This window comes from Mesocricetus auratus, unplaced genomic scaffold (assembly GCF_017639785.1).
Source record: "Mesocricetus auratus isolate SY011 unplaced genomic scaffold, BCM_Maur_2.0 Super-Scaffold_100004, whole genome shotgun sequence".
Classification (NCBI taxonomy): domain Eukaryota; kingdom Metazoa; phylum Chordata; class Mammalia; order Rodentia; family Cricetidae; genus Mesocricetus; species Mesocricetus auratus.
Window position 1 is genome coordinate 117,174,445 of NW_024429189.1, and position 71,939 is coordinate 117,246,383.

General features: G+C 41.9%; 1 protein-coding gene across 1 annotated transcript; it reads left to right on the forward strand.

Moving 5' to 3' along the window:
- Positions 1 to 11,433: 11,433 nt before the first annotated feature.
- On the forward strand, positions 11,434 to 60,331 carry Csnk2a1 (casein kinase 2 alpha 1). Its single transcript, XM_040746490.1, is given in 14 exon segments — positions 11,434 to 11,556; positions 31,878 to 32,086; positions 36,146 to 36,257; positions 38,407 to 38,508; positions 39,008 to 39,058; positions 40,700 to 40,759; positions 42,869 to 42,952; positions 47,236 to 47,346; positions 49,722 to 49,823; positions 52,177 to 52,277; positions 54,574 to 54,722; positions 55,922 to 56,008; positions 57,467 to 57,537; positions 57,539 to 60,331. Coding segments are annotated over 13 exon segments (1,203 nt in total). The 5' UTR covers positions 11,434 to 11,556; positions 31,878 to 31,985; the 3' UTR covers positions 57,611 to 60,331.
- The last annotated feature ends 11,608 nt before the right edge of the window (positions 60,332 to 71,939 follow it).

Sequence of the window (71,939 nt, forward strand, 5' to 3'; positions counted from 1 at the left end):
GATGATAATGGACTAAGCCTCTGAAAGCAAGCAAGTCCCCCTCCCCCAGTGAAATGTTTTCTTTCCTAAGAATTGCCTTGGTCAGCCAGACAGTGGTGGCGCACGTCTTTTACTGGGTATCCAGACTCCGAGTCTCAGGCTTGCACAGCAAGTACTTTACCCGCTGAGCCATCCCCCACCCTACTTTCTAATTTTGAGGTACGGTCTCCCTAAACTGCCCAAGCTGCTTGAGCTTGTGATCTTCTGCCTCAGCCTCCAACACAGATTACAGGCTTGCACAACTGACGCAGATAATTCCTTTTATTTTAAATTACAATCAAAATATTGTTTGCTCATGGACCAGGACTGGTAGTACAAACCTGTAATCCCAGCACTGCAGAGGCAAAGGCAGGAGGGTCTGAAGTTGAAGGTTGTTGCCATAGTCTGCTTTCTATTGTGGTGATAAACACTGGGACCAAACACAACTTGGGGAGAAAAGGCTGTATTTGTCTTGCACATCCAAATCCCAGTCTATTTCTGAGGGAAGTCAGAGCGGACCTGAAGCAGAAGTCACTGAAGGGGCGCCATTTACTGTTTGCTTCCTGTGGCTTGCACAGCCCATTTTCTTAAACACCCCAGAACTACTTGTCCACCACGTCACTAGCCACAAACAGGCTGAGTCCACCCACATCAATCATTAATCAAGAAAATGGCCCATATGTTTGCCTACAGATCAATCTGATGGAGGCCTTTTCTCAACTGAGGTTCCCCCTTTGCAGATGACAAAAACTAACCAGCAGAATCATTCTTAATTATGTATCCAGTGTGATGACAGCCTGGAGGTAGGTGTGTGTGTGTGTGTGTGTGTGTGTGTGTGTGTGTGTGTGTGTTGATGAGATGGCTCATTAGGTCAAGACAATTACCCCAAGCCTAACAACCCAAGTTCTATCTCTGGCCCACAGGGTAGAATAGAGAGAACTGACTCTCAAAAAATGTCCTCTGACAACTCTCTCTCTCTCTTACACACACACACACACACACACACACACACACGCACGCACGCACGCACACAGCAGGGGTGGGGTGGACACAGCTACTGTGAAGCCTGTAGGGCTTCAGCTTAAAGTCTTACCACATAATATTCCTACCATCCACCAAGTTTTAATGGAGTCTGCCCTGTTCAGAGATAGAGTGAAGAGGTAAAAGACACTGGGAAAGCGGGGTGGGGATAGGTGGTGGGGGGGGGGGTGCACAGAGGGAATCCCAGGCACAATTCCACTCACTGGCTGGCATGAGGCTATAGAAGCAGACAACAGTCCACATGCTGGGTGTCTGTGTATGCAGGCTCATGTAGGAACATGTGCTCAGCCACACTACTCTGGCCCAGAGCTTCACTCAGAAGTCACTACTGTGCAAGTTAACTCACGCAACCTCTGCAAACCTTGGCATCTCACCACCCTCCCTTCTGTTTTGTGTATTAAAGTTCACAGTGTATGGTTATCTCCACTTTTCTGTTTGTTCCTTGTCTTAGTTAGGGTTTCTACTGCTGCAACGAAATACCATGGCCAAAAACCAAGTTGGAGAGGAAAGGGTTTATTTGGCTTACACTTCCAGATCGTAGTCTATCATTGGAGGAAGTTAGAACAGGAACTCAAATAGGGCAGGATCCTGGAGGCAGGAGTTGATTCATAGGCCATGGAGGGATGCTGCTTACTGGCTTGTTTCCTTTGGCTTGCTCAGCCTGCTTTCTTATAGAACCCATGACTACCAGCCCCGGGATGGTCCATCCACCATTTTGGCTGGACCCTACCTCATTGATCACTAAATGAGAAAATGCCTTACAACTGGATTTCATGGAGGCATTTCCTCAACTGTGACTCCTTCCTCTCTGATGACTCTAGCTTATGTCAAATTGACTCTCAAAACCAGCCAGTAGGGGTTGGAGAGATGGCTTAGTGGTTAAGAGCACTGGTTGCTCTTCCAGAAGACCTGAGTTCAATTCCCGGAAACCATACGGTGGCTCACAACCATCTGTAATGAGATCTGGTGCCCTCTTCTGGCCTGCAGGCATACATGTAGGCAAAACACTGTACACACAACAACAACAAAAAATAAATCTTTAAAAGCAACAACAACAAAAGCCAGCCAGTATATACAATGGGAATCGGTGGTGGAAGATACCTGATATCCTTGTCCAGCCTTCACATGCCCTTGATACACAATAGAACACAATAGGAAGTTTTAGAAATTGCTGGGCTGGGCATAGCTCAGTTAGTATAATGCTTCTTAGCATCTATAAAGGCCTGAATTCAGTTGTTGTTGGGAAGGAAGGAAGGGAGGAAGGGAGAGAAGGAAAGGAAGGAAGGAAGGAAGGAAGGAAGAAAGAAAGAAAGAAAGAAAGAAAGAAAGAAAGAAAGAAAGAAAGAAAGAGAGAGAGAGAAAGAAAAAGAGGTGTGTGTTGATGTAGACCTGTAACTCCAGGAGTTAGAAGCAACAGAATCATAAGTTCATGGTCACTGTCTTCAGCATGAACCAAACTTTGTTTTTTTTTGAGACAGGGTTTCCCTGTGTAGCTTTGGAGCTTGTCCTGGAACTAGCTCTTGTAGACCAGGCTGGTCTCAAACTCATAGAGATCTGCCTGCTTTCTGCCTCCCAAATGCTAGGATTAAAGGTGTGTGCCACCAACGCTCAGCCAACATAAACCAATTTGAAGCCAGCTTTTGCTACGTGAGGCATGGTCTCAAAATCAATTACCAAGCCAGGAGTAGTACATGCTTGTAACTCAGGAGACAGAGGCAGGAATATCAGAAATTTAAGACCAGCCTCAGCTATAGAAAGTTTGAGGTCAAATTACCAAAATTAATCAAAGGAAACATTAAAGTACAAAAAGTTCTCTTTTCTGTCTGTCTGTCTGCCTGTTTTGTCTTCTTTTGTTTTGTTTTGTTTTGTTTTCTGAGATTGTGTTTCTCTGTGTAACAGTACTGGCTGTCCTGGAACTCACTTTGTTAACCAGTGTGCCCTTGAACTCAGAGATCCACCTGCTGGGCTGGAGAATTGACTCAGCCATTAAAGGGTAGAGCTGGGGTTAATGGTGTGTGCACCCCCGCTCATCACTCACTGAACAGTTCTTATCTTGTTTACTGAAACTGTTTTAAAGCATAGCAAATAAAACTCCCTCCCATTGTTTGTTTTAAAAAATGGTCTGGCTCTGTAGTGCAGGCTGTCCTGAAACTGGTGATAATCCTGTCTCAGCCTTCTGAGGGCTTGGAGTCTAAGAGTGCTCTACTTTGAATAAGAGAACTCCTAAGTCCTATGCTGTAATGTTCGCCTGGTCATTTTGTGTATAATCAAGTCACTTGGGCCAGCCTGTGGACAGGAAATGCCAGCTGCCCCAGTTGAGAGAGCATGAATAGCCACTAAGCAACTTAACTGGCCATAAGATATGTCTTTTCATTCTGCTATGCTTTTTTTAACAGAGAGGTAACAGTGCTGGAATCCAGTCAAATTGAAGTCATGTTTACAAGCTGTGTACCCGGCCAAAGGGTGTGGGTTTTCTATTTGCAGCAACACTTGAATTCCTAATCCTCCTGTCTCCCACCTTCCAAATGCTAGGATGGCAGGCTTGTGATGCGATGCTCAGCCATTGCTGAGAACTCTTAGGAAAGAACAGAGCATGGGGCTCACTACCCTCCAGCCCTGTGCAAGGGTGACCTACAGAAGGAGGAAGCTTCAGGCCAGAATTGATAAGGGGCTGGGGGTATGGTGCCGAAAAGAGGAAAACTGGCCAAAGTAAAAACCTAACAGAAAAGACAGAGATGAAGGGAAAGCTGAAAAAAAAATACTTTTATTTTTTGTCTTTTTTTTTTTTTTTTTTTTTTTTGTGGAGACAGGGTTTCTCTGTGTAGCCCTGGTGGTCCTGGAACTCTCTCTATAGACCAGGCTGGCCTTAAACTCAGCGATTCACCTGCCTCCAAAATTCTGTGTTTAAAGACCTGCGATGCTATACCTGGCAAAAGACATGTCTGAGTACTTTGTAGGGTCATGAATATAGCTCAGTGGTAGAGTCTAGAATGCACAAAACCATGGGTTCAATGCCCAGTACTGTGAAAGTAAACAAGCAAACATCAATAATATTAAATATTGAAATCTTCATGTTTTATGGGGTGGTAGAAGTAAAATTCATGTTTGATTAAAAAACAAAAACAGGGGCGGCCGGGCGGTGGTGGCGCACGCCTTTAATCCTAGCACTCGGGAGGCAGAGGCAGGCGGATCTCTGTGAGTTCGAGGCCGGGCTGGACAGACAGCCTCCAAAACAATACAGAGAAACCCTGTCTCGTAAAAACCAAAAAAACAAAAAACAAAAACAAAACAACAAAAACAAAAACAAAAAAACCTCAAACAGGGCCAGTCAAACAGTTTGGTGCCTAATGATCTGAGTTCAATCTCTGGGAACCAAATGATGGAAAGAGAGAACCAGCTCCCAGAAGTTGTCCTCTGAGCTCTATGCTTGGGCTATAACACCCTGAAGCACTAGTGCACACACAAAGTAAATGAATATAATAAAGATGAGTTTAAAAATAAAAGTCAAGCATATACACCTTTAATCCAGCACTTGGGAGGCAGAGGCAAATAGATTTCTGTGATTTTTGAGGCCGGCCTGTTCAATCTAGCAAGTTTGAGGCCAGCCAGGGATATACAGTGAGACACTGTCTCAAAATAAATACATTTTAAAAGTCAAACAATACATACAGGGATGTTGAAAGTGAAAGTTTCCTTATCTTCCCATTTCAGATCAGCTCCATTAATAGCTGGTGGCAGACCCTCCTGGACCTTTCATATATAGAATTTTTCTCCTTTTTTTTTTGTGGTGGGAGGCAGAGTGGACAGCTCTATGTAGCTTTGGCTAGTCTAGTACTCAGTTTGTAGTCCAGGATTGCCTTGAATGTCAGCAATCTTTCTGCCTCACTCTCCCAGGAGCTGGGATTATAGCATGTGGTACACCATCATCCCCAGACAAAACATCCTCATCCTCTCTCCTCCTCCTTCTTCCCCTAGCACTGGGAGTTGAACCCAGGCCTTTCGAGTGGCAGGCAAGTGTTCTGCATCTGAGATGTATCTCCAGGACCATTTTCCAGTTGTTTTGTTTCTGGCTTTTTATCATCCATCAGCACATCAGAGTCAGCTCTCCATGCCAAGATATATTAGTATCCTCATTTTACTTAATCCTGTGGTGTGTTGATGTGACCCAGGACAAATTGATAAACTCTCTGTCCTTGGTGTGCATAATGTCTAAGGACTCCTGTTATGACTACATGAGTTAAAATATGAAAAGCATCTTGTATTTTGTCAAAATATGAGTCCTCAGGCTCAGTCAGTGAAGAACGAGCCTCCTAAGCACGAGAAACTAAGGTCCATCCTCAGAGCCAATGCATTAAAAAGAAAAAAAGCCAGGTATGAGGGACTGGAGAGATGGTTTAGTGGTTAAGAGCACTTGCTGTTGCTCTTGCAGAGGACCCAGGCTGGGTTCCCAACACCAGCATGGTGGCCCAGAACTGTCTGTAACTTCAGTTCCAGGAATCAGATACCATCTTCTAGCCTCCTCAGGCACCAGGCACACCCAGGGTGCACATAGACACAGGCACACAAAATAAATACACACACAATAAAAATAAATAAAGCTTAAAAAACCAAGTGTGATGTTTTTATGCTTTTTATTCCAGCAATGAGTAAGCAGAGACAGGTGGGTCTCTGGAGCCTGCTGGTCAGTCAGCAGATGAATTTCGGGCGATTTAGAGACCCTGTCTCAAAAAAAAAAAATCACATGTGAGGAATAACACCAGTATAGTCTTCTGGTCTCCACAAATACTTTACTTGGTACAAATACACACATACATACACCCCTCAAAGAAAAACAATATTTGACTGTGGCATAATTTCTTTAAGCAGTTCCATGTTTATTACTTAATATGATGTAATGTTTCAGCTAGGCGTTGGTGGCACACGATTTTAATCCCAGCGCTCGGGAGGCAGAGGCAGGCAGATCTTTGTGAGTTGGAGGCCACCCTGGTCTACAGAGTGAGTTCCAGGACAGCTCCAAAAACAATACAGAGAAACCCTGTCTTGAAAAAAAATATGATGTAATGTTTCAACTGTGCCACAGTTCCATCCCTCCCTGCACCAGACTGTACAATATGATTTCAGTGTCTTTCATCCAGAGATGAAGTCTAAGACTGGTCCACACTTGAGAGGCTGAAGCAGGGGGATAGAAAGTTCAAGGATTCCTGGACTACACAGCAAGTTCAAGGTCAACCTGAGAAACTTAGTGAGTTGTCTCGAAGTTAATTTAAAAAAAAAAAGGAAGAAGAATAGGAGCTGAAGAGATGGTTCAGACGTTAAGAGCATTTACTGTTATTCCATAGGATCCTGGTTCAATTCCCAGTATTCACATGGTGGTTAACAACCATGTATGTTGCACATATATATACATGCAGGCAAACACTCTTTGCTTTGTTTTGGTTTTGGTTTTTAGAGACAGGGTTTCTCTGTGTAACTGCTCTAGCTGTCCTGGAACTCTTTCTGTAGACCAGGCTGGCCCTGAACTCACAGAGATCTGCCTGCTAAAGGCATGCGTCACCACGAATGGCTTTTTTAAAAAACTTGTTTTATTACTTTATGTGTATGAGTGTGTAATCTACATGCATGTCTATGTTTAGAAGCTACACCAGCCAGAGAGGATATCAGATTCCCTGGAACCTACCACATGGGTGCTGGGAGTTGAACTCAGGTCTTCTGAAAAGGCAGCCAGTGCTCTTAACCACTCACTGAGACACCTTCCCAGGCCTGTCAGAAGACTTTTACACATGAAATAAAGTGAAAAAAATTTAGAAGTGTGTGTGTGTGTGTGTGTGTGTGTGTGTGTGTGTGTGTGTGTGTGTGTGAGAAGATGTGTATGTCCAGTCTTCTTGAATCTGAGATGACTGGCTTTTATCAATAGAACAAAGTAGAGATAACTCTATAGCATTCCCCTGCCTTAACCTTAAAAAGTCTTATTGCTTTCATTCTCTTCCTTTGGAAGGTCATCACTTAAGGAAGCCAGAGTTTATTTACTGGAGAAGCCAGATGGAGGAAAACCGGGGATTCAAATCACAGGAGCAGCCATTTTTCAGATGTGTAAAGAAGGCTACAGTGGAACAATTCGTTTACGGATTACAGACACAGAGTGAGCCCACACAGAACCATGCAGCACAGAAAAGAGCTGTCCCAAGGTAAGTCTGCAAACCCCAGAGGCAAAAGCAAATGAATAGCTGTCCTTTTAAGTCACTGTGCTTTCGGTTAGCTTGCTAAGCAGCAGAAAACTGATATTAGGTTCACAGTACGGTAATGAATGCTAATGGGGGAGGCTAGAAGGTAAGTTCCATCTGTGATCTTCCTGGCCCTCAGTTTCCACATCAGCACAATGGGATAGTTTTGGTTTCTTATTATATGAGGATTAAATGTGAAAATGAGCATTCTACATACAGCATGAAGCAATCAATTTTAATTTCTTTAAAAAAAAACATGTATGAGTGTTTTACTTGCATGTATGTTTATGTACCACAGAGGGCACAGGGTCTCCTGGAACTGGAATAACAGATGGTTGTGAGACACCATGTGGGTTCTGGGAATTGAACTTAGGTCCTCTGAAAGAGCAAGTGCACTTAACCACTAATTCATCTCTCCAGCCCCTCATTTTTTTCTTTTTATTTGGGGGAGAGAATCTGGTTTCATATAGCTCAGGCTGGACTGGACATTCCCTGTACAACTGAGAATGACCTTAAACTTCTAATCTACCTCCCAAGTGCTGAGAGTATAGGACTGTACTGCCGCACTTGGAATTGTTCCCCAGACTTGGTTTTTGTGTGAGGAGGCCTGTACATGTGTGCTTATGCTTGTTTATAGAGGTCATAGGTCAGCCTCAAGTGTTGTTTGTCAGGTACCACCTTGGTTTTTGAGACAGTATTTTACTTGGCCTGGTTCTCATCAAATAGACTAGGCTGGCTGGTCTTTAAGATCCAGACTTCCACCTGCCTTTGCCTGCTTAGTGCCGGCATCACAGTTCTGTGCTGTGACATCTGGTTTTTTTTTTCCCCTCTAGGTTCTTCAATCAAACTCAGGTCCTCATATTTGGAAGGCATGTAGTTTCCCTACTATGCTAGGTCTCCAGCCCTCTTTCCCCCTTTTTTGTGGTTCTTTGCAGTCGTTGCTATGACAATTGCCAACTGTCAAGACATTAGAGAGAGTGCCATTTAGCATGCAGATGAGATCCTAGTGAAGCTGGAGGTAGTCTGGCAGTAACCCTGGCAGTCCTCTCAGATGCAATAATTTCAACCAACCTACTTGAGGATCTTTTGGTTTCTGGCATCCTTGTCCTCAAAAGTAAACAGGACCCATCTAGTAGAAATCCTGGTAGGAGGTCTGGAACTCATGCTGCCAAGACTGACAACCTGAGTTCCATCCCCACACCCCATACAGTGGAGGGAAAAGCAGATTCCCCCAAATTGTTCTCTGACCCCCCCCCCACACTGTTTGTTGATTTTTCGAGACAGGATTTCTTTGTGTAACCTTGGGTCCTGGAATTAGCTCTGTAGACCAGGCTGGCCTCTAACTCATATTACTCTGCCTGCCACTGCCTCTCAAGTGCTAGGATTAAAGGCGTGTGACTCTATCACCTGCTAAACTTAACAATAATTTTTTTAAAAAGCAAGAAAAAAAAAGCAATCCTGGTAATTGAGCTTGTTGAGAGGGTCACATATAAGAATCGTCAAAGGTTTACAGTTCTGTATTTACACATCTGGATTATTTCCTCCCCTGGGGTAAAGGTATGGTAAGATCTTTGAAAAAAGGGGGGGTTGTGCTGGAGAGATGACTCAGCATTTTATAGCACTTGCTACTTTTGCAGAGGACTCAAGTCTGGTGGCTTCAATTCTGGGGGATCTGGTGACTGCCCTCTGTGGCCTTTGTAGTCCTCTGTACCACACACACACACACACACACACACACACACACACACACACACACACACACACACACACTACAATAGATACATAAAAACTCAGACCACCCAGGCACTGCTCAGGTCAACACTATTAGAGAGACAAGTGTGCTAAACCCAGGAAGACCTCCACTTCACTCAGACGAGGGCTCAGCTTCCTCGAAATGGCCCAGTGTTCTGTCCACTCTCCTCCCATACTCTCAACTCCTTTCTCCCTTAGTCACGGTGTTTCAGCCGCTATGCCACCTTCAAATGCAGCAAACTCTCTCCTGCTGTGGGACCTCTGTACCTACTTTTCCCTTCCCAGAGGGAGCTTCTGTGCTACTCCATACTTCAGAACCACTTAACATTTCCATTCATAGCACTTAGGGCTATCTAAAGCTTTAAATCTAGTTCACATCTACTTTTTTTCTTCTTAACATCCATCCATCCATCCATGTATCTATCTATCTACTATCTGTCTATTTTGAAAAATAATCTGATGTATATCAGGCTGGCTCACACTCATTAATCCCAAATGCTAGGATTACAGTCAATGGTCACCAAGTTCAGTTTATGCAGATTGTGGGAATTGAACGGAGATCTTAGTGCGTGCTAGGCAAACACTGTGCTAGCTAAACTACATCCCTAGACACAGCCCTCTGGTTTGTTTGTGACTGGTCTTGTGAACTCCAGACTGGCCTTAAACTCCTGATTTTCCTGCCTCTATCTCCCAAGTGCTGCTGCTACTACAGACATGTGTCACCATGCCCAGATGGGTAACCTTGAGATCATTGTGTTTAACCACTTCAGTTCGCAGATGGGAAGACTGAGGCCCAGGGAAGAGCATGGCTACAGACTGCAGACACCCAGATAGTTGTGGATACTGAAATACTGGGGATCAAATATCGTAGACCTGCCTGGGAGAGGTCCAGAAAAGGTGCCTGCACCCTCTCTAAAGCCATCACTATGTATCTGCAAGCCATCATCATCCCATTTCGTGGTGGGGGCAGGAGTGTCTCTTTGGGAGCAGTGCCAGTCAGCTGACAAAGTGTGAAAGGAGGGCTGGAGAGGGTAGAAAGCCTATCCCTGGAACAGACAGTTATTCTGAGGCAGCTGGGGATAATGGCTGGTACAGAAATAACCCAGCCTCCTCACCCTTGTTTCAGCCCTCACACCTCTGCCCTACCAGAGGTGAGGCTAACATCCAATAGCGTTCAGCAGCACTCGCATACACACCAGCCTCTGTCTGATGGGGGAGGTCAGCTAGGGACCTCGGGCTGCCAAGTGAGGGTCCCTGGGTTGGTTTGGGAGCTCAAGAGTGTAGATCCTCAGAAGAAAAGAAACCCCCTCGCATACAGGTTATCCAGTCCACAAGGTAATTGTAACACAGTTCAATTGAAGAGAGGGAAGCAAACTGACAAGTTCCAGGAGTGTTGGCAGTCTCCTTGCGAGGAAACATAAGGAATTATAGAGAGGGCAAGAGACTAAAGGGGGGGGGGGGAGGGTGGACGGGTATTGAATATACAGCCAAGTGTTTGGAGCACAAGAGAAAATTTTTTGGGCGGGCTTTTCGAGACAGGGTTTCTCTGTGGCTTTGGAGGCTGTCCTGGAACTAGTAAACCAGGCTGGTCTCGAACTCACAGAGATCCGCCTGCCTCTGCCTCCCGAGTGCTGGAATTACGGTGTGAGCCACCACCGCCCGGCACAAGAGAGAATTTTGAACAAAAGGAAAACGGTATGCATAGCAGAAAAGAGCCCCGTGTCTGTTAGGAGTGAGGATGAGGGCAGACTGAAAGGCAGAAAACCCTATTCTGAATAGGCAGCGCTAGGTAGGTTTCCATAGAAGGAAGAGGGCCTTGCTTTCTAGAGGATTATTACCATCATTTCCTAGATTCTGGACTGTAGAATCTAGAGTCACGCCCCTATCGGTACCCAACTTTCATTAGTCTAAATTCCAAGTTTGAGGTGGAAAAAAAGTGCTGCTGGAAACCTAAACCCGGACCAGGGGTCCGGGCAGGAGAGACTTCAGTTCCCAGGATGCTTCGCACTACAGCACGGAAGGTTGCGCATGCTTCTTTGAAGTAAGAGACTGGCCGGCTAATGACTCTTTCGCTAGGATTAGTTCGGGAAACCTAACGTAATCCCATCTAAGGCTGGGTCAAACCAACTGTTCGTATGCTTGAAGGGACGCTCATGTTTTGCCTAGTCACCTATTACAGGTTCTGACTGAGATGCGCTTCTCTGTTAGAATTCTCACTGTTAAGCCCTACGATGAGAATTCCGGTTCATCTCCCCAGTCCATCACCGAACGCGCCCAGATGACACAGAACAACCGACATGGCGGCTCTCAGCCAGAGCCTCCGAGGGCTTGGGCGGTTCCGCCCTTTCCGGCTCCGCCTCGTCTCTGGTTGGGAGGGGGCTTCCGCTTCCGGCATTGGAGGCTATAGCCTCGCTCTGGTCCCTGCGGCTGGCGGCCGAGCCGTGTGTCTCCTCCTCCGCCGCCGCCATATTGTCTGTGTGAGGAGAGGAGAGCGCGGCTACTGCCGCTGCCGCTTCCACCGCAGGTACCGTGGGAGCCGCGGGCCGAGGTCATCGGGGCGCGCGGGTGAGCCCAGGCCAGGGCGGCAGGGCGATGCCGCCTTGCACGCTCTCCACCTCCTCCCAGGCGGCCTGTCGCTTTCCCCTGCCCCCCTCGCCGCACACAGCAGCCGAGGCCCCTGCAGTCCATCCCGGACGCTCGCGGCCGCCCCAGAGGGCGCAGAGCGACGCGGAGGGATCGGCCGGTGTGAGGGTGGGGAGCTGGCTGTCAGACTCCTGGATCTTGCAGGAGGGAGGCTGGACTGGGCGGAGACTAAGGGACAACTTGGAGGTGGGGTGGCGGAAGGGGGAAGGGAGCTGGGGGGCGCGCGCGGGTGCTGTGGAAGCGCACGGAGGGATTGGGGCCTGCTGGGCAGAGTGGCGTGGATCCTTCACCGCGCGGGACAGCAGGGAGAGGGGCCTTCCTCGGTTCCTCTGGGCGGGGCTGAGCTTACTACCTGCTGACCCGGTGTAAGGTGGAGGGGACCCGGGGCGGGGTGGTTGGTGAGGAAGGGCGAGGGAAGCACGAATTGGGGCCGAGCGGGTGGATTTGGGCTTGGGAGCCTGGGTGGAGGAGAGGTATGTAGGAGGAGAAAGGTTGACTAAGAGTATACATGTTAATGACCTTTTGAAAGAAGAGTACTTTTCGAGTTTGTTTCTTTGGTTTTTGCAGAGTTGGAACAGATCTAGATTAGGCCGGTGATGGGTGAAACTTTTGGAGTTTGTTTTGGGGAAGCAAAGTCAGAGTTGGGAGAATCGCTGCCTTGTCTTTGCTCTTGGGGGGATGAAAGTGTTCTGAAAAGGTGGCAGGTTATTTGGGGAAGAATGGATTCTCTTGTAACTGTTAAATTCTTTAGGAAAAGAGCTAGGGGAGAAAAAGTGAAAACCAAAGTAGGAAGGGAAGATGTGTCCGTCTCCCCCTTAAGTGTTAAGAGTTAATTTCGCCAAATCACTGGCCATATAGGCCAGTGGCAATGAACTAAACTTCCCCAGGTTCTCAGATATCGGAGCCACTGCCTTAGCTATGTGACCTAAGTCTGTAGGCTTTGTTTTCCTACTTGTAAAATGGTGGTATCTCCTAGCTTATAAGTTTATGTTGAGGAGTGTCTAAGATAGTTTGTATCAAACGTTTACTAGACTATGTAGCAGATAGTAAGTGCTCAGTAGATCTGACTTGTTATTAAAGGGGCTAGTTGATATGTGCGGCATTTCTCCTTTCAAGGTACAGTGTATTGTTAGGGATCACTTCAGCAATCATGTTTGTAGTTATTACACATCAGTTGGTTATAATTGCTGAGTAGACCTGAGGCTGAAAGTCCAGGACACATACTAACTTCCCTATATGTCATCTTGAAAAGTCCTCGAAAGGCACGTTTGTCCTTCCTTGACTTTGAAATATTTGGCTTTAGTTTGTTATTGGCTGAGGATGTGTAACTTGAAGAAAGAAGGAAAGGGTTGGATATTTACTTAGATTGGTTTTATTAATAGTTGCAAAGTTAGGTTACTCTTTGGCAGCTTTTCTTTGAAGCAAACTAAGCGCACTATACCTGCATTATTTTGGCTTTTATGGAAAACAAGAGCAAAATCAAGAACTCAGGGGGGATCATGGACCAGCTTATACCTGGAAGTTGGAACTTGGATGAATTAGGTGGTAACATTTCCACAGTGTGCTTTCCATTCTTCCACTCTGTTGCTGTCTGCTTGCTTTTGTATTTGAAACAAGGGCTCACTCTGTAGCCCAGGGTGGTCTTGAGTCCACCTGCCTCCGGCTTCAAAAGTAAGGATTACCTTACTTTTGATTACCACACCCAGCTTCTTGATACTGGCAATATAACATTATTGTGTGTATGTATTCATGTGTGTTGCTATGCTATGCTGCTTTTTTTTCTTTTTTCTTTTTTTTTTGGTCTGTAGGTGAACACGGAGGCCAGAGGTGGTATGGTACACACACACCTTTAATCCCAACACTGAGGAGGCAGAGGCAAGCAGATCTCTTGAGTTCGAGGACTGCCTGATTTATAAATCTAGTTTCAGGACAGCCAGGGCTAGAGCTACACAGAGAAACCCTGTCTCCAAAACCACAAATATCTGTCTGTATCTATGTGGGGATATGATATGTGTGTGCACATGAGTGCTGGTGGCCGAGGAGGCCAGGAGAGGATTGGAGACTTTGGAACTGGAATTACAGGCAGTTGTGAGCTGCCCAACATGGGTGGTGGGAGCTGAACTTCCATCCTCCACAAGAACGATACTCATTCTTAGCTGCTAGGCTATCTATCTCTACCTCTTTGTTTTGCTTTCTTTTCTTTTTTTGTTTTGTTTTTCAAGACAGAGTTTCTCTGTGTAGCTCTGGCTGTCCTGGAACTCTCTCTGTAGACCAGACTGGCCATGAACTTGGAGATCCCCCTGCCTCTGCCTCCCGAGCACTGGCATTAAAGGTGTGTGTGCCACCACCCATCATTTTATTTTACAGAGACAGTATTTCACTAAATCTGGAATTCCATGATTTAGCTAGACTAGCTGTCCAGCCAACCCTAGGGATCCTCTTGTTTCTACCTTCTACCTATGCTGGGATTTCTGCACCTGACTTTTTTTTTAAATGTAGTATTCTGTCTGCACATACGCTTGCAGTCCAGAAGGGGGTGTCAGATCTCACTACAGATGGCTTTGAGCCACCATGTGGCTGCTGGGAATTGAACTCAGGACCTTTGGAAGAACAACCAGTGCTCTTAACCTCTGAGCCACCTCTCCAGCCCATGCACCTGACTTTTTATGTTGATGCTGAGAATTGAATTTAGTTCTTCAGGCTATTACAGCTAACACTGTAATAGCTGATCCAATGTGATACCTCCTCAGGCTTGAACATGACATTTTTATGTCTTACAGTTATTTAAAGACAAGGAAGATTTTCTTAGAAATTGTATTTAAAGCCGGGTGTTGGTGGCGAATGCCTTTAATCCCAGCACTCGGGAGGCAGAGGCAGGCGGATCTCTGTGAGTTCCAGACCAGCCTGGTCTACAGAGTGAGTTCCAGGACAGGCTCCAAAGCAATACAGAGAAACCCTGTCTCGAAAAACCAAAAAGAAAGAAAGAAAGGAAAGGAAATTGTATTTAAACCAGGTGGTGGTGGTGGTGGTGTAGCACTCCTTTAATCCTAGCACTTAGGTGGCAGTAGCAGACTGATCTCTTGAGTTTGAAGCCAGTCTGGTCTATAGAGTGAGTTCTAGGACAGTCAGTGCTACACAGAGAAACCATGTCTTGGGAGATAAAAAAGGAAGAAAGAAAGGAAAAAAGAAAAGAAATTGAATTAAAGGCTTAACGTGGGGCAGATGATACTCCACCTTTGTGTGTCCATATTTTGATGTACACAATCTGTAAATATACTGTTATATAGTAGAAAAGGACTTTGCAGATGTAGTTAAGGTTAAGACTCTTGAAAGATTTTATTTTAAATTGTATGTATGTTGGTACCCATGGAAGCCAGAAAAAGGTGTTGAATCCCCTGGCAGGAGTTGGAGTTACAAGGTTGTAAGTTGCTTGGTTGGGGTGGGGTTGCTAGGAATGGAACTTAGGTTCTGTGGAAGAACATTACCCACAGAGCCACCTCACCAACCCCAAAAAAACTTTTTTTTTTTTTGAGACAGGGTTTCTCTGTATCTTTGTAGACCAGGCTGGCCTTGAATTCACAGAGATCTGCCTGCCTCTGCCTCCCAAGTGCTGGGATTAAAGGCAGGCGCCACCACAGCCCAGCTTTTTTTTTTTAAGATTTATTTATTATGTATACAGTGTTTGTCTGCATGTATTCCTGCAGGCCAGAAGAGGGTACCAGATCTCATTGCAGATGGTTGTGAGCCACCATGTGGTTGCTGGGAAGTGAACTCAGGACCTCTGAGTCATTTCTCCAGCCCCCTCCCCCAAAATTTTAAAATAGGAAACTAACCTGGATCCTGGCTTAGTCACAGTGTGATTACATGTGCACTTAAAATCAGAGTATTTTTTCTAGCTGGATTAGATGGTGGATGGGAAAATCAGACAGATTTAAAGCATGAGAGGGACTCTTATTAGGTGCATTTAGAGAAGGCTGCAAAGAGAATATAAGAAGGAATGTGGGTAGCCTGTAGCATCTGACAACAAGGAAATGGAGACCTCAGTCCTACAACCACAAGAAACTAAATGCCATCATCCTAATAAACTTAAAAGTAGAATCCTCTCCAGAGTTCCCAGCAAGCAAAATATTTTGCAGATAACTATTTTGGCTGTAAGCCCCTAACCTAGCCAGGCTTAGCCAATTTATCATCCGTAGAAAACATAACATAACAAGTTTGTGATGATGTAAGTCACTACATCAGTGGTAATATGGTAGCAGAGCACTAGAATAGATTTTGGTACCAGGAGTAGGGTGTACTGTTACCTAAACATAGAAGTGGTAGTGGGTGGAGGCTGGAAGAATTTTGAAGAGTATGATAGCAAAGACCTAGAACAGATTGTTAGTAGGAATGTGGATGTTAATGACTTCACTAGTGAAGACTGAGGAGTGAGTTACATGCTCCTGCAAACTGACAAGAGCTGAGCAGAAGTTGTATCTTGTGCTTTTGTGGAAGGCAGAGCATTGCAAGTTTATTTGCAAATAAACTTCCATTTTTTGGTGGTGGGGGGAGTTCAAGATAGGGCTTCTGTGTAGCTTTGGAGTCTGTCCTGGAGCTAACTCTTGAAGACCAGGGTGGTCTTGAACACAGAGAGGTCCACCTGCCTCTGCCTCCCAAGTGCTGGGATTAAAGGTGTGTGCCACCACTACCCAGCTTGATTTTTTTTTTTTAAGCTTAGATGTTCTAGTAAATTGATGAAGGTGAACCTTGCTTTAATTGTGAATCTCTTTGTAAGGGAGTGGACCCCTGTGAAATTAGTGAAAGCCTTATTACATTTATTCCTACAGGAACAATGCTAGTGTCCACTGAAAGAAGTAGGAAAAATTCAGGGTGATTGTTGAACTAGTGCTACTTTCCATTTAGAGGGTGTGTATCAGTTCACACCCTTGCCTCTCAAGTACAACCAAGAGCCTAGTGGATTAGAACAGAAAGCAACAGAGGCTTTTCTTTGCACAGGAAATGGAGTGGATTTTGGATTTTTTCCCCCCGAAACAGGGTTTCTTTGTATTGTTTTGGAGGCTTGCCTGGAACTAGCTGTTGTAGACTAGGCTAGTCTCGAACTCAGAGAGGTCCTCCTGCCTCTGCCTCCCAAGTGCTGGGATTAAAGGCGTGTGCCACCAACGCCTAGCTGGAGTTTCTTTTTTTTTTTTTTTTTTTTTTTTTTTGGTTTTTTTCAAGACAGGGTTTCTCTGTATTGTTTTGGAGGCTGTCCTGGAACTCGCTTGGTAGACCAGGCTGGCCTCGAACTCACAGAGATCTGCCTGCCTCTGCCTCCCGAGTGCTGGGATTAAAGGCGTGTGCCACCAACGCCCGGCCGCTGGAGTTTCTTTGGGTGTATTTCTTCTTATATTTGTGTCCCAAATGTTTTAGTTAATTTTTTGTAACCCAGAACATCTTATACCTAAATTAAAAAATGGCATTTTGTTGTTGATTTTTGTTTTGCTTTGAGGTAGGATTTTGTCACATATCCCTTGCTAGCCTAAAACACACTAGAACAGGTTGGTTTAGTAGCTTTCTGTCTCTGCCTCTCAAATGCTGGCATTATAGTTGTATATCACCACTCCTGGCTGAGCTTTAGGTTTTTCTTTTAAAACTGGAAGTATTAGATAAGACTTTTGGACTTTGGGTTGATGCTGTAGTGGTTTGAGACCTTTGGGGATTTGGTATAGGATGAATGTGTTTTGTGGGTGGAGGAATTTAAATCTTTGGAGGCTGGAGAATGAACTATAGTAGACAATGAATTCACCAAAATGTTGGTGCCTTAATCCCTAGAATATTGTTATGTGGCAGAAGGGAGACTATTTAGGTCAGTGGTTCTCAATCTTTCTAATGCTTGCAACCCTTGAATATAGTTCCTCATGTTGTGGTAACCCCAACCATAAAATTTTCATTGCTACTTCACAAGTAATTTTTGCTGCTGTTATGAACCTTAATGTGAGTATCTGATGTGTGACTCCTCAGAAGGGGTTGTTCAGTCCCCAAAGGGGACAACGACCCACAGGTTAAGAATTGCTGATGTAGGACTTCTAAGGGACTCAAAGGAGTATTCTGGAGCTTTAGTCTAGCCCATGGGTCCTTAAAAAACTGAACTTGCTGAATGTAGAAGTCTGTGCCCTTAATTCCAGCATTCCAGAAGCAGAAACACATGAGTCTATTAGTTTGAGGCCAACTAGGAGTACATAGTGAGACTTTGGGTGGATTTAGAGATCCTATCCTGCCATTCTGAGAGCTGGCAACAGGGAAATTATGAATACAGCAGTGCCTTGTGCAGCAGAGAGCCCCAGCCATCAGGGGCCAGATCGCCAGTCGTACAGCCATAGGAAATTAGGCCAACAACCTGAATGAGCAGGGAGCCTATTCCTCCCAGAGCTTCCAGCCAGAAAAACAGTTCATTGATACTTTGGGTTTGGCCTAGTTGGACACTCAACTGCTAAAATGCTGGTTGATAGTGTCTTATCTGTTCTCTTACAGTTCAGCTCACTCAAAGTTGTAGCTTAGTTTTTCTCTGTCATTGTCATTTGAAGTTAGACTTAGCAATCATGTCTATAAAAGGTTTTGTTTGTTGAGAAAGGATGTCATTCTGTAGCCCAGACTTTACTAAAACTCATGGTGATTTCCTGCCTCAGCCTTCAAGTGCTGGTATTATATGTGGGACTCACTGTGCTCTGCTTGTCTTTGTTCTTTAAGTGTTCTCAAGTTGGAATCATAAGATTTGGGCTGATTAAACATTAGAATATGGAAGAAGTAAGACCACTTCTTTCATTGAAACAAAGTTGACAAAATAACATTTCAGGGTAGGAAAGGACTTTTGAGATTATCTTCTTGAGTTTGGATTTTAGACTTTGCAGTAAGAAAAATTATCATCTGGAGGGCAACTAAGATGGTCTAGAGCTGGCCAAAGGATGCTGACTGAGGCAGTGGTCATGACTTTGGACCTGTGCTCTCTGAGCATCCTAAAATATCTGGGCTATAGTTAGTTCTCTTTCCTGCTCCTTCACTGAGTCTTTGTGAGGATTAGTTGAGAGACTATATAAACACATTTAGCTTGATACCTAGTAAGAAGATGTCCCCAACATATTAACTGTTTATAACATTTATAGTAATTTGTATTTACGTAAATATATAATTGCAGAATCTTAACTGTAAATCTGATGTGATTTGCCATTTAATATGTTAAGGCCTTAGCATTTTCAGACAGTAATTAATAATGCTTGTAATGCCTGCTTAAAACTACAAGCCAGGTATGGTGGTGCACAGCCTTAATCCCATTACTTGGGAAGCAGAGGCTGGTGGATCTCTGTCTGTCTGTTAGCAGGGCTATGTAGAAAGACGCTGTCTCAATCATGATTCACTGACCAGGGCCACGTTTCTTGTACAAGAATAAAGATTGCTGGGCTGGAGAGACGGCTCAGAAGCTAAGAGCACAGGGTATTCTTCCAGCGGTCTTGAGTTCGATTCCCAGCAACCACATGGTGGCTCACTACCATCTGTAATGAGGTCTGGTACCCTCTTCTGACCTGCAGGCATACATGCAGGCAGAATACTAAATACATGTTAAAAAAAAAAAAGAAAAAGGAATTATAACTGCTTAAGCCTAAATTTCTTTGGGTTCCTAAGATGGATGATTTCAGAGTGGCATATTTAGTTGTTTCCTAATGGGTACACACACACACACACACACACACACACACACACACACACGAGAGAGAGAGAGAGAGAGAGAGAGAGAGAGAGAGAGAGAGAGAGAGAGAGAGAGAGAGAGAGAGAGAGAGAGAACCCCAACTAGCTTTACTTTTTAATTTTTTGTTTATTTCCTTTAGGTTTGTTAGTTTCTTTGAGACAAGGTCTCACCATGTAGACCAAAACTGATCTCACACTCATGGTCTCATGGTAGTCCTGCTGCAGACTTCTTGAGAACAGGAATTTGGGTACAAACTTCCATATCTGGCCCAATCAGCTTGTTTAATTTTTCCTTTTTTGTGTTTTTCTTTGTTGTTTTCTTATTTTGAGGTAGGGTTTCATATAGCCTAGGCTGCCCTTGAATGTGGGGGAATTATAAGTACCATTATATGTACTCACCACTATGCCTGGTTTTTGTCCCATGAGGAATCCAAACTCAGGGCTTCATGCATGCCAGACAAGCACTCTACTAGCTGAGACCCATTCCCCAACTCCTAGCTAGCTATTTGAATGAGGAAATTGCTCTAGAATTATTAAGGAAAAGTGTTGACTATTTGGGTTATAGATAGAATGTGAGATTGTTTTTGAGACAAAGTTTAACTATGTAACTGATTCACCTGGAACTCAACAGTGTATGTAGATCAGACTGGGTTTGAACTCTGCCTGCCTGCTTCTGCCTCTTGAGTGCTATCACCTTTTTTTTTTTTGAGCCTATCTTTTGTAGCCCAGGCTAGTCTCAAATTCACTAAGTAGCTGAGGATGACCTTGAGTTACTGATTTTCATCGCTCAACCTCCCAAGTGTTTGAATCTTTTATAATTTAAATGTGTCACACTTAATTTATAATTTAAATGCCCCCACTTCATCTGTTCTTTTAACACTATGGTCTTAGGAGTTTTTCTGAGTTTTTTATTAGCAGAAACATTTTCGTCTGTATAGCAAAGTGAACAATGGCATTTTTTTTCTCACAGAAAAGCAACAAGAGGTAATTTCTAGCAAATATTTAAATATTTTGTTACAGATCAGAATTCAGCTATTGTTGACTAGATGTTATAGAAATCAAGTATTGAGTCTTTAAAAGTCTGAGGTCATAGATAACCACAAGATAAAGCTAGAAGTGGTGTTCTATTGGTTTCTGCAAAATTTATCTTTCAGCCTTAGATTCTACTTAACAACAGTAACTATGGTGGGTGAGCTCCTTTTACATTTGTGATGATGTTTTCTTACATGAAAAAAAATATCGTTATCTGAAAATTTTAGGATTGTTAGCTGAAACATTTTAGTCTGCTTAGAAAAGTGAGCACTTGTGATTCCTAGTTATGACTAATGCTCTAATGGACATTTCTCAATTTAGCTAACTCACTAATGTTCTGTGAATTTTAAGAAAATCACCCTGTGAATGGGTGGGGCTGGAGAGATGGCTCAGCAGTTTAGAACACTGCTCTTCTAAAAGGGCCTGAGTTCAATTCCTAGCACCCACATAGTTCACAACTGTAACTCCACTTCCAATGCATTTGATGCCTTTTTCTGGCCTCTATAAACAGAAGACAAGAAGCTAGGGTATGTGCCTGTGTGATAGAGACAATCTAATATTATATAGTGTGTGTTACATACTATTTATCTACAATTACCTGGTATGTCTTGTTTCAAGAAAAGATACTTCCTCTAAAATGGGGGGGGTAATTTATTAGAAAATAGTGTCATTTTAATATCAGAAAGTATAAAGTAGCCATTTGGACTAGTCAAAAGATGTTCATTCAGCAGCCCCTGAATGCTTGCTGTACTTCTGCCAGGCATTATACTAAGGTCCTCCACATCCCCTTACCTTCAACTTCACAATTGGCTGGCATTTTGTCTTAGTAAATATACTGTATCTCAGGCTAGTAGCTTTTGGTGATACCTTGAGGACCTTACTTTGCTCTGGGTGCAGTTTTTAAGACAGCTGTAGGAACTGGATGGGAGAGAATGGGATTTAGAATTAGCTGAAGTTGCTAGGGTGTGGGAGGGCTAGGAAACTAATAGGAAGAACTCTACTTTGGGAGAGTTGAGGATCAAAGCTTATAACCTCTCAAGTCTTGATTTTGTCACCTCTATAGCTGGAGTAATAGCTACATGGAATGGTTTATTATTATTCAGTTTCTTCATCTGTAAAATGGGGTTAGTGCCCTATATACACCCCCAAAGAATTCTCATGAAGATTATTAATGAAACAACCAGCTAATATGTCATTGTTGATGTTGCTGCTCTTTATTCTTTTTGTTTGTTTTGGTTTTGTTTTTTGAGACGGTTTCTCTGTAGCTTTGGAGGCTTTCCTGGAACTAGCTCTTGTAGACCAGGCTGGTCTCGAACTCACAGAGATCTGCCTGCCTCTGCCTTCCAAGTGCTGGGAGCTGCTCTTTATTCTTGATTTTCATGTTCTGATGCTAAGAGTTCTTATTTTTTTAAAGAGACTCTTGACTGGCCTATTGGGTGAGTGAGGTGTTGAATTGCTTGCTGCTTAGGTGTAGATTAGTATGTATGTCAAGCCCAGTGTAGGTTGCCTCCATTACCCAGGGACAGACAGTATGTGTGTATAGTTTTGACAGATCTAAGATTCTTCCTCTTTTTTACTCCTCAAGATCTAGGATTCTCTTGCTTCTAAATTGAATTAATCTTCTTGTTTCAGACTCAGGAAGAATTTTAGGTTTGTTCATCTGTAGATACATGGCCTTTGATTAGAGGCATTATTTTCTTTTTAAAAAATTTTTATGTAGCACGATAAATAAAAGACCCAAAGACAGATATTGGGGTTCAAGCTGAAGATTAGAGAAGCAAAGCAGCCAAGCCACTAACTCTTACCTCTACCTTAGACCGAAAGGGCTGATCAAGTCTCAGATTGCTGCCTCTCCTCAGAGTGACTGGAGAATAATCCTGAGACTGACCACTGAAGACCCTGCTCCTATTTTATATACTTCTCTAGTACTGGGATTAAAGGTGTGTGTCTGGCTTCTATGGCTAACTAGTATGGTTGCTTTGCTATTTTGATCTCCAGTGGCTTTAATAAATCACAAACAATATATCACCACACTTTTAATTATGTGTATTTGTGTTAGTCTATATGGGGATATGTGCATGTGAGTGTAGGTGCCAGAGGAGGACAGAGCTAAGTTACAGGCAGTGTGAACCACCTGAAATAAGTATCAGCACCTGAACTCCAGTCCTGTAAGAGCAGTATGCACTCAGACCCTGAGCCCCCTCTCCAGCACCCAGAGGTGTTTTCAGTGATACTGTAATCATAGACTGGGAATTGTTTGCCTATACTGTATTAGGAATGTACCTATAGCTTCTTTCTATATTGCAGTCTCTTGTTTGTATGAATTTGGGCTTTTTGTTGCTTGTTTGGTTTTGGTTTTTGTTTTCGAGACAGGATTTCCTGAACTTTGTAAACCAGGCTGAGCTCAAACTCACAAAGATCTGCCTGACTCTGCCTCCTGAGTGCTGAGATTAAAGCTGTGTGCTACCACTGCCTGGTATATGAATTTGTTTTTATTTTGGGTGAGGTTGTGTGTGTGTGTTGTTGTTGTTGTTTTTTTTTTTTTTTTTTTGGTAGTCCTGACTGTCCTGGAATTCTGTGTAGACCAGGATGGCCTCAAACTCGGAGGTTGACCTGCCTTTGCTTCTTGAGTGCTGGGATCAAAGGCATGTCCACCACACTGGGATTGTTTTCATTTTATTTATTTATTCATTTATTTGGTTTTTCAAGACAGGGTTTCTCTGTATTGTTTTGGAGACTGTCCTGGACTCACCATGTAAACCAGGCTGGCCTCGAACTCACAGAGATCCGCCTGCCTCTGCCTCCCGAGTGCTGGGATTAAAGGCGTGCGCCACCAACACCAGGCAGGATTGTTTTCATTTTGAGTAGGCTCTTTTCATATAGTTCTGGCCAGCCTGGAGTGTGAGTGTTCTATCACTGGGATGTACACACACACACAGCCTTGACCCATTTTTGTTGACTTTTTTACTTTTGTGTTTGGATGCATAGTGTGCCATGTGTATGAATGGAGGTTAGTGGACATTTGGGAGTAGTTTCTCTTCTACTGTGTGGTACCCAGGGATTGAGCTCAGGTGGTTAGGCTGCAGGTGCTTTTATTCACTGAGCCAATCTCTATGTAGACCAGACTGGTGTAGAACTTTCAGTGATCTCTCTGTCTCTGCCTCTTGAGCGCTGGCATTGGAGGCATATAGACCAGCATGTCTGGTTTTGCTTTGATGGGGGGGGGGGCAGTGGTAGAGGTGGATTTTGTTCTTTTGGGGGTAGGGCAGCATGCTGGGGAGTGAACCCTGGCTCTTGCCCATGCTAGGTAAGCAAGACCACTGAGCTATACCTCTGGCTTTGCTGTATAGTTTTGAGTCATAAACTGTGGAATAGGGAGAGCGATGCAATAGGGATTTACTTTATAGTCCAGACTAATATGGTACTCACTGTGTTAGCACAGACTGGCTTTGAACTCAGCAAGCCTCTTGTCTCAGTCTCCCAAATCCTGGGATTACAAATATGAGCCACTACACCTAGCTAAGACATAAATTCTTTTCTGTTTTTATAGAACTGATATTTGTTGCAAACAGCAATGAACTCTGTGTGTGTGTGTGTGTGTGTGTGTGTGTGTGTGTGTGTGTGTGTGTGTGTGTGTGTGTAGATCAGAAGATAGCTTTTGGGAACCAGTTTTTAATTTGTACTGTGTGGATCCTTCAGGTTGAACTCAACAGTCATTTGGCTGGCCCAGTAGACTTTGTTTACAAGTACTTTTGCTTGTTTATTTTTAAGATGTGGTCTCACTGTATCTCTCTGACTATCCTGGAACTTGATATATAGTATAGACTAGGTTAGCCTTAGAAGCCTCTGTCTTCTAAGTATAAGGCTTACAGGCACATAACTACAATGCCTGGCATATGTCATAAACTCTCACTTATTTTTGTTTTCTTTCCTTTTGGGGTTGGTGTTTTTTGAGATAGGATCTTGGCTGTATATTCTGTCTGAATCTCCTGCCTGCTGAGATTACAGGTAAACCGTAATATACAGTGAAAAGTACTTGTTTTGGAGTCTGTGTTGCTGTTGGTCTTCAACATGCTAGGTAAGCGCTCATAGTTGAACTGTAGCCTCAGTCTCCAGACTCTTTTGTCTTGTTTTCTTTGATTATTGTCTCTGGTACTGAAAGTTGAACATACTAGACAAGCACTCTTCCCAGCCCTCAACTTTTAAAAAACAAAGCCTGGACTCAAAGCCTGTGCTTTATTGACATGTTCTCAGAGTAAAAAAAACAAAGCCTTGTAATCAAAACAGTAAATTTCCAAATTTTTTCCTCCTCCTCCTCCTCCTTCCCCTCCTCTTCCTCCTCCTCCTCCTCCTCCTCCTCCTCCTCCTCCTCCTCCTTCATTTGTTTGTTTTTGGTTTTTCAAGACGGGGGTTTCTCTGTAGCTTTGGAGCCTGTCCTGGACTCCGCCATGTAGACCAGGCTGGCCTCGAACTCACAGAGATCCACCTATCTCTGCCTCCTCAAGTTTTGGAATATTGAAGGCATGTGCCACCACTGCCCAGCAATTGGAGATTATTTTCATTATTTGTTTCTTCATCTGTCTTTCTGACCAGTTTTCCTCCCAAAATGCTGCATTTCACACATTTGATGTACTGAAGAATTTTCAGGTATTAGTCCTAAGGACTTAAATATCCACTGGCAGCTACTTGTGTTTGCCTGTAGTTAACATGTAGTTGTGTTCTTGGTTTTTGTTTTTCACAGTCATCATATATAACAGTTTCTAGAAAACGTGCTAAGGTGACCGTCATACATCTTTAAAATGAAGACTTTCTTTTAAAGGCATCTCAGATAGGCACACCATCTATATACCTCACCTTACATCTAATGTAACCCAAGACAGTTTTAGTTTGGGTTTTGTTTTTTCTTTTTTGAGACAATCTCATTATTTATCCCTGGTTGGCCTAGAACTCACTATATAGACCAGGCTGGCCTTATACTCGCAGAGATCTGCCTGCCTCTGCCTTGAGAGTGCTCAGATTAAAGGCATGCACTACTACATCTAACATGGCAGTGGTTTTGGTATCAGTTTGTACCTAGTACTCAGGAGGCAGAGGCAGGTGAATCTGAGTTCAAAGCCAGCCTGGTTTACATAGAGAGTTCCAGGCCAACCCGCCAGGGCTACATAGTAAGATCCTGTCTTTTTGTTGTTGTTGTTGTTGTTTTTGTTTTTTAAGAAACAGTCCATTTGCAGAATTTAAGGACCTGGTATTGAATTTAGTAAAAAGACACTCCTAAATAAACTTGGGTTCAAACCTATTCTTTTCTATTTAGTGCTCATGTAATGGGGAGAGGGGTAGACAGGTTATTTAACCTCTGAACCTGAGAGTATGTATCTCGTGCATGCTACACCTACTTTAAGAGACATTCAAGTGGTAGCAGTGATTATTACAGATGTAAGTGCTGAGTTCTACTTTTTGTTTTTCGAGACAGGGTTTCTCTGTGGCTTTGGAGGTTGTCCTGAAACTCGCTCTTGTAAACCAGACTGACCTCGAACTCCCGAGTGCTGGGGTTAAAGGCCTGCACCACCAATCCTGGCGAGTTCTACTTTAGGTCTCAAAGTTTTCTGTCCTTAGCTTCCAGAGAATGGTGGCCAATGGGATTAAGTTTCATACTAAGACTCTGTTGTCTGATGAAAAGATAAAATATACAGGTGATAACGTTTTTTGCTGATTAGTTAAAATTTTGAGGGTAGTATTAATGTTAACAAATAACTTGGTTTCTTTTCTTCCTTTTTTTTTTAAATAAATGATTCACTTTGTTGGAAGACACCCCACTGTTGCTGTTTCATTTATTTAACATTGATATTAGGTTTCTGGCTTAAAGGTGGAAAAATAAAATCTACACAGAGGATTCAAATGCTAACGTTTTTGTTTTGCCATTTTTCATAAGTTTGTTTTATGTTAGTACTTTTACATTGCCTTTTAAAGCAATAATGCTGTATATTGTGTAGGTAGGAATAAAAGCAGAAGGTCCATTTGTGTACTAGGATTGTAATCTAAAGGTAAATGCCATATGGGTTCCTTTGGTAAGTTGTATTATTGTGGCCCTTTATGGAATTAGATCTTACTTTGTAGTCCTGACGGTCTTAGAACTTGTAGTCTTCCTCTTGAATAGTGGCATTACAGGCATGTGCCATCGTGCCAAGCTTTAAAATAATTTTTTTAGGGAGCTATGCTAAGTATCAAACTAGGTTCATATGTAAGTCTTTATCACTGAGCTACATCCATAGCTCTTATAAATGTTATATTAAAAAAATCAGATCTGCTGAGCGGTGTTGGTGCACGCCTTTAATCCCAGCACTCCGGAGGCAGAGGCAGGTGGATCTCTGTGAGTTTGAGACCAAGCCTGGTCTACCGAGCGAGTTCCAGGACAGGCTCCAAAACAATACAGAGAAACCCTGTCTCAAAAAAACCAAAAAAAAAAACCAGATCCTTTGACCAGAGAAAATTTATTGTTTCGAACAGGAAGTTTTCTTAGTTAAAACTTTGGGATTTGAAGGTCAAAGAAAGCTGGGGAACTGTCAAAATTCTAGTTGTTGGTTTTATTAATCTTTTTTGTTGTTATTGGTTTTTTGCTTATTTGAGACAAGGTTTCTCCATGTAGCTGTGACTGTCCTGGAACTCACTCTGTAGACCAGACTGATCTCAAACTCTGAGATTTACCTGCCTATGCTTCTGAAGTACTGGGATTAAAGGCATGCAACACTACTCAGCCATTTAATTAGTCTCAATTTTTTTCCTCAATTTAATTTTCCAGCACCATTTTTTAAATTGCGTTTATCTATTGTAAGGAGGGGTCACCCAGTGGTTCTTCCACCATGTAGGTTCTGGAAGACAAACTCATGTTTTCAAGGCTTGGTGTTAAGCACATTTATTCACAAAGCCATCTTGAGAGCTCTATTTTTTCTTGTGTATGTGTTTGCACTATGTGTCTGGGTGCACTTGTGTGCAGGTGTATGTGAGTGTGTTTAGGCTGGCGGGTCTGACAGTGCACACCTCAGCAGCGCCTGTCAAATGTAGTGCTTACTATAGATAATTTCTGGCTTCAGGCCTAATGGTGCACATCATTAATCCCAGCACTCAGGAGACAGAGGCAGGCTGTGAGTTTGAGGCCAGCCTAGTCTACAGAGTGAGTTCCAGGACAGCCAGGGCTATACAGAAGCCCTGTTTCAAAAAACAAACAAAACAAACCCAGAGAAACAAGGTATGGTAGTGCGTACCTTTAATTGTAGCATAAGGAGGCAGGCAGGAAGAGCTCTGTAAGTTCAGGGCTATCCTGATCTACACAGCAAGCTCCAGGACTATACAGAGAGACTCTGTCTCAAACAACAGAATAATAATAATGGTAATAGTAAGCAAGACTCAGCAGTTAAGAACAATTGTTCTTCCAGAAGACTCAGGTTTGATTCCCAGCTGTGAGTTCTAGGTCAGCCTGATCTACAGAGTGAGTTCCAGGACAGCCACAGAGAAATCCTGCCTCAAAAACCAAAAGTAAATAAATAAAATGGTAATAATTTTTAAAAATAATTTAAAAATCAAATTAACTTTTAAAATTTGACAAGGCAGGGTCTCATGAAACCCATATTGGCCTCAAATTCACTGTGTAGCCAATGGCATTTTATTTATTTATAGACAGGTATGGTGACCCACACATTTATGCCTAGTACTTGAGGGACAGAGGTAGGCGAATCTGTGAACTTGAGGCCAACTTTGTCTATACAGTGAGTTCTGGGATGGCCAGGAAGTCTCAAAAAGAAAATATATTCTTATTTATATTTTATACTTATATTTTGTCTGTGTGCATGTATGTGCACCGTATGCGTGTAGTGCCTGTGGAGGCCAGAAGAGGGCGTTCTGAGCCCCCAGATTTGGAGTTACAGATGGTTGTGAGCCCAACAAGTGAGTCCTAGGAAAGGAACCTGGGTCTAATTTAAGAATGTTTTAATTTCTTTGGGTATTTTGTCTGTATGTGTGTCTCTTCTATGTACCTCATGCATCCAGTGCCCCTGAGGTCTTTGAGTGCTTTGCACCCCTGAAACTGGATCTGCAGGTGGATGTGAATTGTCTTAAGAGTGCAGGGAATGGAAGCTGGAGTTTTTCAGCCACAGAGCCATCATCTCTCCAGCCTCTGACCTTGAGCTTCTAATTTTCCTGCTCCCACTTCCCAGATACTGGAATTACAGGTATAGGCAGGTGCTTTCCATGAGTTTTCCATAGTTGTTACTGGTTCTCTGTAGCAGTGCTTAGGTACTTTACTCAGTGTTGGCATAGTCCTACATGAGGAGTCAATACAGTCTAACAAGATTGCTTAAACTTTTGTGTTTGTTTGGCTTTCTTCGTTTTTTTTTTGTTTGTTTGTTTGTTTTGTTTTTTGTAGTCAGTTTCTCTATGTAGCCCTAGCTGTCCTGGAACCCACTCTGTAGACCAAGCTAACCTCAAAAACCAGAGTTCTGCCTGCCTCTGCCTCCTAAGTGTTGGGATCAAAGGCATGTGCCACCACCTCACTGTTCGTTGGCTTATACCATGTGAGTCCTGGGGTTGAACTCAGGTCCTCAGGCTTTGTGACAGTCTGTGTCTTGGGGGGGCGTCTGCCCTGCTCCCTCTTTCCTACACTCCCTGTGCTGCCATGAGCCACCTTGCTGGCCCCTATTTTGTTATTTTGAGAGAAGATGAACCTCTAACTAGCAGTGTAGCTGAGGATGAATTTGCACTCCTAATCCTGCCCCTCTCCCTGTCAGGTACTGGGATTGTAGACTGGCACCACCATGCCTGGCTTCTTGCTCTTTACTGTAGAAATAAATCTTTGTGCTTGAACTGTTGTAAGATCTCATTCACTGTGTTTGGTCTAGGAATGGGATGTTTTTGATTTGAGTTGTTGGTTGCTAAAGACTGAAGGAACCCTGGCCTCACATGGTAGGCAAGTGCTCTCACTGATCTATATCCCTATCCTATGTTTGTGTGAGGCAGTGATGAGCTTGAGTGGAGGTAGTGTGTATGCTAGGAAATACTCTACCAGTGAGCTCTATCCCCATCTCTCATGCTTTGTTTTGATGGGTAATGAACATTAGTATTTAAAAGACTAAATAAAACCAGTTTTGCCATTTCACATTCCATAGTAATCTTTTGTTTCAAATACTAGAAAATTCAACAAAAATTACATTAGTAAAAATATGTAATCCATCTTGTGTAGTTATTAGGTGTTGGGTCTTTTTTTTTTTTTTTTTTTTTTTGGTTTTACGAGACAGGGTTTCTCTGTATTGTTTTGGAGGCTGTCTGTCCAGCCCGGCCTCGAACTCACAGAGATCCACCTGCCTCTGCCTCCCGAGTGCTGGGATTAAAGGCGTGCGCCACCACTGCCCGGCAGGTGTCGGATCATTTATAAGCCTCTAGCTTTCTTTTTTGTTGCCGTGCTGAAAAAGTGGGTATAAACTAGAAGAGATTGAGAAGGAGAAACTGGCTAAAGTCAAGAAGAGTTTATATTGAAAATAATTCTACATACAATTTATTTGGCTGTCCTGGAAATCACTTTGTAGATCAGGCTGGCCTCAAACTCACAGATATCAGCCTGCCTCTGCACCACCACACTCATCGACCATTGTATATTTTAATAGTTTTTTTTGCATGCGCGCGCATGCGTGCGTGCGTTTGTTTGTATGTCAGCGCATGTGTGTAGTTGTGTGTGGTGGCCAGAGAATAACCTTGGGTTCTGTTTTAAGAACACATCCATCTCATTTTTGAGACCGGATCTTCTTTTGCCTGGAACGTACCAATTAAAGACTGGACTGGATATCCAGCAGAGCCTCAAAAATCTTGGTTGTGCCTTCCCAGCACTAGAATTACAAGCATATGCCACCGAATCTAACTGGGTTTTTTATTTGTTAGTTTGGTTTGGTTTGTTTTTAAAAAAAATCAGGGATCTGGGAATCAAACTCAGGTCCTTGTAAGTGCTTTACTGACTGAGCCATCTTTACAACCCCTATCCAATGTAATTCTACTTTAGCATAATACTTTAATCTACCTCTAATGTCCAGTTTTGTCAATGCTGTTTTTCTATATTACCTACCCTGTGCTACAAGATAGTCAAAAGAAGTGTAATCTCTAGTTGTCATGCCTCTTGCTTCCTTTTGATTTTGGTGTTTTGTTGTTGTTTTGAGACAGGGTCTGGTCCTGTGTAGCCTTCGCTGGCCTGCATCCTGTATAGACCAGGTTGGCAATTGGATGAAGTTAGGCACATGAATCAGAAAACTACATAGATGATATGTTCTTCTGAAGTGATCACATTAATACAGGGATCAGCAAGAGTTTCAGGGACTTCAGTGAAGGAAGACAGTTGTCAGGGAGAATATTTTATTTTCAGCATAGTTCCAAAAATGTACTAACTCCCCTGTCCCCCAGTTTATTGTTGACTTGTTTTGTTTTTTTGTTTTGCTTTGGGTTTTTTTGTTTTGTTTTTAGACAGTCTCATATTGCCCAGACCAGCCCCTAACTTGACAAATAGTTGGGGCTGACCTTGAATTCCCTGAGTCTCCTGCCTTTACCTCTTGTGCGCTGGGCTTTCCTAAAGATTTAGGTGTTGTGTTAACTCAGCTAAAATACCTATTACTATCTAATACCAGGTGGGGGGTTTTCTGTTTGTTTTGAGACAGGGTGTCCTGCCCAAGTTAGCCTCAAATTCTATATAGCTGAGGATGACCTAGAACTCTTGGGCCATCTAAATGCTAGGGTTACAGGTGTGTGCTGCCACACATTGTCAATAGCAGTTTTTACTGTTTGTTCCTATAAAGAAAAAGTACCAGTTTGAAATTTAGTATATCTTTTCTTTTTTCTTTATTTTTAGTTTTTCAAGACAGGATTTCTCTGTGTAACCCTGACTGTCTTAGAACTAGCTCTGTAGTCCAGGCTAGCCTCAAACTCACAAAGATCCACCTGCCTCTGACTCCTGCATGCTAGGATTAAAGGCCTGGGCTACCACTGCCTGGCAACAAGTATATCTTAATGTTATGTGTCTGCTAATTCTATAAGATCTCCCAGATGATTAGGGTCAACATAAGATAAGATTGAAGGTATATGAGTTGTTTCTTCCTAGTTCTGTCAGATGTTAGAATTAGTTGATAATTGGTGACTTTCACCCCATTCTAGAACATTTAAGCATGCCTTTTGTAAGCAGTGACAGTACCGTTGTATCTACCCTTAGTGCCATTTTTATCTTCCATGCTGTCTTGCAAAAAACATCCAAACATTGCATGTGGATTACAGACTACTTTGAAGAATTTGATTAGGATCAGTGTCAGTTTTAGCACAGCTGGAGTAGTTTAGCATGGAGGTATATTTGAGATCGTTATAATTAGTAAAATGGTTTTCCCCCCAAATACTTTTTAAAAGTAATTTGTCTTTTTACATTTTTTTCTGCAGTTTGAAGAAAATAGGTCTGAAACAAGGTCTTACCCACATCTGCCTCGAACATAGTAACTGCCAGCTCTTCAAACATCAAGTTCAACTTTGTCTGCCAACCTGTCTGACATGTCGGGACCCGTGCCAAGCAGGGCCAGAGTTTACACAGATGTTAACACACACAGGCCCCGAGAGTACTGGGATTATGAGTCACATGTGGTGGAATGGGGGTAATTATTTCTATTTACTTCACTATACTCACCCATAGTGCTATATCTTATAGATTTGTTGGATAATTCATATCAGCAAACCTTCCCTGCCCCCCTCCAAAGCTCAAGGACAAAGCCTTTCGTGCTTTGTTGGGGCTACAAGTTTATCACATACCAGGTTGGTGATTTGGCAAGCTCAGTTTCTGGGTTTGCAGTCTAAAAGTCATTGTGATTCCTTCTCTATTTTATATATTTTGTGCGTGGGGTACTAACAAAGACTTAACTGTCAGCTTGCCTTCAAGCTTTAGCTACTATTCTGGAACCTTGGGGAAGTGAGGCAGGTAGATCACAAGTTTTGGGCTTGCCTGGGCTTCTGAGTTAAAAGCTAGCATTTAAGAGAGACTTTGAAAGTCACCATACTTAATTACTTAAGGTATTTTGGGGGTCAGAGTTCTGTCCTATGGTAATAGTAAAGGATGAAATTGTTCTCTAGAAACAGAAGTTTCTTTTGGATGACAAGCAGGATTTACCCTTTATCCTTTCCATGACCCTAGTTATGTGTGTCATGGAATGTAGCCCAGTTGTATCCTCAAGAGCTATAGCCTGCTTCAACAACTGTGTTTACTCTCATAGTTACCCATGAGAGCCTCATTTGAACATTAGCATTTCCTGTCTGAACATGGCATTTAATTGTAGAGTTTTGTCATTTTTTTAATGATAAAAGCATTTTAGTAGTTAAGTACATAATAAAGCAATTTGAAAACTCACAGATGAATTACTCAGCTAAATGTGAGAGGCTGAGGCCAGATGACCTTGAATTGGAGGTCAACCTGGGCTATGTAGTAAAACCTTGTTTCAAAAAAAAAAAGTTAACTCCCATGTATGGTATCTTATATCTGATTTCATATGACTCTTTAGTCTGTAAGTGGTTAAAACTGTCTCCCTAAACTGTCATTGAACTCTCACAGGGTATGGTTTCCGTTTTGGTATGCTGTAATATGTAACAGCAAGCAATTTCTCTGCATATAAGGAGACACTCTTGGCTTAGAGATATTATTAAGAACCATGGTATAAACCAATAAATGTTATCATTGCTGATAATCTTAACAATTCTGTAATGTCACAGACTTTGAACTCTAGGTACTACCTGTGTTTATTGCAGAAATTTTAGCCTTATCTTCAAAAGCAAATGCTCTGGTGGTGCTGCTGCAGTGATACTAGAGGGCCCTTTGAATGTTTGCATGTGCTGTTTGTTTGTTTATATGCCCTTGCATAAGAGAACTCAGTGACTAGAAAGAGACCTGATAGTATTAATATTGTCCTTTGTTCTTAGTTCATTTTGTTTTTTCTTTCATTCTCCTTTTTTTTTAAAAAAACATTTTCTTAATGATTTGTTTTTATTTCCTGTGCATTGGTGTTTCCCTGCACGCATGTATGTCTGTGTGAGGGTTCAGATTCCCTGGAACTGGAGTTATAGACAGTTGTAAGCTGCCATGTGGGTGCTGGGAATTGAACCCAGATCCTCTGGAAGAGCAGCCAGTGCTCTTAACCACTGAGTCATCTCTCCAACCCCTTTCATTCTCCTTTTTAACTGCTTGAGAAAACAAATGACTGTACATACTGTATTTATTATAAGAATAAATGGAAACCAGAAAAACAAAACAGGGCAGCAGTGGCACAATCCCAGCACTTGGGAGACAGAGGCACCGGATCTCTGTGAGTTCAAGGCCAGCCTGGTCTACAGAGCAGGTTCCAGGACAGGTTCCAAAGCCACAGAGAACCTGTCTCAAAAAAGCAAAACAGAAAAAGGGTAAATAGAATTTAGCCCTCTTTCCCCTTAATCTGTGCATCTACACCCTTATTAGCATTAAACCTAGTGTAGTTAGGTACTCAACTGCTGGGCTATAGCTGCAGTCCTTTTTCCTTATTCTTCTTTCATGACATAGGGCCTCATGTAGCTCAGAATGGCCTCATATTTGCTATCTAGCCCAGGATGACTTGAACTTCCTGCCTCCACCTCTCTGGAGCTGGGATTCAGGTCTGCATTAGCACATCAGGAATTCGTGCATGGTGGCGTGTTAACTGACCTTTCTGTTTTATTTTGGGAATTTAAAAAATGATTGCCCTTTATTTGATGGAGAGACTGCAGGTGTCACATATGTTGAAGAACAGTTTGGGAGTTGGTTCTTTCCATGCACCTAATGGGACCAAGGATTGAAGTTGTGTCTTCTAACAACCACTTTTACCTTCTAAGCATCTTGCTCGCCCATATTTATTTATTTTAAGATTTACTTATTTGATATGTATAAATGTTTTGCATAATACCCTCAGAGATCAAGAGAAGAGATCGGATCCCCTGGAACTGGAGTTACATATACTCATGCTGGGAACTGAAGCTGAGTTCTCAGTAAGAACAAGTGCTCTTAACCACTAATTCATCTCTCCAGCTCCTTTTTTTATTTTTTGAGATAGATTCTCATATACTAAGGATGAACTTGAACTCCTGATCCTCCTGCCTTTACCTCCCAAGTATTGGGATTTGATAATATAGGCATGTACCACAAGCCCTACTTCATTTTGTCTTTTGAAGTAAAGTTTCTATGAGTTAATCAGGCTAATCTTGAATTCACTCTGTGGCCCAGGCAGGCCCTAACTTGTGGTCCTCTTGCCCCAGTCTCCCAAATAACTAGGAATAGGCATGCACTACCATACCTGGTAGAATTGAGCCTTATTTGTTTGTTGCTAGCTTGTTTGTTTTTATAGCAAGCTTTCACTTTGTAGCCCAGGCTTGCTTCAGATTTGCCATTCGCCTTACTGAACCTCCTAGATCTTGGGATTACATTTGTATATCCCTGTAACCAGCCAGGCCTCCTGAAGGAAATGCATTTGTTGTTGGTTAGAGCTAAGGCCTCAAGTAGGCAGCAGGGGAGGAGGGAAAGTAATAACATCTGCCTTATTCTTTACTTTGCCTATGACCTCTAGTTTCCTAACTAGTTAACTGAATGTGGGTAGACGCAGGACCTCTGGTTCACTATTTCTGATGTAGTTGCAAGCTTTATTAAGTCAGATATTGTCCTGAAGGATCAAACCTGTGTGTATATGTGTGTGTGTGTGTGTATTTGGAATCCACTTGTAGACAAAGAAGCTTAGTAAGAAAGGGCTGCTTTCAGGTGTAGCTAAACTGTAATAGTCTTACATCATTTGTTGAGTTCACTGCCAATATTGGACTAGCTAGTGTGAAGCAAGATTATACAAACCAGTTACTGAAGGGAAGTAGTCTGCTGTTGGAGACAAACATATACTTAAATCCCAATACAAGCTAACCATATTTGAAAAATATCTGGAAAGCTTAATAATAATTCTTTTATTTAATGCTTATTGAGACAGATTCTCAATGTGCTGCTCCAATAGAATCATAAATAGTTGGAGATTTGAAAACATACTTGAAAAAGCTTAATAATAATAATTCATTTTCTTTTTAATGCCCATTGAAATAGAATCTCATGCAGCCCAGGCTAGCTTTGAACTATGTAGCTGAGGATAACCTTGAACTTCAATTCTCCTGTCTTCACTTCCTGAATGCTAAGAATGTAGGTGTGTACCATGTCTGGTTTACATGGTTCTGGGGACTGAACCCAGGGCCAAGTGTATGCTAGGTCATGTAATAGCCCCAAACTTTTGTGTTTTCTATTTGATACACACATAGTTTAGTTGACTCAGGTTTTTTTGTTTTTGTTTTATGTAACATTTGAAATATCTTACTTGTATTACTTCTGATGGTAATAGAGTTGTCTGTCTCTACTTCTCTTCCCCTCCATGGTAAGGTAGGTGTGCGTGCATGTGTGAGTTCGTGGGAGTGTGTGTGTGTGTGCGCGCTCACGCATGTGCACGCACATGCATGCTTGCAAACTGTCAATAGCCTTTTTGTGAATAGCTCAGGATGACCTTGAATGCAGGTTTTCCTGTGTTCACCTGCTAAGAGTTGAGTGTTGGAATTACAAGCATGCACCACCATGTCTGGCATTTTGCAAGTTGAAAATTTGATATTTTGAAATCACTGTCACTTTGTTTTATCCACAGAAATCAAGATGACTACCAGCTTGTTCGAAAATTAGGCAGGGGAAAATACAGTGAAGTGTTTGAAGCCATCAACATCACAAATAATGAAAAAGTTGTTGTTAAAATTCTCAAGGTGAGTACAAGAAGAGAAATAATGTCAGAGTTGTTTGAATGTGGAATTTGTGAATTTGTGCATATAAATGCCTTTTTATACATGTTACATGAAAGATTCCCCCCCCAGTAATTTAGCCTTCCTATTATATCCTCTAAAGTCAACACAACACCTGATACTAGCTTGCTAAGGTGAGACCTAAAGCAAGAGAAGAGATGGTTAGAATGTGTCCAAGAGGCTTTCCCAAATCTTACCTAATGTCCATTTCCTATGCTTTCAGTTTGTTTTGTGCTTTCATTTTCAATAAGCAAATCATTACCTCTGCTTTGTCAGAATAAGAAGGCAAGCAGGTACACCTAATGTGGAATCCCCATCTTCACTTCAGCTATATGAATGGTAGGGACTAAGACAAGCCTGGAAACAGTTGCTTCATCAGAAAAAGGAACTTGTCTGGGTGTGTAGCATGGTGGTAGACTGCTTGCTTAAAGTGCTACAAGTCTTGGGTTTGACTCCTGGTGCTACAGAAAAGGAGAAACAAACAGAATAATAGCTGGGAAGATTACTCATTAAAGTGTATGTCTAGGACTTAATGGTCAGGCAGGCTAATCACTCAGTAAGCTTCAGATTTAATGAGTGAAGATGAGAAGACCCTGTCTCAAATGGAAGGTGGAAGACTAGCAAGATGGCCCACCAGGTAAAGATGCTACCAGAGCTGACAATCTCAGTTTAATCTCTAGAACCTACATGGGTCAACTCCCTAAGTTGTGCTTTGATCTTCATGCACATGCTATGGGACTTACTTAAAAGTAAATAAAATGCACGCGTGCGCCCACACACACACACACACACACACACACACACACACACCATTTGTAACAAATGTAGTGGAGATACAACTGAGGAGATGCACATGCACCTACACACATCCTCTCCAACAACAGAAAGAGAGACAGTTGCTTCTTAGCTGCAGTGCAAGTGTAGTGCTTCTTGATGGCTTTCTTTTGCAAAGAGAATTTAGAAAACAGTATTTACATAATGTGATATTTTAAATGTTGACTCCAGAAGATTGGAGAAATGACTCAGTGGTTGAGAGCGCTAGCTGCTCTTCAGAGGACCTGGGTTTTATTCCTAGTCTACGTGGCAGCTCATAACCATCTTTAACTCAAGTCTTAGAGGATCTGATGCCCTCTTCTGGTCTCTGAGGATATCAGTCACACATGTGATGCACAAACATACATGCAGGCAAAATACCCATACTTATAAAAATTTAAAAATAAAGTTTTGCACAAGGTTTTTTGAAAATTTGCACAAGTCGGATTTAGCCAGTGGTTTGTCACTGTGCATCTTCTATTCATTGTTTATTAATGTACTGGCTGCTATGTGTGTTACATTACACTGGGGACTCAGCTCATAGTTCCTTACCACAGAAGTGTCTGTTGCTGCTGGGAAGCAGAAGTTCCTACTTTCCATTCGTAGCATTTTTCTTATCTCACAAGTTTTTTTTAATGGTTATCTACAGGCAAAACAAAAGCATACACACACCTAAAAACACAAAACACTGTTAGCCATTTTAAAAGAAAATTGCATTCCTTTAAAGAACATTCAGGAGGCAAAGCAGGAATATTGGTATGATTTGAAGATGCCCAGGCTATAGGGAGACTGTACAGGAAGGAATGAAAAAGACACACCCCCTTTTAATTCATTAAAAACTTTATTTTAACATTATTTCTTTACTTATTTTGTGGGTCTTTGGAGATCAAAGTACATCAAGAGTTGTTTCTCTCCTTCCATCACCTAGACTTGATGAATCTCAAAGGGTCAGCAGGATTGGTGGGGAATGCCATTATAGGTTGAGCCATCTCTCTAGCCTCATTAAAAGACTTTTGTTTAAAGATCTACTATGTTGCCATTTTAAATGGTGGTTTACGAGGTTTTAAAGTGTGACATATTGCAGTTAAATTTGAAATTAAATGATAATTTTGTGTATATCTGGCCTTTGGAGTAGAAAATTTTAAGTGCCTGGGAGTGTTGGGAGAAGGGGTTCTGAGAAGTCTGTCACATTTCCTTTCTTCAGGAAGCCCATATAGAAGCTGTTTTGTATTACAGTAACGGTGAGAGGTACTCAGAAATACTTTTGTGTACGTGTGCTATTATACTTTTACCATTTCAGCCAGTAAAAAAGAAGAAAATTAAGCGTGAAATAAAGATTTTGGAGAATTTGAGAGGTGGTCCCAACATCATCACACTTGCAGACATTGTAAAAGACCCTGTGGTAAGTACAGTAGTTGTTACGAGATCTACCAGGGCTCAGGTGGTGGTGGACCCAAAGTACAACCTAGTTCTGTTTTCACTACCCTACCATTAAATATTGCTTTAATGTTCTAAATCAGTTACACACTTAACCAGCTTAGGTCCTGCTTGGAAAGGAGAGATTTAATACACACAAGTACACATGCACACACAGTCTGTTATCTAGCCTAGGAGATTGATAACACTAAAAACCAAATGTGTCAATCCAATCTGCAAATTTAGGCCTAAAGCTACTGGGCAATAGTAAGATTGTTGGGTCCCCTAGAGCGTTGAGAGATTTCAACTTAGGATATTTCTACAAAATCCTTCCAAAAATAACCTAAGTGTGGTAATGATCAGAGTGGACAGGGTTTCTTACTACTGCAACAAAGACTGCCACAATCCCCACACAATGTCCACAACTGAAAACTAAAACTCTCAGGGCTAGTACTAATGTATTTTCTTTTTTTTTTTCCCCTTAGTCACGAACCCCTGCCTTGGTTTTTGAACATGTAAACAACACAGACTTCAAGGTATCATCCATAAGTAACCATTTCAAACTATTGGATTTTTGGATCATACAGAAAGTCTTTTGGAGATGACAGCGTATAAAGAGCTTGCTTTTGCTTATTTTAAAAAGTTTTGTCCCTAGATTGATCAGCACTAAAAGTAGTATCTGTTTTTCATATCTGGATGTTTATGCTTGTATTTGTTTAGTGGTTTTTTAATAACTATTACTTTTATATCTTGCCACATGTATCATAGTTTCTGCTGATGTACAGACAAGTGGAGGTGACAGAACATGTTGACTTTAGGCAGCAATGTTCAAGAAAGAATAAATTGTTTATATAATAGTAGGGACTAAATGCATATTCCTTAAGGAACTGGCTGGGTGGTGGTGGCCCACGCCTTAATCGGGAGGCAGAGGCAGACGGAGCTCTTGAGACCAGTCTGGTATGCAAGAGATAGTTCCAGGACAAAAAAAGATCTTAGGAACTTCAGGCTATTACTCCTTTTCCTTCTTCTTGTTCTGTTGTATATTGAGCCCAGATCTTAAGAGTTTAAAGTGCCTGGCAATTCAGCTGTCATTGAACTGTCTTCCTTCCCCTGGGGTGTGGATCATAAAAGATAATGAGAAAGGGTCGTGTAAGATTTTGCTGTAATATAAACATGTGCAGTACATATCTCTGCAGATTCTCAGGTGGCCTACTTTTTTTTTTTTTAAGATTTATTCATTTATTACGAATGCAGCACCCTGCCTCCATGTACACATCAGAAGAGGGCACCAGATCTCATTACAGATGGTTGTGAGCCACCATGTGGTTGCTGGGAATTGAACTCTGGACCTCTGGAAGAGCAGTCAGTGCTCTTAACCTCTCTTAACCTCTGAGCCATCTCTTCAGCCCTCAGGTGGCCTACTTATTCAAACAGTTCTATTTCAGTATAACTGAAAAATGTAAGCGGTTTCCTCAAGTACATATTTAATAGAGTTTGACTTGCCTTTGTACAAGTCCAGTATCAATGTTTATTTTGTTTGAAAAGGAGAGAAAAGAGAAACTGTTTTAGGTATGTTAGACACAGAATAAGAAACTAAAAAACTGTTGAGAACACCACTCACCATTTAAAGGTAATTAGATGTAAAAATACTCTGCAGCCCTTTTAGAAACTGGAAAAGTTATATTGCAGCTGTTTCTAAGAGTATATGGTCACCCTAGACTGGAATAGTTCTGTTCAGTTGAATCAGCAAATTTGTCTTCACATTTTCATATCCCTGGTGATTGTAGTACCAAGTGTGTGGGCACACGAAGGGGCATTTCACTACTACAGAGGTTGTCTATCAGCATTTGAAGGGACTTAGAAGGTAAATGAAAAAACCCTAGGTTATAAAATTATATCAGTGCATGTTGTATCAATCATATATATAGGTAGTTCCAACATTGCATTATAGCTTCGATATGTGTATACGTTATCCTTCACCGTTACTTGTAGAGGTGAATACTCCAAGAGTCTCTTGAAAGTGAATTTTTGGTGGAGAGATAGAGACCATTTGAAAAATAAATCTTGTAACCACAGTGAATGAGCCAGTTCTTAGTTGAAATTACTATTAATTAGGGTGAGAAATTGTCTTTTTATTATTGTTTTATAGCTTAAATAATTTCATTTGTCTTTAACAGCAATTGTACCAGACGTTAACAGACTATGACATTCGATTTTACATGTATGAAATCCTAAAAGTAAGTAACTACTAAGTATTTTTAAATTGGCCTTTGCTTTGACAAAAGGTTTTATCTGGTGATAGAAAAACCAGGGGATTAACTTTGTGATGTATGCTGAAATCGGGGAGCTTCCGCAGTAGTTGTAAACTGTTTTTAGTGTTGGACCCTTGGGTAATGTCTCGGTAATGAAATGGGGTTGCAACAGAACTAAAACGTGGGTTTTATGTGACAGGGCCTCTTACGCAAGGCTGGCCTACAGCTTACAAGGCAGTCCAGTCCAGGGTGGCTCTCTTGATGATCTTCCTACCCTAGTCTCCCACATTCTGGGACTCACAGTTATGTTATGACCCACTACACCCAACTTGAGAATGCCTTGGTTTTGTTTGTTTATTATAGTTTTTATTCTGTGATGCATGCCAAACGAGATACTTACCAATTAGCTGTATCCCCAGTCCTAGAATGCCTTAAAGAGAACTGGGAGTGGAAATGACAGTGTGAAAACAACTCTTTTTTTTTTTCTTTATACACTAGCTGCTGATATACTTTATTTTACTTAGGATGCAACAAATGACGCTGGCCAGGAGGTGCAGGCCTTCCTGTAATCCCAGTATGAGGACTGCCACATGTTGGAGGCCAGCCTGAGCTACAGAGTGAGACTGTCAAGAAACAAACAAGAATAAAAAAAGATTCTTGAACTCAGCCCTCAGAGGGTTATTGTTCTAAGGACTGTAAATTTCCACTGACCACTAGTGGACTTTGATTTCTGAAGTGAGATCACAAATTATCTTGCTACGTAGTGGTTGCAAGATCAGGTTTATAAGGAGAGGACTGCTGAGAGTAGGATGAAGTTTCTTATTAATCATAGGTTAATACTATGCCAGCTGTTTAAGGTGTAAAAGTGTCAAAAGAAAGCTAGGCATGTTTGTACATGCTGTTGATCCCAGCACTAGGGAGGCAGAGGCAGGCAGATCTCTGGTTTTGAGGCCAGTCTGGTCTACATAATGAGTTCTAAGCCAACCAGAGTTATATAGTGAAATACTGTTTCCCCTCCCCCTTAAAATAGCATCTAAAGATTATACCTGCAGAGACATTTGATCTTCCATTGTCTCATGTAAAAAGCTCAACTTAAAGCTGTAGATATATTTTGCCCAGTCCTGCAAACTAGAATCCCAGGCTGTCCTTCAGGAAGAACAAGAACTTAGCTAATGGCATTGGTTGACTAAAGGCCAGGATTGACAAACTCAAAGGTGTGTTGCTCCATTCACTGTAACTTAAGCTTATGAACTGTATTCAAATTTGATACATGACCTAGATCAAGTGTTGACAAATTTCTATATAGGGCTGAAAGCTTTGCCCTGAAGTTCAACTCTGCTTTTTTTTTTTTTTTAAAGATTTATTTATTTATTACATATACAGTGTTCTGTCTACACGCCAGAAGAGGGCACCAGATTGAATTGTAGATGGTTGTGAGCCACCATGTGGTTGCTGGGAATTGAACTCAGGACCTCTGGAAGAGCAGTCAGTGCTCTTAACCTCTGAGCCATCTCTCCAGCCCCCTCAACTCTGCTTTTATAGCAAGAAAATAGCCATGGATAGTGTGTATACACATAGGCATAGTTTTGTGTAGGTAAAACATTCCTATGTACAGGCAGCTGGTGATTCACCACCCCACTGTTAGCTACTGACGAAATTACTGTTCTTTAAATAGAACCTTGGTAGGCTAATTTTCTTCGGAGGGGACTGTGTTTATAGAAATACTTTAGATTTTGGATAAGAAGTTGTGCAGTTTTGTACACTTGGGGTCTTTCTGAAATAAGTGAAGAGCAGCACATGTCTATAATTCCAGCTCTAGGAGGCTGAGGCAGGCAGGTTGATGGAAGTTTAAGAGTAGCCTGGCTACTACATAGCAAGATCCTTTTGAGAGATGGAGATGAGATGATTTTGTATCTTGAATTTGAGAGCCCTGAATGTTTTTGACTGTGTGAATCAGGTCCTGAGGAATAGCTGAGAGTGACTGTCCCAATCCTGATTCTCTGGATTGTTGTGAGACTAGAAGAAAAACTGACATGGAAGAAAAAAATATCTTAAAAACAATGTCTCATGGAAGCAAATTTTTCTTTCTTGCAGGCCCTGGATTATTGTCACAGCATGGGGATTATGCACAGAGATGTGAAACCCCATAATGTCATGATTGATCATGAACACAGAAAGGTAAAGTCATAATCAAACTTCTTTCATAAATATGATGGAATTAGCAGTTTATCTTAAACACAGTCCCTATTGTCTATCTTAGATTTTAATACCTGTTAGATACTTGATAAATACTTTGCAGTTGAATAAAATAGTTAAGTCTACGTGTTTAAACCATTATTCATATTCCTAGGTATACTGTGAAAGAAACAGGATAGTGAGCAAGACATTGATCTAAGCCTGGAATCCTGCCTTCTGTTCTTACTAAGTAACTGATTTGATAAATTCTTTACTTGCTGAGTTAAAACAATAATATCAAATCTCTATAAAGATTTGATATGAGAATTAAAAACTCATGCTTGCACTGAGTATGATGGCATATGACCTTAATCTCAGCACAGAGGCAGTGGGATCTCTTGAGTCCAAGGCCAGTCTGGTCTACATAGCAAGCATCGGGGCTGTATAGGGCTATATACTAAGACTTTGTTTCAAAAAGTAAATAAGGACGAGGCAGTGGAGATGTATGCCTTAAATCCCAGAACTCGGGAGGGAGGGAGGGAGGGAGGGAGGGAGGGAGGGAGGGAGGGAGGGAGGGAGGGAGGGAGGGAGGGAGGGAGGGAGGGAGGGAGAGCGAGCGAGAGAGAGAGAGAGAGAGAGAGAGAGAGAGAGAGAGAGAGAGAGAGAGAGAGAGAGAGAGAGAGAGAATATGCTTATGAAGTGGATAAATTATTCAGAAATTGCTGCTTTGTAGCAGAGCCCGAGAAACTTGTGACCTTTTTCAGATTTTGTTTATGGAGGGTGTATGGATGTGTGTGTGTACCTGTACATCTAGGTTTAGGGGATAGAGGTCAGTCAGTATCATGTCTTCCTCTATCATTCCCTGTTTCATTGTTTGAGACAGTGTTGCTCACTGAACCTCCAGCTAGAAGAGTTCGCTAATCTAATCTCTCTGGCCAGTGTCCTCAGAAATGCTCCTGTCTCCATTTCCCCACCTCTGAGATTATAGACCTGCTTATAGACCTGCTGTCACACCTAGTTTATAACATGGGTGGTAGGGTTCAGAACTCAGATTTTCATATTCATATAGCAGGCAGTCACTTTATTTTAGCCAAGCCATATCTTCAGTCCCGTGACCCCCCCCTCTTTTTTTTTTTTAATTTGTGTGTGCCTGACTGTCCTGGAACTCACTATGTAGACCAGGCTAGCCTCAGACTCAAAGCCATCCGCTTGTCTGCTTCTGCCTCCTGAGTGTTGGAATTAAAAGGCATGGGCCACTATATATACATTTTTTTTCATTTTTGAGACAAAGTTTTACTAAGTAGCCCCCCCTCCCTCTCTCCCTCTCCTCTCCTCTCCTCCCTTCTCGTCTCCCCTCTCTCCTCTTCTCCTTTTTTGTTTTTGAGACAGTTTTTCTCTGTGAGCTCTACCTGTCTCTGCCTCTTAAATGCTGGGATTAAAGGTGTGTGTTACAGCATCCAGATTGATATAATCTTTTTACAAAATAAATTATTTTGTCAAGGGAAGAGTGGGAGTGTTATTAGAGATTAGAGGAAAACATTGATGTTAATTTTTTCCTTCTACCATTTGAGTCCCAGTGCTTGAACTGAAGTCATCAGGCTTGGCGGAGAGTGGTGCTTTTAACCTGCAATTCAAGGCAGTGTCTTGTTGTGTATCTTAGGCTAACTTTGAACCCATTATAAAAAGATAATAACTTTGAACTTCTGTTCCTCCTCACTGTATCTTGAGTGCTGGGATTACAGTGTTTGTCTCTCTGCTCAGTTTATGTGATGCTGGGGGTTGACTTCAAGTCCTTAAACATGCTACACAAGCATTCTGCTAAATGTGTGTGTGTGTTCAGGTATATGTGTGTCAACCTTGGGTTTTCTTCCTTTGGAGTCATGCGTCTCTGGTTTTGTTTTTGTTTTTGTTTTTTGGAGACAGGGTCCTTTATTGGCACCTGGCTCACTAATTTGATAGCTGGCTAGCCAGTGTGCTGTGTGGGTCATCCCACCTGCCATTACTTCCCCAGTGCAGGGATTACAACTTTGTGCTACCTTGCCTGTGTTGCTTGTTTTTGTGTGTGTGCTGAGGTTAAAATTTAGGGAATTTAGGTGAGAGTTAATACATTTTCTGACACATACCGTGTAACAGGCTCTTTGAGGCTGGAGGTATATGAATGAACAAAGCAAAGCAAACAAAAACTGTCTCTAAAGAGGTTACATTTCAGTCAAGTGTGGTAACTAAAGCCATCGTGCAAGCAGTCTCAATACTTGAGAGACTGAGCCAGGAGATTGCTTTGAGTCCAGGGCCAGTTTGGTTCTACATAGTGAGACACTGTTTCAGAGAGGTATTGGAAAGGGAAGGAAGGATAGAGGGATCAGGGAATAAACAATGACAGATCACAAAAGATATTTAAGGGATATGTTGCAATTAGTTAGGGTTTCTATTGCTGTGACTAGAAACCATGACCAAAAAAAAAAGCAACTCGGAAAGGGTTTATTTCATCTTAACAGTTCCACAACATAGTCCACCACCAAGGGACCCTGGAGGGCAGGAGCTGAGGCAGAGGCCATGGAGGAATGCTGCTCACTGGCCTGCTGGTCATGGATTGCTCAGCCTGCTACCTGCCACCCAGGGCCACCTGCTGGGGAAGGGGATGGCTGGTAGCCTCATCCTCGGTGATCTGGATCCTCTCACGCATGATAGTGTAACAGGCTTGCCTGCCTGCCAGCCTAGTTGGACATTTTCTCAATTGAGGTTTCTTCTTCCCAAATGACTCTAGCTTGTGTCAAGTTAAAGTAAAACTAGCCAGCACAGTATAGGATGTTCTATAGGGTTCCATTGGAAAAGTGACAATTTTTAGAGCACTGGTGTAGACCATATATCCCAAGAAGAAAAAGAATTTCTGTCCTCAAGTAAGCTAATAAATTCTAGGGCAGACACTAGCATAGTGTCCTCTAATTTGATTCAGTTGTAGCAGTGACCACCTAGATACTAGATTCCTAAGGCTTGCCCTTCTTCCCTTTCAGATGCTGGCTACAAGCCCCAGGTTGTTCTCTCTGCACTTCTGAACAACTGGCTATTACTTTTTTACACAGTCCTTCTCTGCTTCAATTTGCTAGAACCTTTCAGAATTTAGGTAAATAGTTTTATTTAAAATCATACTACCTGCCGGGCGGTGGTGGCGCACGCCTTTAATCCTAGCACTAGGGAGGCAGAGGCAGGCGCATCTCTGTGAGTTCGAGGCCGGGCTGGACCGACAGTCTCCAAAACAATACAGAGAAACCCTGTCTCGTAAAAACCAAAAAAAAAAAAAAAAAAAAAAAAAAAAGTCATACTACCAATGGCAACAGATGGAGAGATGAGCTGAGGACAAAGTTTGTGGGGAGTTGTGCAGAGGTTCCATGTCATCTCCCAGCACACTGCCTTTTAAGAACTGCCACATAACCGTCCAGAAGCTCCTTGAATTGTACTTTGTGGATTTTTTTATTGTAATAAATGTGAATATCCAAATTGCATGTTGCAGGCTTAGTTGGAAAACAAGCAAAACCCATTTGGAAGGGTATCTTCATATGTGGTCTGCCAAAACACATTTTCATACAAGTTTCTGTGACCTAGCTTAGGAAAGAGAAGCTCAGTTTCTGTTCCTTACTTTCAGTAGAAAAAGGAGAGGCAAACTGAGTACACAAGGGGAGTTTTGCTCTCTAAGGCCTACACTATGCCAGGAACTCAGGCTAGGAATGGAGCTCAGTGCCTAGGACCACCTAGGATCAAAGACAAGCACACAAAGAAGAAGGAAAAACTTTACCGAAAAGTATGGTTTTTTTTTTTTTTTAGAAAATATAGGCATTGTGGAAATTAGCCAGAAACCTTGGATGAAGAACAGTGTGGGTATTAAAATCATAATATCACAATATGGAATGCTGGAACAGCAACACAGGTAAAGCTGAGCTAGAAAGGACAGAAGGAAATGAGGTCAGAGGGGAAGAGAACCTCCAAGCCATGTTGTTCGCAGGTCTTTTCTCTGAAGATAGGGATCAGGGTCTCAACAGAGTATTGGCATGTTGCAGTTTACTGCAGGAGTAGTAAAATACCTAAATGAAAATGCAGTGATGTTCCAAAGCTCTGGCAAGGATGTGAACACCTAGCTGAGGGTGCCTTCTCTGGAGTACTCACCTGTCAGAATGAGAGTAGTTTGAAGATGCTGTAGTTATATGTGACTTGTTCTCTCTTTCTCTCATTTATTTATTTATTTATTTATTTATTTATTTATTTATTTATTTATTTATTTATTTTCCTTTTAGCTAAGGCTAATAGACTGGGGTTTAGCTGAATTTTACCATCCTGGCCAAGAATATAATGTCCGAGTTGCTTCCCGATACTTCAAAGGTCCAGAGCTACTTGTAGATTATCAGGTAAGAAGAGAATGGCAAAAACAGTGTTGTTCCTGTGCTTCTTTTGCACAGAATTTGCGGAAATGTCTGTTTGTGCTTTGAGTAAGCCATTAACATATTCATAGCTGTCCTTTTTAAGGTAAAATATAACAAATACATGAGCTGTCTTGTGTAACGTGTTTTTTTTATGTGTGATAATGTTAAATTATGGTTCTAGCCAGGCATTGGTGGCACACGCCTTTAATCCCAGCACTCGGGAGGCAGAGGCAGGCGGATCTCTGTGAGTTCGAGGCCAGCCTGGTCTACAAAGTGAGTGCCAGGACAGCCTCCAAAGCTACAGAGAAACCCTGTCTTGAAAAACCAAAAAAAAAAATTATGGTTCTGAATTTACCAAAGAAAACCAGAAGATAAGAGGTTCTCTTGATCCAGAAGGCATAATTTGTAATCCAGCTTTTAGGAAATAGTGGCAGAAGGATCAGTTCAATCAAGTCCAACCTGGACTACATGAGACACTCTCTTTTACAAAGAAAAAAGAAGGAAAAGTCTCCTGCATTTCTCCTAAATTGAGCCTCAAATATAGATACCTCCCCCCCCCCTTGGTGGTTCACAGTGATTTCCTTGCACTTGGAAGGCTGAGTGAAGCAAGAGATTTGCCACAAGATTGAGATCTGCCTTGGGCTATCATATAAGACCCTATTCCCAAAATGGGAGGGATGAAGGCCAGGTGGGAAAGATGGTTCAGAAGTTAAGAGCACTTGGGGCTGGGCTGGAGAGATGATGGCTCAGAGGTTGACAGCACTCAGGAGGCAGAGATAGGCGGATCTCTGTGAGTTCAAGGCCAGCCTGGTCTACAGAGTGGGCACCAGGACAGGCTCCAGAGCTATACAGAGAAACCCTGTCTTGGGGGGGAAAACACAGGCTGTTCTTCCAGAGGTCGTGAGTTTAATTCCCAGCAAGTACATGGTGATTCACAACCGTCTGTAATGAGATCTGATCCTTTCTTCTGTCATGCACACATACATGCAGGGAGAACACTGTATAATAAATAAATTAGTCTTTTTTAAAAAAAAGAAAAAGTAAAGCAGGTGGATCTCTGTGAGTTCAAGGTCAGCCTGGTCTGCAGAGTGCCAGGATAGTCTCCAAAGCTACACAGAGAAACGCTGTCTCAAAATCAAAAAACAAAAAAAGTTAAGAGTACTTGCTGCTCTTGTAGAAGAGTTGGTACGTTCCTAGCACCTGCATGGTGGCCTCCCATAATTAGTTATTTTTCAAACACTGTACATAGGTAATACACATACATACACACAGGCAAAACATGGAAAAACATACACTTAAAATCTTTTAAAGCCCAACAATGATGGTGAACACCTTTAATCCCAGTACTGAGGTGGCAGAGGCAGGTGGATCTCTAAAAGTTCAAGACCAGCCTGGTCTAAGAAGCTGTTACACAGAGAAACCCTATGTCAAAAGAAAAAAAAACCTGTAAAAATATTTTTGGATTTATTTAGTTTTATGTGTGAGTGTTTTGCTCAGTTGTATGTCTTAAGTATCACATTGTACCTAGTGCTTGTGGAGGTCAGAAAAGACAATTGGATTCCCTGAAAAGAGTTTTATAGGTCTTTGTTAGCTGCTATGTGGTTCTGGCGCCTCTGGAAGAGCAGTCAGTGATCCAAACCAGTGAAACATCTCTCCAGCCCCAAATTAAGTTTTTTTGGGGGGTGGGACAAAAGATTTACCTAGTATTATAGAACTCTTCAGGGGACACTTTCCATACCCATTTTTTCTGGGTTGTTATCAGATAACCTTCAAGTTTCGTGATCTGCCCCCTAAGTTCCATCTCTAGAATTCTAAAGATTGTAACCTTACCAGGCATGGAGGGATGCTATGCTTTTTAATCACAGCACTTAGGAAGCAGAAGCAGGCATCTCCGTGAGTTCAAGTACAGTCTGGATGTCATAGTGAGGATGGTCATGGCTGTGCAGTAGTACCCTGTCTCAAAGAGTGAGCTGGGTTGAGTAAGCCTTCTCCCCTCTGAAGGAGATCCTTGGATTTCTTCACATAGTAAAATTGCAGATTTTCTTATGCAAGTGAAGAAAGTAATAAGTCTCTGGGGAGAAATAAAACTGGATTGAAAGATTGAAAATGAAGCCTAATAGTAAACCAGTTGCCTACCATGCCCAAGGTTCAAGGTTCATCCCCAGTACTAAAACAACAACAAAACAAACAAACAAAAAATAACTGGGTGAAAGAAGCCATAAAAAACTGAAAAGGGGTATATGAATGTGCTATTGGTGTTTCACAAAGTGAGTTTTAAAATTTGTTTTTAAATGTCTACTTTGTGTCAGGAAGTGGCAAGCCTTGGAGTTCATGTAATAACAATGTTTTCTTTAATACAGATGTATGATTATAGTTTGGATATGTGGAGCTTGGGTTGTATGCTGGCAAGTATGATCTTCCGGAAGGAGCCATTTTTCCATGGACATGACAATTATGATCAGGTGACAGCATGTTATTCCCATTAAGAAATTTACTGACCTAGTAAAGATGGCCATATCTGCAAATTCATAAGAAACTTTAGTGGATCTGGGCTACAGAGTGAGTTCCCAGCCAGCCTGGACTACAGCATAAGCTCCAAGCCAACCTGAGCTATAATGTTTAAAAATTAAAGACCTGCCGGGCGTTGGTGGCGCACGCCTTTAATCCCAGCACTCGGGAGGCAGAGGCAGGCGGATCTCTGTGAGTTTGAGGCCAGCCTGTTCTACAGAGCGAGTTCCAGGACAGCCTCCAAAACAATACAGAGAAACCCTGTCTTGAAAAACCAAAAAAAAAAAAAAAAAAATTAAAGACCTATCCAGATGTGGTTTTGCATACCTTTAGTCCTAGCACCTGGGAGGCAAGGGCATGTGAGCATGTGGGTCTCTGAGTCCTTGTGCTGTTGCCCCCCCCATGATAACTCATACCTTTAATCCTAGCACTCAGGAGGAAGAGGCGGGAGATCTCTTTGAGTTAAAGGCCAGCTTTGTTGACACAGCAAGTTCCAGGACAGTCGGAGCTACATAGAGTTAACCTGTTTCAAAAATTCAAAAAAAGAAGAAAAAGTGTGTGTGTGTGTGTGTGTGTGTGTGTGTGTGTGTGTGTGTGTGTGTGTGTGTGTGTGTAAAATAGATTTGCCTCATACCACCACCCCCAATCTCACCTCCAAGTCCAATTCATAATACGCGGTATCTGAGAATCTGCTACTTGTTCACTAGTTCTCAGAGCAGCCTAATTTATTAACCTTTACACATCAGAATCACACACACCAGTCTTTTTGGTGTTTTTCTGTTACTTCCTTTTAAAGTGTGCATGTAAAGTACTTTATAAAACATGTACAGGGGCTCGAGAGACAGCTTAGTGGCTTAGAGAGTTTGCTGCTCTAGCAAATGTAGCAGATGACCTGGGTACAGTGTTTAGCACCCGCATCATTTAGCTCACAACCACCTGTAATTCCAGTCCCAGGTGATCTGATCTCTTCTGGCTGGCCTCCATGAGCATAGCACAGATGTGATGCACATACATACATGCATGCATGCATGCATGCATGCATACATACATACATACATACATACATACATACATACATACATACATACATAGATTGCATTTTTCTTTGGGGGGGTTATAGTTTTCAAAAAATGAGGTGGTACATGCCTTTAATCCCAGCACTCAGGAAGCAGTGTGAATAGGGGGAAAGCCTGGTCTACAAAGACAGTTCTAAGACAACCAAGATACAGAAAAAAAAAAAAGGCTGGATAGATGGGCCAGTGGTTAAGACCACTTGTTGACCTTGCAGAGGACCTGGGTTCAGTTTCTAGCACCCAAACGATGGCTCACAACCATTTATAAATCCAGTTCCAGATGATATAACTCCCTCTTCACCTCTGTGGACTCTAGGCATGCATGTGGTACATAGACATACATGTAGATAAAACACCCATACACATAAAATAAAAATAGATCTCTTTTAGAAGAGAGAAAAAGAAATACTTTCTTCCGTGTGTCAGCTTATATTTAATAGTGCTCTAGTCATTTTCTCCATATAAATTGAGTTTAGTTGAGTGTGTGTGTGTGTGTGTGTGTGTGTGTGTACACATATACATATACATACCAACAGAAATGTAGATGGAACTAAGAGATAATAGGAAAGTCTCAATGCCTAGTTTCCTTTGGACACAGTAAACGTTTTGTTTTGTTTGAGACAGGGTAACTCTGTGTAACCCTGGCTGGCCTGGAAATCAGATCCACCTACCCCTGCCTACGGAGTGGTAGGATTAAAAGTGTGTGTCACCACATTATGTCACTCAGCATAATGGACAGATTTTTTTGTTTTGTGTTTAAGATACCTTTAACTAAAGGCAACCACCGGGAAGTTAAAGTCTGCAACTTTGTGGTTAGTTGCCATACAGAACTGAAGGGATATAGGGTAAAGAGGAATACCTTTAAATAGCTCGTGGTCTGTCTATAGGTAAATCCAGCAGTAAAGCAATTGACTATAGTAATGTAAATGCAGAAGTGTAACAAGTTTCAAAAGAAGACACATCATTGTTTGAGTTGTGATAAAAAAAAGCTTATCAGGGGGACTTTCAAGGAGAGAAAAAGCCGGCAAAGTAATTGTCTTTTTCTAACATTTTCACATTGAGTTACTTAGGGATTCTATAGGAAATACCCCTGCTACACACCAAAATTTGAATTAAACATTAAGGGGTAATACTTACTTGTAGGGCATATCAGTACCTTTATTTAATTCATGTATTATTTGTTACTGATTTGATCATATAATATGCTTCTATGGGTTTTGTTCTTCGATATTAGTTGGTGAGGATAGCCAAGGTTCTGGGAACAGAAGATTTATATGACTATATTGACAAGTACAACATTGAATTAGATCCACGTTTCAACGATATCTTGGGCAGGTAAGTCTAACACACATATATACACAAAATCTATGTGTGGTTTGGCCTTTTGGATCCTGGAAATTGTCTTGTTCTCTTTGCCCAAAGTGTAAGGTCTGGTGCTGCAGGATACTATTTGAGCACACTTGATAACATCAGATTGAATGGCCATATGTCTAAATTCACATAGAAAAGTCTGGAGTGTGAAGATTATAGTCAGACAGTTCCTGTGAAGGGAATTTATGTAAATGAAGGATCTAAGTAGAAGAACACAGTTGGATAAGACATTAAACTCTCTCCTGATGTGATTTTCTTAAATGACAGCGCTTTTTTTAAAATTAGAAACAAGCTTGCTTTACATGTCAATCCCAGCTCCCTCTCCCTTCCCTCTTCCCCCGCACCCCCACCAAACCCTCAACCCCTTACCCAATCCCCACTATGCTCCCCCAGAGGAGGATGAGGCCCTCCATGGGGGGGATATCCAAAGTCTGTCATAACATCTGCGACAGGGCCTAGGCCCTCCCCCATGCATCCATGTTGAGAGAGCATCCCTCCATGTGGAATGGATTTACTGCTCCAGGCCCCGTAGATTATCAAGGCCTCCTCACTGACACCCAAATTTAGGGGGTCTAGATCAGTCCCATGCTGTCTTCTCAGCCATCATTTTGGGTTCATGAGCTTCCACTTGTTCAGGTCAGCTGTTTCTGTGGGTTTCACCAGCCTGGTCTTGACCCCTTTGCCCATCACTCCTCCCTCTCTGTAATTGGGCTCCAGGAGTTCAGTTCAGTGTTTAGCTGTGGGTGTCTGCCTCTGCTTCCATCAGTCACTGGATGAAGGGCTCTAGGATGGCATATAAGGAAGTTGTCAATCTCACTATCTGGGGAGGGCATTTAAGGTAGCCTCTCCACTATTGCTTAGATTGCCAGTTGGTGTCATCCTTGTAGATCTCTGGAAATCTCTCTACTGCCAGATCTCATCTCACACCTATAATGACTCCCTCTATTATGGTATCTCTCTGATTCTTCTCTCTTCTCTTCTTCCCTGACTCAACCTTCCTGCTCCCCCATGTCCTCCTCTTCCCTCCTCTTCTTCCCCTGTCTTTCTCCTAGCTGCCTCTCCCCTCCCCCCATGCTCCCAATCTGCTCAGGAGATTCTGTCCCCTACCCCTTCTCCAGGGTACCATGCATATCTCTCTTAGGGTCCTCCCTGTTAGTGAGTACATACCATGTTTGTCTTTTTGTGACTGAGTTACCTCACTCAGGATGGTTTCTTCTAGTGCCATCCATTTGCCTGCAAATTTCAAGATTCCATTGTTTTTTTTTTTCTGCTGAGTAGTACTCCATTGTGTAAATGTACCACATTTTCTCTATACACTCTTCAGTTGAGGGGCATCTGGGTTGCTTCCAGGTTCTGGCGATTAAAAATAGTGCTGCTATAAATATAGTTGAACAGATATCCTTGTTGTATGAATGCTCATCTTTTGTGTATATGCCTAAGTGTGGAATTGCTGGATCTTGGTGGTAGACTGATTCCCATTTTCCTGAGGAATCTCCATACTGATTTCTAAAGTGGCTGTACGAGTTGGCACTCCCACCTGCAGTGGAGGAATGTTCCCCTCTCTCCACATCCTCTACAACATAAACTGTCATTGGTGTTTTTGATTTTAGCCATTCTGACAGGAGTAAGATGGTCTCTCAGAGTTGTTTTGATTTGCATTTCCCTAATGGCTAAGGATGTTGAGCACTTTCTTAAGTGTCTATCAGCCATTTTAGACTCCTATTGAGAATTTTCTATGTAGTTCTGTGCCCCACTTTTTAATTGGATCCTTTGGTGTTTTGGAGACTTGCTTCTTGAGTTCTTTGTAAATTTTGGAGATCAGCCCTCTGTCAGACAGCACTTTCTAAGCAAAGAAATAGACTGGTTTGCTGACAGCTACCTGGCACTGCTGAGACAGAATAGGAATGCACTGGCAACTTTATATGAGGACACAGATAAGCAACGACACTTATTTATCTGCCAAATGACAAAATTGGCCAAGAATGAAGATGGGGGAAGAATACTGGTTAGCTCAGCCACCTGACTGCTTCACAAGTACATTAACAACCTAATTCACCTAAAGTGTGTGTCTTCAAAGGGAGGAAGACTCAGGTTTGGTGCGACACTCATTTCCAGTTGCCAGTTACTAGTTACCTTCTATCTATGGGTGTTATCCCCCTGTGATATAGTAGTGACTCAAGATTGTTCTTTGGATTTTATCTCTTTGCTTGTTGGTTCTGCACCCTGTGACGCATTTCTCATTTCTAATTTTGCCTTATAGACACTCTCGTAAGCGATGGGAACGTTTTGTCCACAGTGAAAACCAGCACCTTGTTAGCCCTGAGGCCTTGGATTTTCTGGACAAGCTCCTGCGATATGACCATCAATCACGGCTCACTGCAAGAGAGGCTATGGAGCATCCTTACTTCTGTGAGTCCAGTTGTGTAGCCCTTCACTGCCCAGCAGACTACATGAGACAGAGGAGAATTTATGTTATAAACAAGGTTCTGAGTGTTATAGCTCATATCTGTAACCTAGCTCCTATTTGTCTGCCAAAAAGTTAGTTCACCCATTCTGAGCCTTCTTTTCTTCAGCTGAGGGGCACTGACAGCAGTTGCCAGGCAGAATTATTGGGAAGAGGGCTGAGAATGTCCAAGTATGTTGAGGCCTTCAGTTTAATCCACAGTGCTACCAAAAAAGGTACATGATAATGCTTTAATGAAATTTCACTGTCTGCCAGACATGTGATGGTTCATGCTGGTATCCCTATACTTGGGAGACATAGACAGAAGGTTCACCACAAGTTCCACGTCAGATTAGGCCACATAGTAAATTCCAAGCCAGACTGGGTTATAAAATAAGAATATACAGATATATAGATTTTATTTTAATGTCACAAAGATTTTTTTCTGTAGATATTTCTTTTCCTGCCAATTCCTGGTGGCTGGTTTGACCTATCCATCTCTACTAATCATTTGTTGGAGAGAGTCAATGGGGTTTACAAGTCTTAACTATTATGTAAATCATTAAGGTTTATGGGTATATAGCCAACTATGCTTTTGTGAGTGAAATGATAACTCCCACACCATGCTGTTTCTTTCAACATTGAATTGTTCCCTGAAGAATAGTGCAATGATTTTCCAATTAGTCTGGTACCCTGTTGCCCAGTCCCCTGTGACTAAACCACATAGGCTGATTTGGTATGAATAGTAGAGTTTGTGCTTCCATCACTAACCTACACAGGCAAATGGCTTTAGCCCACTCAGTTTCCTGCTTTGGACCATTTTACTGATAATAAATTGCTATCTTGGCCAGGTTAAATAGTATTGTCTCCATTCAACATTCATTTAACCATCTTCATTTTTAATATAGGTCTATAATAGATATTTACTTATCCTCTGGCCATTATACTCAGACTTGGTTTTTAACCACAGTTCTACAGTTCTACAGGCCATGTGCTATTATGCACTATTTATTTGATTCATGGTGAAGGTATTTGCCATTTTATGTTCTAGGAGTGGTACAGAGTATAAATTAAAGGTAAATATTGAGGATAGTTACTCTTATTTTCCCCAACTAGGTTAGTAAATACAGCAGAACAGAACCCTACTTTACTATCTGTTTTCTAGACACTGTTGTGAAGGACCAGGCTCGAATGAGTTCGTCCAGCATGCCAGGGGGCAGTACACCTGTCAGCAGCGCCAATATGATGTCAGGTTGGTGACTGGTAACTTCTCTTTTTAGAAAATTTAGAAGAAAGTTACTATTCTTAGTTTCAGTTCCCTCTGTGTATTTCTTCTGTGCCTTTTCTTTATAAAATGGTAGGCATGCATTGTGTGGAAGCCAGAGGTCAGCCTCAGAGGTGGTTGTTAGGGAGTCATCACTTTGTTATGAAGAATGTGTTATTTGAGTATATGCATGTGCACCATGACATAGGCTTTCACCCTAGGACCCACCAATTAGGTTAGGCTAACTGGCCAGACAGCACCAGGGATCTTTTCCCCCCTCTCCAATCCTAGCAGCTTTTTACATGGGTGCTAGGGCTCAAAAATTGGTCAGTGGGTATATATAATCTGTACTGCTAAATACTCTGGAAGTACTTTTAGGGACATTGTCTTGAGTAGGATATCAACAGTGTCTCCCCTTCAAAGCTCCAGTATCCCTACAGAAAATTTCCTGCAGAGACTTGAATTCTCAGCAAATAATGAAGGACATAGATACTTTTGTATGTTTGTTTTTTGCGATTGCTATTTTAAAACAGGGTCTTGCATAGCTCAGAGATATTTTTCACTATATGCTCCTTTAAATCTTTTATATTTTTTAAACCATGTACAAAAATCTCCCATATTCATTGTTTTTTACTTATGATCCAAAAATACAATTTGTCTGGAATCTATCAAGAGAAAACATCCATATAACTTTTGTTAGAGTTTTTTGTTAAATTGATCTGTGGCTGTGCTTAGTTTATAAACTAATCTTTATTATACATATATGTATTTAGAAAAAAACATCCATGGTTTCAGGCACCTTGGGGCCTTAGAACACATCCCTCACAGATGGGGGGCTGGTCTTGTATTTGGAGAGAGGGAGATGGCTAATTGAGGGCAAGCTGATGTGTAATTGTGATAAAAATGGAGAAGAAACCAAATGGAAATAAATTCCAAATCTATTATAAAACTATGATCCCAAGTAATATTTTACAGTCAAGAATTTGCCTTTCTCCACCAAGTGACCTTTGTATATTGACACTTAGTTGGTGCTGTTCAATGTGGTAGAAACTGCCCACACAGCTATTTAATGAAAACTGAGGAAAAGTAGTATTAAGTCCCCAATCCTTGTAGACACATTTCAAATATGTGCTCATCACATGTCTAGCCCGAGGTCACCCTGTGAGAAGGTGAGATACAGAGCAGAGAGGGAGCTTCTATACAGGCTGCAGATGGTATCTGTGCATAATTGTCAGTTAGCTGCCTGCTAAATTCATTGATTAGGACTCATTTTAACTTGCATTTATACAGATTAAACTTTGAAATTTGCACCAAAAAAATGTGGTCAAGAGAAGTCATGAAGAAAGAACTTTCATTGTGTTAACTTTTAGGAAAGTTTTATGGAAAGATTGTTGGCTACAATTGGTGTGCTTGGTGTCTCTGGCTTATTGCTATCTCTTCTTACAGGGATTTCTTCAGTGCCAACCCCTTCACCCCTTGGACCTCTGGCAGGCTCACCAGTGATTGCTGCTGCCAACTCCCTTGGGATGCCTGTTCCAGCTGCCGCTGGCGCCCAACAGTAATGACCCCCATCTGTCTCCTGATGCCTAAGCAGAGGTGGGGAAGTCCACCCTCTCCTTGATGCAGCTTGCGCCTGGTTGGGAGGGGTGAGAACACTTCAGAAGCACCGTGTCTGAACCGTTGCTTGTGGATTTAGTAGTTGAGTCATAAAAAAATTATAATAGGCTGATTTTCTTTTTTTTTTTTTTAACTTGAACTTTTCATAACTCAGGGGATTCCCTGAAAAAATACCTGCAGGTGGAATATTTCATGGACAAAATTTTCTCCCCTTTCAAATTCAGTTCATCACCACTAAAGATCAAAGATAAACTGGCCTCAATCCCAGCTGTTGTGTTTGGGGGAGATTTCTTCCCTTTTCCACATTGTTCTCCCCATATTACTACACTCTTGAGGGTTGGATCTTATGCTCTTCTCCAGAGATTATAAAATGTGGCTTATCAAGGGAGGTGGGAAGAGAGGTAAGGAGGACCCAGTCCATCCTGAACACTGTTCTGCTGGTCACTTCATCACCTTTCTCCAGGACTGTGTCCGTGGGTTATTCCAGCTCTGGTGGCCATGGATCTGTCTTAGTTACATCAAGATGTTAACAGTCTACCCGACTTTCAGACAGATCTAAAGCTTTTCTGAATGAATCATGTCTTACTGACCTAACCCTAAATCATTTTAATTTTAGTTTAGTTTAAATCTTTGACACTGTCCCTCCAGGCTCCTCTTTGGTCTTTCCCTTTTCTTCTCCTGACATACTGTGCTTCATAGCTAATAGGAAAGGGAAGGCAAAATCTTTTCAGTTTTCTTTGACTTGGCCATTTTGAAGTCAGTTAGTTACTGGGCATAATTTATTGCTTTTTAAAAAAGAAATACTGTCCATATAAGTTTCATGCTAACAGAACTCTTAAGAGCTAACGGGTGATGTGGCCACAGTGGGTTCATTTTAAGCTTTGTACTTTTTTTCTCCTCCTACCTTCCCCTTTCTTTATATGCCATCTAGTGAGGAGACCTGCTCTCAGAGTTTTAATTATCTGAGAGGCAGGAGCAGAGCCACTGTCTGCAGTGAACCAGAAATGGTAGACCTGTAATTGTGGGAAACTATCAGTTCTCTTGTTATGGCCCTGCCATCCCTTGCTGTGTGTATATATATAATACTTTGTCCTTCATATGTGAAAGATCCAGTGATGGAATTCTTTGGTGTAAATAAACGTTTGGTTTTATTTATCAAGGTTAGATTTAAGTTCCCTGTGTAAAGGTCTCGCTGGGTGGGTGTCTCACATTCAAACCTGAGGGGACTACAGCCCATACCATAGAGACTTCCTAAGGCCCTCATTTTTATACACCCCTCGTTCGACCCATGGTACTGGGCAGGGCAGAGAGGCCTTAAAAAAAAAAAGCACCACAAGCCAAAGCGTCTCTGGGGATTAAGGATCCTTTGCCATAAAACTCATTCTGTGTCTCAGCATTGCAGGGATTGGGGATAGGATAAGTCGCCAGTTTGTGTGTTTGTGTGTGTGTGTGTAAAGTGGACTTTCCACTATGTAATCCAGCCACCTAAGTTTATCAGGTGCTTCACTGAGGAAGCCTAGTTTTTTAAGCACAATAGCAAAACATCAGCTCTGTATTTTCTCTTGTTTCGTTACAGTAGCTGCCTACGGGGACTAAGAAAAAAGAATCTTCCAACATATTTTAAGGCCTAAAGTCTTAGATCCCCATTCTCCTATCTTTATAGATTCATAAGCCTTTCTCACATGGCATCATAGCTAAAACATAATTGTTTGGGGAGTTGAATTTAATTAACTTACCTAACTTTGTAACCCATCTTGGCTTTAGTAACTTTATCAAGGTGATGGCTTTAGCGAATGTAATGATAAAGTAAGTAGAGGACGCTAATGCCTTTCTTAACCTTTCTCAACCATAGGGAGAGCTAAAAAGAAAACTTTCTGGCTGCAGAGTGATTTTTCTTCTTTTTGGCCACTTGCAGTGACTATTTATTGTACTTGATTCTTGTATGCCCTAGTGTGCTGTGAGGGTTACCATGTTGGATTTGTGCAGAGCCGAAAGCACCAGGTGTGCTAGAGATGCAGTTTGTGATTATGTTTGCACTGGATCGTGATTTGAACAAGACACTTAGATGGATGAATTCTTTTTTTTGAGGTGGAAAGGAAGGTTGTAGATCAGAACTCCAAACCCTACTTACAGCTCAGAAGTCCAGGTGTGTCTGAGGCTGGCGTGGATAGCTGCAGATGGCTGGGCCGCCTCACACTCATCACACCTGGTACAAGAGCTGATGGTGAATGCAGAGGACTCTGAAGTGCCACCTGAGAGCCTTTTAAAATAAATAGAAGTTTAAAAGAAGCAAGGAGTCACTGCAGAAATGTGGAGAGTTTTAAAAGACCTGAATGGGGGTGGGGTAGGGAGGGTTAGGGTTTACAGAGTAACAACTTCTGTGTTGTAAATTACCTCATCTGTACACCTTGTATTGGGACACTATTTCTCAGCACTTCCTGTGTCTGCATTGCTTAGATGGCGGGAAATGGATGCCAACATGAAAGAGCTGTGTTGGCAGTTACCCTGAAAGTAGTTTTTAGCTTTGTTTTGAGGTGTCCCCTTCCCCTTTAAGTTTAAAGTCAGAATTCCCCTCTTTGATTTATTGGTTGTAATTGTATTGTAATTGGTATGACTAAGACATAACTGTGCTGGGAAGAAGTTGTGCCATGAAGGTCTTTAATTTTTTTTTTTAATAAAAACATTTAAATGAAATGTCCCTGCAGCCTGAGCAATATACTTCTCCAACCGACACCGTGTGTAATAAAGGATGGTTTAGTTTTCATGTGATTTGAACTTAATACTGGGCTGGTGGAGAGGTTAGGTGGGAGAAATTGATATTGGTGGAAGAGCTCTAAAGACTTGAGAATTTTGGCATTAAAGTACTGTGGAAGGGAACAAGATGGTTCTATTTCATTTATGTCCCTGTCACACATGTAGTTACTAGGCACATCACATAACTTCTGTTAGATAGGTCCATTGTTCTTGGGGATGCAGTGAGAATGCGTTTATGTCAGGTGTCTGGCACTTACCCAATTCTCTGGTTAGTCCTTGTTCACTCCCCTCTTCAGGACCTCTATGTGTTTTAAGGAAGGAGAAACTACATGAGTTGTCTGAGGTCTTGCTCACCTCTAACACTAATTCTGGTTTTTGTTTTTGTTTTAACTTTTAAGTGGTACTTAGTTTTAAAAGGGTTGTGGATGCAACTTGTTCCAGGGGGAACAATATTGATGAATTGTGTTATAATCCATGTGGACAGTCAGCCTTGAAGGTAGCCCAACTATGGAGGCTGTTGGCTGTGTGTGTGTGTGTGTGTGTGTGTGTGTGTGTGTGTGTGTGTGTGTGTGTGTGTGTGTGTGTGTCTGTCTGTTCTGGTGAACTTGTGTGAGCATACTAGTCAGCTTAAACACAAGCTCCCATAAAGGGCTGATAACATGTATTAAACAGGTAACTGACTTATCAGTACCAGTTGAGTCAAGTCCTCACAAACAGAGCAGAACTCATTTGCTTCTCACTTTAATCACAGTTGTAAGAACTGGAGAAGCCTGGCGTTGGTGGCGCACGCCTTTAATCCCAGCACTCGGGAGGCAGAGGCAGGCGGATCTCTGTGAGTTTGAGGCCTTCCTGGTCTACAGAGCAAGTTCCAGGGCAGCCTCCTAAACAATACAAAGAAGCCCTGTCTTGAAAAAACAAAACAAAAAAAAAGGAGAATGCTGGTATCCTGAATTTCTTCTCCTTTGCCTTAAATGTCCACTGCATAGGATTTTACAGCTCCAACTTGTTGGGGTTGAGACTATTGTGGATTGATAAGCTAGATTTAGATATAAGAAACTATCATGTAATATAATTAGAATTGATCATTTGAGCAGATACTGAAAAATGTAGTTTGGTGTTCACTCTATACAAATTCCCCCCAGGAGGTTTGAGTGGTTCTGTAGTCAGAGGCCCTTGCCTACCTTCCTGCTGCTATGTATATTCTCAGTGTTGTAGTTTTAAGGAATGTCCCTGGTTGTGGGTGGTGTGTGCTAAAGAGGCTGTCTGACTTCTAGGACCATTTTTCTTTTGTTTTTTTCAAGACAGGGTGGCTGTCCTGGAACTCACTTTATAGACCAAGCTGGCCTTGAACTCAGAGATCTGCCTACCTCTGTGTCCCGACTACTGGCATTAAAGACGTGCACCACAACACCCAGCCTAGAACTATTTCTAGATTGAGGAAAAAGTTAAATTAATCACTAGTCTTTGAGATGACACTTCCTCAGAAATAGGGTCTTAAAACTTGGATCCTCATGTCCCACCCATGTAATGTTTCCTCTCCTTGCTTCTACTGTTGCCTTTCTTTCTCTTGCCCCTTGAACCTTCCTTGTATTATTTTGTTGATATAATTGTCCTTCCCACATACAAGTCAGCTCCCTGGTGACCTTGTTTGTCTTATTAAAACCCTTTTTCTAAAATGTACGCCAGTATCTCCTAGGATTAAAGAGGGCTGAATGGAATAACAGTGCTTACTAAATGACTGGTCCCTTGCTCCTACTACCTACCTCCACACATGCAAAAACATGGAAATGGTGGGACAACCTACTCCTCAGGCTTATAGTTATAATTATAAGCCACAGGCTAGATTAAATCAGTACGATAAGAAAATATTTATTTAATGAGACTTAGTGAATAAGTGGATGAAATTAAGCAAAAGATTTGAACACAGAAATTTGGTTTTGGTTTTTTGAGGCAAGGTCTCTAGTTCTGGCTGTTTGGAACTGTTATGTTGATCAGGCTGGCCTTCAACTAACAGTTCTACCTTCTGCCTGAGTGCTGGGATTTCCAGCTGATTTTTGTTTTTTAACATCTGTATATAATAATATTAAGTAAGATGGGTACATAGAGCATATCACAAGGTATTCTGGTAGTTCTGGAGCCCATCTTAATGTAAGCAAATATTTTACCGACTTTGGAGCCTTTCTTTGATACTGTGAGAAATTTAACCACTTCCAAGAAGCGACCTAGCAGAATTGCAGGTGACCTGCTTTTAAATAGAATTCTCTCTGGCTCTGTGAGTTGGGGATAAGTTATCTAATCTCTCCGAATCTTTGCAAGTAATTTATTATTGTAAGACATTACCAGTGTGTACCAAGGTGTAAAGAAAGCTGTAAAGATCCAGAGAAGGGCAGCCACCCAAGTTGAGTCTTCATTGCATGGAGCGCCTGTTTACCCTCCCTGGTCATAACCACTTCCTGTCCCAGAGGCCTCAATACTTTCTTCATCTAGAAGTCAGAAGTAAAAATACCTGCTGTATACCTTATATGTTCAGATTAGATGCTAAGTGTTAAGTGTACACCAAAGTTTTAGACTGTAGTAGACTTGAAACATGGTGGATTCTTTACTGTAGTTGTACAGTATATATAACAAGGCATCTATGGGAAGGCTGTAGGCCTGTGCATCTGAAAAACTGAGTTTTCAGAAGGTGGAAGCAACATCTCCACTAGAAAAGAAAAACTATCAGTTAAGCGGGGCAGGCATCCACCAAATCAGCCAGCTTCCTGATTTTCCCAAAGCCTAGCACTGCCTTACTGCTGTTCGTCCCACTCTCCCCTTTGACATTCTGTCACACTAGCCATAGTCAGTAGCGTTCTTCTTGGCCACCGTGAACTAGCCCTGCCCAGGGCCCTCCACATAGGCTCTTCCAGAATGGCTAGTCCATTCTTACAAACTGTAGGCATTGAGGATTTCTCAGCCAGCAGTATTTTTGCTTCACTGCTTTGACCAGAATTGTCTGTGCTCTTCTAAGGAAAAGAAGGGGAGAAGGGAACAATGGTAGCTTCCCAAACCGCTCTGATTCAGCCATACATAAACTACTTATAACAGAAACCTGGAAAGTGGATGTTGAACTTCTTGTGAAAAGGCCTACACTCCTCATAGTGTCTCATGTAGTCAGTCCTGGATGGCCTATATATTCTTTACATAACTGGGATGACCTTGAACTCATCTTCCTGCTTCTACCTCCCAGGTACTTGTAGGTGAACTTTTCTTTCCTGCTTGCCAGTTCCCAAATAACCAACACAGAGACTTAATATTAATTGTAAATGTTCGTCCAAAAGCTCAGGCTTGTTACTAGCTAACTCTTACATTTTAAATTAACTCGTTTATATTAATCTACATTCTACCACATGGCATTACCTCTCCTTCATCTTGAACCTCCTGTTTGCTTTCCATGTCTGGCTGGTGACCCCTAAGTCCACCCTTCTTCCCAGTGTCCTTAGTCTGGTTCTCCTGTCTAACCTTATTCTGCCCAGCTGTTATTAGTCAGTAAGCTTCTTTATTAAATTAGTCACAGCAGCATATATTCATACAATGCTGGTATTAATCCCCTTGCCTTCCTCTTCACATCCCTTCGCTGCTCCCCAGCAGGGGTTCATCTTTCTCTCCTGCTCTGACTGTCTTACCAAAACTTATATAATTTAAAACATTTATTTTTCAGATAAGGCCTCACACAGTAGCTCAGGATGGCCTGGAATTTAATATGTAGCTCATAGACATTGAACTTGCCTATAATCTTTTCTCAACTTCCCAGTGCTGAGTTTATAGGTGTATACCTGGCCTGAGTATTTCTATATGAGATGTCATTCAACAAATGTGTCTATGAGCCTGGGCCAATCCTAAACAGTTTGGAGCAAGAAATTAGATATAAACTGTGTAGAAATATCAAAATAGGAAATTGAGAATCAAGGATTATATCTGTGGAATAATTCCAACTGGTCTGTTTTTTTAATTTCCTAGAAAATACTGGGGGTTGTAGCTTAGTATTGAAGTCTAGCATGCTTATTTCTCTAGCACTGCAATACAATTAATTATCAATTGATTAATTACATATGAAATTTAAGAATTTCCAGTCAACATTGTAGAAGGAACTAATTTGTGTAGGTCCTCACTACTCCAAATGCATACAGATACTACAATTTACTTTAAAATGGAAGGCCGCTTTTCAAAGGAAGTTAGAGCTTACACTGAAGATAAGTGCATACTGAAAACTAGATACAAATGAGCCTCAGAGGATGGTAGTTAGTGTTGGCAGAGAGAGAGGTAGAGACTGAAACAGTCCCTTATGCTTGTAGAGGCTGTGTCTAGGGAACATCTGGAAGACAACAAAGTATTAATTATTATTGCCTCTGGAAAATGGGGTTACAATAGCACAGGAAACCCTACTAGGAAAAGGCCCTGAACTGGATTCTGTTTCCTGATTGGTGTGTGCAGCTATGTTTTCAAGGAGTTCCTGAGCCCCTTTCTGCTGTGTCATACCAAAACTTCTTTCTTTGCTTTTGCTCCTGCTTTAGTCTTCCATCCACATAGACTTCTAGGGCAATTGGTCTACACTAAGCACAGCCAAGCAGCTGTGCTTCAGGTTTAGCCTCTGCTGGATTAGGCATCGCCATTTGGATCAGATTCACATTTGTTCCAGGTGGTTCCTTCTGAGTCATGAAAATAGCTGCCCAGGACATGTTTTGCATGGTGGACTGCGGAAGCACAGAGACCAGATGAAGGCACACAGGTATGTGCCACCTTGTTGGCCACAAGTCGTCAAGCCCATCATCGGTGAGACAAGGACATACACTTCATGTTGAGAGAACTGTTGGAAGTAATATGGCAAATGATATGATATATAATTTTATAAGACAGTGAAGAATTAAGACCAGTAACGCAATCAATCATGCTATCTCAGCAGAAACTGAAGGCTATCTAATCGCTGATCACTGAGGAGTGAGCATTGTGGGTAATTCTAATCATTCGAAGTATCCAAAATCATACATAAGTTCCACCTATAGTCATCCCTTTGTATCCATGAAGGATTGGTTCTAGAACCTACCCCTACCAGAATCTACCTAATCTTGAGTTCCTTCTATAAAATGGCCTGTAGCTAATCTCATATATTTCCCACATACTTGTAAATCACTTCTGTATAAATGTCTAAATACAATGTCAATGTTATGTGGATAGTTACTGTACTCTTATTTAAGGGAAATTGACAAAAGTTGTCCTTGTTTAATCAGAACTACTATTTTTCTTTCAGGATATTTTCAATTCTCGGTGAGTGGGTATAAAGCTCACAATCACAGAGGACCATTATATATTATTTATCAGAGAACTCCTTGTGCTTTTTGTTTGTTTAAAAAATGTTTGTTTTTAATTATGTGTGGGTATGTGCACATGAATGTGGGTGCCTACAGAGGCATTGGGTCCTCTCGCTGGCACTGCAGGGGGTTGTGAGCCACCCACCGTGGGTACTAGAAAAAAACTCAGGTCCTCTAGAAGAGCAGTGTGAGAGCTCTTTGACTATTGAACCATCTCCAGCCTTTTGTTTGTGTGCTTGCTTTTTGACAGGGTTTTAGCCCTTGCAGCATTCCTGCATCAGCCTACTAAGTGCAAGGATTACAAGTGTGAGCCTCCACACCTGACATAATTCTTGTTTTCCAACAATTGAAATCAGTTCCAAATTTGAGGCTTCCTGACCAGAGCAACATGAAGTCCTGCTGCACAGAGAGTTCTGCAGTCTAGGAGTGTTGTGTTTGGGGGAAGTGTTTACAAGTGTTGTCACTTTGTAATTATTAGTTAAGCAGTACATTATGACTGGAAAAATTGTAAGGGGTTCAAATGTTTAAAAGTTTTAAAAATAAAATGGGAAAAACCAAAAGATATTTAAAAATGAACCAACTCTTAAGAAAATGGGAGGCGGTTAACATAAATCCATCACCAGGTCAGCTGTGAGGAGAATTTGCTGCCGTCATGGAGATAGTGAAGACTGGTCTGACCAAAATTAGAATGTCACAATGAAGAACTAGTGATGGACGTGTGGGTGTGTTAGCATGTGTAACAGCATAAGCAGTTTGGAAGCACTCAACACTTTATGAGAAGTAAATAATAGCTAAAATTGAAAAATCAACAATTAGTTCTTTATGCATGTTGTTTTTGATATTTTTATTGTTAACATAGTAGAACTATGTACTTGTAACACTGTATTGCTCTGCTTAAAACATAAACTAAATTTTAATAAATGGATATTTATTTTGAATACATTCTTTTCAACCATTCCAACTGCCAAATTTCTTGTGCAGGCCACCATCCTGGTGCCTCAGTTGTTACACTAACACTTTTATGCCATTCTCTCAATTCCAGATTCCTCCTAAACTTTCCAGCCAGAGAACTCATTCAGAAACATGTCTTTTGATTCTTGCTTCAAAGCTTATTGAAGTTTTCAATTGCATGCCATTTCTGCTATCTCCCAATATATATGCCCCCTTTCTTGTAGACAGTGCCCCACTTGAAGGATGGAGGGGGATGACCAGCTTTCTCTTCTCGGAGATAGGCATATGAGGAGAAGTCTTATGAAGAACAGAGGTCAAAGGCAAAGAGACACAAGCTTGATGTAGAAGCAGAGATAGCCAGTGATTGACAGCTAATGTGAATACAGGTGAAAGATGGGCCCAGGCACTGCCAGGGTTATCCTTCTGTTGATGTTTTCACTACAGTCACACCAAAACCAGAATGTCTCTTTAAAAGTCTGTTAGAAGGGAGCAGCAGCTCATGTGAGAGAGAAGGGCACCCACCATTCTTTGTCTCCTATCACAAAACAGCCCAAACTTGGAAGGTAGGATACCAGGTACTCAACTGGAAGAAAACAAAACCACCCCTCAGTAGAGACAGAAATGCATACTGGGTCCAGAACTCCAGAGGCAGGAGCACTAAGGAAGCCACACCAAGTCCCAGGGACACAGTGCCTGAAGAAGACTGAGGTGGCCTCAGGACATTGCTCTACAAATGGTCATTGAATGATATGTACTAATAGCAATACTGAGGACAAGGACATAGAAAGCCTCTAAGCAAAGTGCCAACAGGAGGCGAGCACAGCAAGAGAAAAATCACTGCACTCTTAAGTCAACAGTATCAGAAGAATTTGAAGCTTGTGCATGGGGTTTGACCTCAGCAACAATGGACTGACCTGGCCCAACTCAACTCCTGCACTAAAGGCCTAGCAGGAGGAAAGGCATGCCTGATTCCATACCTAAAACTCTTTGAGTTTCTGCTGTCCTATGTGAGATACCGAAGTTCTGCTTACACTTTTTATAAAGACAATAGGTATGTGGCGCACTTCTGAGAAGCAGCCTTATACAACTAGACAACGGTGTTACATGCTGGAGCTGGTAAATAACAAGGGGTGATACAATAGAGGAATTAACAAAAATCTTCATGCAAGATCAAAGATATAGAGACTGGTTGGGAGTGTAGCTCTGGTTGTAAACCCACCCCCACCCCCGCAATTCATAACTAAAAGGATGCTAAGATTTTCCTGGGGACAGGTAACATGACTAAGTAGGTAAAGGCACACCTGTTGCCAAAATTGAGTCTCATCCCCAAGGCTCAAGGTGGAAAGAGAACCAGTTCCACCCACTGTCTGACATGCAAACCCACAAATAAATAGAATTATCAGTTTATGAGTTTTAAAAAAAGGAAGAAAATGGGAGCATTGAGATGGTCCACCCTGTAAAGTGCAAATTGTGCAAGGCTAGTAGCCAAAGTTTGATCCCCTGAATACACATGAAGGGAGCAGAAAACCAACTTTACAAATTGTCATCTGGCTGGGCGTTGGTGGCGCACGCCTTTAATCCCAGCACTTGGGAGGCAAAGGCAGGCGGATCTCTGTGAGTTTGAGGCCAGCCTGGTCTATAAGAGCTAGTTCCAGGACAGCCTCCAAAGCCACAGAGAAACCCTATCTCGAAAAAAAAAATTGTCATCTGGCTTCTATATGCATGTGCCCATACACCCTACACAGTTAACAAGCCAGATGTGTGGCACACCCCTTTAATTCCAACACTTGGGAGGTGAGACAGGACTACAGAATGAGGCCCTGTCTCAATAAATACATATTAGGGGTTGAAAAGATGGCTCAGTGGTTAAGAGCACACTTATTGCCCCTCCAGAGGAATACATTATAAAAAACACTAAAAGATTGAGAAAACATTAAAGAGAAGTTTATACATAGATACCATTTCAAGACAGGGTTTCTCTGTGGCTTTGGAGGCTATCCTGGAACTCGCTCTTGTAGACCAGGCTGGTCTCCATCCCAAGTGCTGGGATTAAAGACATGCGTCACCAACGCCCAGCTTGCAGATCACATTTAAATTACTGAGATACATTTCTTTCCTAGTTTAGTACATGATGGCAAGTGCTTTTACCCAATGAACCATCCTCAACCCTCTTTCCTGAATCTTAATCCTGTCTCTAGGAAGGAATGTTCCACTTTGGAGGAAATAGCTATGCAACAGCCAGTCACAGCTAGACAACTTGTTTTACAGTGGTGGAGAGCTGGCTTTAACCTCAGAATGACTACAAAGTTTGGCCTTCCAGTTAGGTTGCTAGAGGGAGGAATCCAGTATCATTTGAATCACTGACCAGCACAGTCATAAATACTATGACCAAATTGCCTGAGCAGGTTATTCCCAAGTGGGATGATCTCATTCCCCGAATTTCCAAGTGGGATGGCTTAATTCTCTGTAAGTACAAAGCATCTTTTATCCTAGGTGGTGATTTAGAATAAGATGAGTTGGGCTGAACTTCCAGTGTATTTGTTTGCAATAGGGATACTCAAATCTAGGGCCTTCATATGCTTTAGCACTGAGCTACATCTCCAGCCCTTGGATGTTAATGTCCTTGCATTATGGAACTTACATACATGAAATACTTTAGATTCTTAGGTTTTGTTAAGGTTTTAGGGCTAGAGATGTAGCATTCATGTAGGAAGTCCTGAGTTTTAAGTCCTGTCACCCCTTAAACTGGGCATGGTAGCAATGCTTGTAACTCCAGCATTCAGGAAGATCAGAAGTTCGTCATCTTCAGTTAAGAAGACGACTAGTTCAAGGCCAACATGTCTCCAACTTTAAGTAAAGAAGGTGGAGGAATGGCTCAGTGGGTGCTCGAGTTGGATTTGGTTCCCAGGACTCATGATAGAAGGAGAGAAGCAACTCCCAAAAGTTGTCCTCTGAACCTCCACACACTCTTCATGGCATTCCTGTGCCCCCCCCACTAAGTAAATATATGTAATAAGAATTTTGAGCATGAATATTTTGCTTGCATGTATGTATGTATGTGAACAACATGCATACCTGGAGACCAGAAGAGAGCAGGAGATCCTCTGGAGCTAGAGTTAGACAGGAGCCACATGTAGATGCTGGGAATTGAATCCTCTGCGAAAGCAACAAGTAAATACTCTAAAACTGCTGAACCATATCTCTCTTTCTCTCTCTCTTACACACACACACACATTATTATTATTTATTTTACAGTTAAACCATGTGGCTCTGGTTTACCTAGAAGTCACAGAGATCTACTTGTCTCTGCTTTGAGAGTGTTGGGATTAAAGGATTGTGTCACTATGCCTGGCCATTAACAGATTATTCTTGTGTTTCAGGGATAAATGTGTATTTAAATAATTTAGACTTGTGATTTTTAAGTTGTAACCTTAAATTTATATTAACACATTTAAAAAGACTTAATGAAGGCCCTAAACAGATCTCAGTGGTAGAGCACTTGTCTAGCTTGGGCAAGGCCCTGAAGTCATCCTCCACACACAAAAGAAGTAAATAAATAACCAACCAACCTCATTCCCTTTTGGCCAGAACCTATCTTTAGTGACTCAACGAATTAATAAGCACAAAAGGAGCCGTGCGGTGGTGGCGCATGCCTTTAATCCCAGCACTCGGGAGGCAGAGGCAGGCTGATCTCTGTGAGTTCGAGACCAGCCTGGACTACCAAGCGAGTTCCAGGACAGCCTCCAAAACCACAGAGAAACCCTGTCTCGAAAAACAAAAACAAAAACAAAAAAGCACAAAAGGACACCTGATACATGGTCTCTAGGACCTTTAAAAAACATTGGAATGGATCCTGTTCAAAAAAGAATGGTCCCAAAATGTCATCATTACAAGACTGGGTGAGTCTACAGTGTTACCTATTGATATTGTTGCAGAAAACAACAAATATTTGCTGGGAGAATTAGTGTGTCTATTGAGTGTCTTAAGCATTCTAGAGTTCTAAAGTGAGTAAAGGAAACGATTAGACAAAAGACACCAGAGAGAAAGGAACCTGTTCGGTTTCATCACCAATCTATTCCACCCACCCAAGAAGCCCATTTTGTGGAAACAAAGAACCTGAGCTGCTGGAACACGGCCCCTGAGAATTAATTCATGGCTTAGTAAGTGTAGAAAAATAAAAGGATTCCAGACCTAAAATGTTCCTACAAGTGCATAGAAGTACATGGTGTCTTGTCTCTAAAAGAAATATTTCTTGTGGTTTTTTTAATATTTACTTTCTTTTAAATTAGGTAGCCTGGTGGTAGTGGTGCACATCTTTAATCCCACTTGGGAGTCAGAGGCAGGTGGATCTCTGTAAATTTGAGGCCAACCTGGTCTACAGAGTGAGTTCCAGGACAGCCAGGACAGTGGTACAGAGAAAACCTGTCTCAAAAAAAGAAAAAAATATATATCTGTGTGTGGGTATGGAGTGTTAATCTAATTAATATTAATCAAAGAATCAGAAGTCAAATATTAGGGGAGGGGGCCTGAAAGATCAGAGAACCCGGAGCAGCCTCCAGTTGCTTCCTACCAGTCTCCTTCCTCCATCCCAAAAAGGCTGAGATCCTCTCTCCACCCCACTTACCACTCCTGTCTCCAACTCTCAAGTGCGCATGACCAACCAAGGCCCAGCTTCTATGGTTAACGAGTGGCTAGCTCCACCCTCTGATCTCCAGGCAAGCTTTATTTGTCAGAACACAAAATATCAGAATACATGGATATATACAGTGCATGTGCCTTTGGAGAGCAAGAGAGGAAATTGGATCCTCGGAGCTGGAGGGCTAGATTAGGAATCGTTCCGTGTGGGTGCTGAGAACCAAACTTGGGTTCTCTGCAAGAGCAGTACATGCTCTTGCTGTTCAGCTGTCTCACCAGCCCCCAAAGCAACTTTCAAAACTAATGTGTCCTACTTCACTTTTTTTTCTTGCTGAAAAGATATGAGGTGTGGTTTAAAGTATGAAACAAAGATTGTCTGTTGGTTAGAGAAAAAGCTTCATGACTCAGTATAAGTGCTTTTTATATTTACAGTAATTACAGGTGGGGATAGAGTTTGTAGAGTGCTTCACTAATGTGCACAAAACCCTAGGCTGAATTGTCATCACAAAAGAATTGATAGTGCATTCCAGAAGTGGGCACAGAAGGCTCAAAAATTCAAGGTCATCCTTAGCAACATAGAAAATTGAGATTAGACTTAGCCACAGGAGATCCTGTAT